The 70,125-nt window shown below is 37.6% G+C and overlaps 7 protein-coding genes and 1 pseudogene across 9 annotated transcripts; 2 read left to right on the forward strand and 6 right to left on the reverse strand.

Moving 5' to 3' along the window:
• Positions 1–307: 307 nt before the first annotated feature.
• On the reverse strand, positions 308–6,091 carry LOC131785870 (ras-related C3 botulinum toxin substrate 1). The gene is made up of 6 exons (XM_059102827.2): positions 5,869–6,091; positions 5,467–5,538; positions 5,210–5,280; positions 3,511–3,557; positions 3,149–3,211; positions 308–2,159 (listed from the first exon to the last, which is right to left on the reverse strand). Exons 1-6 carry the CDS (start codon positions 5,901–5,903, stop codon positions 1,866–1,868), a joined length of 582 nt encoding a protein of 193 aa, XP_058958810.1. The 5' UTR covers positions 5,904–6,091; the 3' UTR covers positions 308–1,865.
• Positions 6,092–7,036: 945 nt separating this feature from the next.
• LOC131785832 (DNA ligase 1) lies at positions 7,037–21,278 on the forward strand. Of its 3 annotated transcripts, XR_010718516.1 has the most exons (29): positions 7,037–7,138; positions 7,270–7,332; positions 7,775–8,103; positions 8,267–8,340; positions 8,480–8,981; positions 9,564–9,657; positions 10,047–10,154; positions 10,787–10,843; positions 11,003–11,099; positions 11,668–11,743; positions 11,873–11,937; positions 12,339–12,440; positions 12,643–12,719; positions 13,187–13,278; positions 13,395–13,494; positions 13,941–14,026; positions 14,264–14,379; positions 14,636–14,731; positions 15,207–15,317; positions 15,631–15,702; positions 16,340–16,408; positions 16,501–16,576; positions 16,759–16,841; positions 17,264–17,416; positions 17,591–17,725; positions 18,214–18,276; positions 18,877–18,969; positions 19,261–19,835; positions 20,312–21,278. XR_010718516.1 is itself a non-coding variant. In XM_066171029.1 (28 exons), exons 1-28 carry the CDS (start codon positions 7,119–7,121, stop codon positions 19,345–19,347), a joined length of 3,096 nt encoding a protein of 1,031 aa, XP_066027126.1. In that variant the 5' UTR covers positions 7,037–7,118; the 3' UTR covers positions 19,348–20,146. The 3 variants fall into 3 exon arrangements, 2 of the variants coding, with proteins under 2 accessions (XP_066027126.1, XP_058958767.2); XM_066171029.1 differs by lacking the exon at positions 20,312–21,278 and having other exon boundaries at positions 19,261–20,146; XM_059102784.2 differs by lacking the exon at positions 20,312–21,278 and having other exon boundaries at positions 8,279–8,340; positions 19,261–20,145.
• On the reverse strand, positions 20,197–26,389 carry LOC136282934 (ALK tyrosine kinase receptor-like). The gene is made up of 5 exons (XM_066171030.1): positions 26,331–26,389; positions 22,483–22,888; positions 22,210–22,359; positions 21,274–21,801; positions 20,197–20,530 (listed from the first exon to the last, which is right to left on the reverse strand). Exons 2-5 carry the CDS (start codon positions 22,814–22,816, stop codon positions 20,226–20,228), a joined length of 1,317 nt encoding a protein of 438 aa, XP_066027127.1. The 5' UTR covers positions 22,817–22,888; positions 26,331–26,389; the 3' UTR covers positions 20,197–20,225.
• Positions 26,390–27,546: 1,157 nt separating this feature from the next.
• Positions 27,547–31,479, reverse strand: LOC131785833 (PE-PGRS family protein PE_PGRS3-like). Its single transcript, XM_066170756.1, has 6 exons — positions 31,260–31,479; positions 30,987–31,136; positions 30,795–30,911; positions 30,051–30,578; positions 29,483–29,533; positions 27,547–27,803 (listed from the first exon to the last, which is right to left on the reverse strand). Exons 1-6 carry the CDS (start codon positions 31,477–31,479, stop codon positions 27,547–27,549), a joined length of 1,323 nt encoding a protein of 440 aa, XP_066026853.1.
• Positions 31,480–37,651: 6,172 nt separating this feature from the next.
• Positions 37,652–41,736, reverse strand: LOC131785824 (uncharacterized PE-PGRS family protein PE_PGRS46). Its single transcript, XM_059102772.2, has 7 exons — positions 41,668–41,736; positions 40,074–40,489; positions 39,809–39,958; positions 39,616–39,732; positions 39,413–39,538; positions 38,711–39,232; positions 37,652–38,191 (listed from the first exon to the last, which is right to left on the reverse strand). Exons 2-7 carry the CDS (start codon positions 40,405–40,407, stop codon positions 37,893–37,895), a joined length of 1,548 nt encoding a protein of 515 aa, XP_058958755.2. The 5' UTR covers positions 40,408–40,489; positions 41,668–41,736; the 3' UTR covers positions 37,652–37,892.
• A 2,238-nt stretch (positions 41,737–43,974) lies between these two features.
• Positions 43,975–45,045, forward strand: LOC131785856 (zinc finger MYM-type protein 2-like). Its single transcript, XM_059102817.2, has one exon. It carries the CDS (start codon positions 43,975–43,977, stop codon positions 45,043–45,045), a length of 1,071 nt encoding a protein of 356 aa, XP_058958800.2.
• Positions 45,046–46,562: 1,517 nt separating this feature from the next.
• LOC131785823 (loricrin-like) lies at positions 46,563–51,449 on the reverse strand (annotated as a pseudogene).
• Positions 51,450–65,261: 13,812 nt separating this feature from the next.
• On the reverse strand, positions 65,262–68,114 carry LOC131785825 (ALK tyrosine kinase receptor-like). Its single transcript, XM_066170986.1, has 4 exons — positions 67,926–68,114; positions 67,315–67,464; positions 66,156–66,674; positions 65,262–65,711 (listed from the first exon to the last, which is right to left on the reverse strand). The coding sequence occupies exons 1-4, from the start codon at positions 68,104–68,106 to the stop codon at positions 65,392–65,394; spliced, it is 1,170 nt and encodes a 389-aa protein (XP_066027083.1). The 5' UTR covers positions 68,107–68,114; the 3' UTR covers positions 65,262–65,391.
• Positions 68,115–70,125: the final 2,011 nt, after the last annotated feature.

Below are 70,125 nucleotides of genomic sequence, written 5' to 3' on the forward strand. Positions count from 1 at the left end.
TGAAGCACTGAAGATGTCAGTTTAGAATAAAAGCCCCCTCACCACTAACTTCCTCTCTGAAAATAAATACCGAACAGGGTCTCATTTTTTTTCTTTAACCAGAGTAATTGTACTTTCAGTTGGGTCCTTTTCTACAGCAAAACATAACCATTTGAGCCTGCCAGCATAAGTAGAATGGCAACAAGGAAAGAGTTAAAAACCCCAGCCCAAGGTAATTGTATGCCTCAAGCTTGTGTGTGGAGAGTTGAGGCCCTATAACCTGGAAACTTGTACATACACCTTCCAGATTTCATCTAAACAAGAGACATTATTTCTTGATCTTTTATTACATAATTAAGGCCAAAATCTTGAATGCAAGGTAGAAATATAACACGAATTTCACAAGATGTTACTGCCTAAACAATGAGCTAGATGTACATAAAAAATTATAAGGTTGCAGAGAAGATTATCCACACTTCTAAACTTAATACATCAAGACATCCTACTTCAAAATAGACCAACTCCTCAAATGACCATTCCAAAAAGCAGTTCTTGTCTTAATGCCATTTGAAGGCATATCTTATTTACAAACTAGCAAAATGGAAATTCGGATTTAGCTTGTTATGATCCCTGAAAATGAATCAAAGTCCGTACATGGTCTTTATTCAATCCGATATATATGTAGGATGGGTAACAAGTGTCTAAAGCGACAGTTTTACGCAAATGAACAACACCCAAGCTATCCAGCTGGCAACCTAAATCAACTAAAGCAATAACAAAACAATCAAAATATACTGACTCTGGAGTGATACACCCAAGCACGACTGTAGTACTTTCAAAATCATAATTTGAAAGATTAAATTTGTTTCATTTTTTTCACAGTTTACTCACAAAACCCAATGCAAAAATCATCATTAGAGGAGATGTAAAAGACTAAACTAACAAGGAGCTGTGCTTTTAAGTAATGACAGCTTTCCATTTAACAATGGCATGAATTGGGTTTGTAAACAAGTTAGAGCAAGCGCTGCTTGCCAGTGTGTATGGGATCCAGCCTCATTCTCTTGCTCTCCATGCACAAAGTAAACTGAATGATCACCCACCTTCCCATCGACACTACGAAAAGCACTTCAATAAATCCTCATTAGACAAAATAAATTATCAAACAAGAACCCTGTCAACTAATAACTACAAAACACAAGCCCTAGCCTACACAGCTGGCAGACTTAAGATAACAATCAGTCTGAAGAAACTCGCATGTAAATCTCATATATTCTCCTAAAGAAAAATCATGTAAAAGCAGTGCCAGCCATACAGTCATGTGTGCTATTTTCTAGTGATAAAAGAAAAATTCCAAATGAAGGGACAAAAAGGTTGGTGCAGGAGGAACATAAAACTTGAAAAACAACAGAGAATAACAGCTGTATTATCACTGAACATACATCTGAGCACTCATTCTAACACTACATGTGGAAAACAAAATGAACAGAATTATCTTCAAACCGTAAAAATATTTGAAAGTTGATTGTTACATTCACATCACAAATTCACTATGTAGAGCAATTAGAAAATTATGTTTCTGCTTTCTTGAGCCTTGCCCAAGAATGCTATCACTTCCATGAAGACCTATCAAAAGCTACATATATCTAGGTACCCTTCGAAAAACTAAAAGAAATAAACTTCATGTACCCAGTTGACACTGCCACTCAGTGAACATCAAAAAACATGATAGCAACTTGTTTTCTCATTTCAATATAAACTAATAGGAAAAGATTAATAATTCCTTTTTCAGGACAAATTACTTGAAATGTGTAGCAACAGACCAAACCAAGGAAATATCCACACATAACATGTTGTCTGGTTGTTTTTCCAAAGCTACGGTCTTTAATTTATAGCAGTAGACATCCACCTTTCTTCTTTGTTTTCTTAATTGTTGGGCACAGGACTGCCCTGATTGCCTCGTCAAAAACTGTTTTCAGTCCTTTCTGTGTAAGAGCTGAGCATTCGAGGTATTTTTGTGCACTAATTTCTTTTGTCATTTTTAAGCCATCGGTATACAATACAGGTAACAGCTTCTTCTCTTTCAGTTTCTCGAGTGTTTCCTTGTCATCCCGTAAGTCAAGCTTTGTACCAACTAAGATGATTGGGGTGTTGGGACAATGGTGGCTTACCTCTGGATACCACTGGAATGATAAACAATCAAATTAAGGTAATATACTATGGCTAATACAATTAATTAACTAAAACAGTTATCATTGCAAATCTGCAAATCAAAAGTTACATCATCCTTAGTATTAGTCAATCAACCTTGTCTGTCATTGTCACTAACAACAGTTCTTATCTACACAACCCTTGTACATGAAGTTAATTATACTACATAATCACATATCCAATCTGTAATAACAACTTTGTGATGTTGTACATTCTTTAAAGGAAAATTTCTTATCATATCACATACCCTGGGTTATAAATTGTAATTCATAACCTCTTGAGGGAAAACTATGATCTGTAGAAGTCAGTTATCACAGTACTGTAAAAAGTAGTTTAAGAAGTGAAAAAACAATAAGACTGTCAAAAGACAGTATGCAGATTGTTGATGAATTTAAAAATACCTGGTGACTGGGTAATTTGGAATTATCAACTGAGTTAATAACACAAATTGGCCACCATAAAGAGTTTCAAAGCTGACAATTTGAGCATTAGCCCTTTAACAGAGCAAATGACAAAAGATTAATGCTTGAAATATCATTTTTGAAACTCTTCATGATGGCCAATTTACATTATCAACTCAGCTGATAATACTAAATTACCCTGTTATACTTCCCCACCAACACAGCAACCCCCTTTATACCTTGTGACAGTTTGTGAGTGATTAACAACAATCAATTACTGATATCGATAATTGATACAAACAAACAATGATTGCCTGATTAGCTTGACTAAATATCAAATTTCATCAATAAGATATTCTATGAACTAAATAAGGCTGGGCACACCAAGTTATGTTACATACTCCAACGAAAGAGATGAAAATAAATAAAGTAAACAAGGGACAAAAACTCAACATGCACACTGAAGATGGATGATAAAAATGACAAAATGGCCAAGGAAAGCTGATGAAGAAACATACTTGAATTGAATATTGTATCAGGAATTTAGAATCCAAACTTACCTTTGCTCGAACATTTTCAAAGGAAGCTGGACTTATTAATGAGAAGCATATTAGAAAGACATCCTGCAACAGAAGAAAATTCAGTACTTTAATAATTTAACAATCATTTACACCCTTACCACAGCATAATTGTCTATTTCATGGGGTTATTTCCATAGGCTCCTTCAATTTGAAGCTAACATTGGCCCAAAAAATATCTTGTATATTAATACAATGATTCTTCCCACAAACAAAGAGAAGAAAATCCAACTTTATATGGAAAGGTCATATAAAATCTTGTTGTTGTACTTTGGGTGAAAGCCAGGGTACATTACTGATTTACCATTCTAAAATAATATAAGACAAAGAAAACTAATACTCACAGTTTGTGGATAAGAGAGAGGTCTAAGGCGATCATAGTCCTCTTGTCCTGTAAGACACAAAATGTGCAAATATGTATGACTGAAATTTCAGGAAAAATCACAACCAACTAAAACTTACCCCCAGAATACCGAGAGATTGGCTGTGATGGAGAGATATAAATACTGACTTGTAAGAACATACTGTTACTTGCTTCATACGAAAGAAACTAGAATAATCACTGGCAGATAAAACCAACTAGGCCATAAAGAATTAGCCACTATGCTATGAGATATATTCCTGATTCCCGGATGAAGATGAGAATCAGAAAAAGTGTGGAAGATCGCTGGACTAGATATGGTTGACACAATCACAAAATTTATTTCTTAAGGTGAATATTTCTTTCTTTTCAATATTTCCCTTTTAGTTTACAGTATTAGTTTACAAATCCATAACAAAGGGTGAGAAAGTGGGGAAGTTGTAGATTTCAAAAGTTTCCATATTCTATTTCCTCCGGAAAGTACTGGAGAGAGATGTAGAGGAAAGATATAAACATGGAAATATGCCATTAAATTGTCCCAAATTACAAGTGAATCAGCCTGTCATAATGTTCACCCTTCAAGCTAAGAGCAAAACCATAAAAACTAACAGGAACCTCCTTCGGCAGCAATGCCCCACTTGCTCTGTTGACAAATGCAATTAACTTCACAATGATCAACCATTCCATTGAACTGATTTTTTTTTAATTTCTTCAGCTGCACCCATTCAATATGTTACAGCAAAACATATTGTTTCAGAAAAAATCTTACAATATAAGAAATTGAAAGTAATGGATCATTATTATCCATGAGAATGACAAATATCTGCTTATTATTAAGATGTTTACTCTTCCTCAGTGAGAAAATGAAAGAGAAAAACAGGAAAAAATAACAACTTGTGTCTTCTCTACAACAAATATTACCAAGTTTGCTTCCTAAGCAAATAAATGACATCAGAGGGAGGAATTTGTTCTCTACAGGAAACAGGAAAATGTAATGTCTAGATGTACATTTTGGGATGCAGTTAGCATGGTTTAATCTTTGATTTCAGCAAAGAAGCTCTTTAAACAATTATGTATATTCATCATACTTAAATAAGGGAGTAAATTTTCCCCCAACTCTGTTGTTAAGAGGATTGTTGTCAAAATCATGAAAAAATCAGTTTCATCACAGCCTGTTATTTGACTTTCAAGCCTGAATAAAATGCAATGCCATTCGATGTAGCAAAGGAAATAAAACAATTTTGTACTCTTCATAGCGATAATAACCGTTTTAAGTAAACTTTGATTATCTTATTTTTATTTCTGATTTAATTGAATGTTTATACATTTTGTTAGTTGACCAAAGTGAACCATATTTTTTGATACTTTCATCGTAATAGACTATGCAACTTTTAACTATAAATACGATCGAGTCTCGGACTATCACTATAGTAATCTAAATAAAAAATAAGCCAACATTATTGATTGCCATTCCAGGTTGATGATTTGTCTCGCGAATAAATGAAGAAATGATACCCTGAAAACCTTCGTGGTAAACGTGCATCTGAATTTCCATTAATAACCATTTATGATAAGTTTGTTAAATAATGTCACCTTGATGTATCTGTTTGATAGCATATTAGAGATCTTGTGTTCTTTTGCTTTAAAAAACGAACCACAGATCAAATGAAGACTGAACTTACCAGCAGTATCCCATAAACCAAGATTTATAGGCTTGCCATCAACCATAACATTTGCAGAATAGTTATCAAATCTAAAGAAACGGACAGAAATTCATATTAGCCTGACTTTAACTGTTGTTTTTTTTTTACCATAGGAATTATCGATTCTATCGCTCAGTACAAAACAACAGCAGTAAGAGATTCAACGGTTGAAATAAAATCGGCAGCGAACAAAGTCGCTGTGAGAACACTAGATGAGAAAGAAATATAGTACTTACACCGTAGGAATATACTCCCCCGGAAAAGCGTTTGTGGTATAGCTGATCAACAAACATGTTTTACCCACGGCACTAAAAGAAAACAAGAAAACAGTTAGAAACTTACCTCACACTTTAGATTGAATTTTTTAAAAAGAATCCATCGCGAGGATTTAAAGTAAGCGAAGACAAGTTCTCAGAACGCTGGAACTAAAAGAACGCTGATCATCTTCACACGCCGGTAGCGTGAAAATTACGATGGCATTGAACACCGAAATAATACGATTAGGGGCGTACAAACGGTAAAAGTGAACAGCTAAACGTATATTATGTTTTTAAAACAACTGAACGAGTGAAGAATGTTCAGCGAAAAGGAATTCGCGATTTATATATCTTTAAGGTCATATCAACAGGATTGCATACCCATCTCCAACAACCACACATTTGATTGCTTGCATCGTGGCTTCGAGCTCCTCTCAAGTTTAAAGCAAACCCTTCAAAATCGAGCTGGGAGTCTTCACTGAAGTCAATTTACGATGTTCTATGGTAAATCTCTCTGACAAAACCCAATCTTATACGAGAATCAAACGGAAGTTCCAAAGCGATCGAAGGAGTCCGCCTTATAAGAGCTGAGAACCTAGCCTCGCCACACCCTCTAAATATATACGACCCCCAGCGAAGTGGCCAAAAATAGCCTATTTAACGGGGGTATGCTGGGTCCCGTTTCTCCCGCGATTGCTGAGACGAATTTAGAATCCGTCAGCAAATAAAAGCTGGCTTGACCGTTCGATGGTGAGCTTCTTCTGTGAAAAACTTGCCAGTTCGTTGTGTTAGAAAGCAACAGTGATCACTGAATCTCGAGATTACTTTTCGCGAAACATGATATCCCAAATTGAATAAGTTAATAGCAAATACCGGCTATCAGGAGGGGTCATGGAAAACTCCCGAAAAGGGAACCTTTGATCGGTTTGAGGAAATAATCCTTCTGCTACAGTTTTCATAGTAAGCTTCTCGTTTCCACCAGCAGATACACCGTACGAATTGTTCAAACGCTTCAGAAAAGACTGAAAAAACTTTACTTTGTATTCGTAAGAAAACCAAAGAATTTATTTAACAGAATCTTTATCCTCTGACTATGACTTATTTAGTCTTAACTTTGCCAGTGAAAATCTGAAGTCAGAAAATCATCCTTAGATCGAATTTTTTTATTTCTAGATTACTAACGAATTAAACATCAAAGAAAAGTTGGCCTTTTATCAAGATCACTCAACTGAACAACTTCAGGGTTTTGCAGATTTCTTATTTTTGAGGAGGTGGATAAACGGTATTAATTTGTATCGTATTTTAAATAATAATTGAATGGCGCTGAGTATTATTTGAAATTTTAATAAATAAAGAAATATCCATTCTTTATTTAACCGATGCATCTAAATTAAAGTTATTGATAATTTCTGACAGTCAAATACCGTAAAGGTGAATATTTAGGCTAATTTAGAGTAATTTCCGCTTAAAGTAACCCTCCCCTCCCCCCTGACCTCTATGCAACACCAAACATCGTACCCAGGGCTCCTCTTATTTTTACAAGAAGTGGCGGGAACTCTATGTTGGTGAACATGTTACCTGAATTTGTGTTGTAAAATAATAGTCTGTACTACGATCACTGAACCACAGGAATGACTCAAAGAGGAATAACGTGAGTTTATACTCCTTGATTCGTAGGAGCGTGGTTTGAGTAAAGATCAATGAAATTGTAAATGTTATTGTGGCGATCGTCTACCTTGAACCAATTAGACGCTTACAAAATTATTGTCTCTCCGCCTCCAGTGCATTTTTCTCTCCGTGTGCGAAACCAAAGGTTAAAGATAGGAGCGAAGAAGGAGTAGCCAGGTATGCTTGATGTATTGAAATGTTTAAGATCTATGTCGTTAACGTTGTCGTTTATTCTTCAAGACTTCATTGGAACGATGTATGTCAACATGGCATAAGGTAATGATTGGGGTTAGACTAAGCAGAGGTTAATACCACGAGCTAGATTAGTGGGGGCGCTTAGAGGACTGCCGCCAGCATCCCTTCTTCCTGATTGAGCTGAGTTTACTTTTGTAGTCTATCATCTTTCATAATGAGATTCATATGTTTTTGGTATGGAGTGGAGCCATGCACCAATAAAACTTTTCCATAGACCCTCCTTTATTTTGCAATTCTCTGTATGATCACATTTTATGCATTGTAGCTTGCATGAGTGCACATCACTAAGAGTATTTATATATTTATTACAGATATGATTGGGTTTTATTGTAACAATGCAGTTAACCTGTTACCTAATTTTCAGTAATGATGACATTGAAGTAAAAGAGGAGAGGACTCCACTGAAGTTCAAACCTCAAACTACAGCTTTAGATTCACCTCCAGTCAAAAAGACTTGCAAACAAAAATCACGCCGCATACTTGATGATGCTAGCGACGAAGAAAACAATAAAGAAGACTTTTCACCAGCCAAGCACAGTGAACATGTTGATATCCTGAAACAAAACACTGTATTGCAAGAAGATAATACTAAAACAGAGCATTGTGAAGTTGGTGACAATAAGGAAGAAAGCAAATTCATAGAAGTGATGTCTCCACAAAATGAGAGGATGCGTATCCCTAAACGAAAGACAGGTTTGCAAATGACAGTTTAATACTTATTTTGATACTGTCCTGAATTCCCCTGGTATGTTTTTACAAGTCACCAAAAACAAGAGTTAGCTGCCTGCAGCACCTGGGTTTATAAGAAGTACATCTTTGATAATTGTTACATGTATATAACACTAACATTATTCAGGTCTTTTCTCAGCACCAAGAAAACCTGCCAAAAGGAAGGTCTCAAGTGAGGAAGAATCTTCTGGGGAAAATCAGGTACAATGAACTGTATGCATAAGCTGATTTTCTTAAATTTTTTTGTAAAGCATCATAAAACATGAGCAAGATTTCCTGCAGTTCCTTCTAAAATGGAAAAGAACAAATTATTGCGTTCTAACAACTTTATTCTTTTTAGGCCAAAGTGGTGAAACGAGCAAAGTCAGAACAGGACTCTCAGGAAAATCAAAGAGAAAATCTTGACAAGGCAGGCAATCCTACATCAAATGAAATGAAAATGGAAAAAGCAGAGGGAGGATTCAACTCTAGAGTCAAGGAAGCAACTATTGTTAAGTGTGAGAAAGATCAAACAGCAAGGGGATCGGAATCTAAGGGCAGAATGAAAGAAAAAGAAAATGAAAGTGGCGAAGAATTAACTGAGATGAAAGAAGATACTGAAGAAGGCAAAAAAAAGAAAAAAACAAAACCAAAAAAAAATTTAAAGAGTGATGGAGCAAAAGGTGATATGAGGCTGATAGGCTCAAAACATGCTGAAACAAAAGAACAGATTAAGTCTAGTAAGGAAAATGGAGAGGGAGATTCTGAGACAGTGATAAAGAAAGATAAAGAAGAAGAAATATCCAGCAGTCAAGACTCCAGGGGTGAAAGAAAAGTTAAAGGAGCATTCATTGACTTCTTCTGTAAGTACACTGAATGTTCATGTGTCAGTATATGTAGGTTTTTCTTTTCAAGTAGTAGCCTAGACATAAAGCATGCAAGCTACAAACAATACAGTGAAGACTGTTAAGACAAGGATCGAAACTAAGATCTTTGATTTACTGTTTCTCTGCTGTAAGTCTGACAGGTTTGGAAAACCATCCCCAATCACACAGAAGAGGTACATAAGGCTGTTACTCCTCAAGAGAAAAACATGTTGTTTCAAACTTGTTGGGTAGTCACTAGCAGCTGTTAACATCTATTTGAAAAAAAAAAAACATGGAGATTTTCAGAGAAGGATCATTAGTAAGGTAAAAAGGGTTCATTAATACACATTGGCAGGCCTTGTGGAAGGGTATGGCCTACTTAAATGACCAAGCATATCATGTCTGGTGACACAGAAATTTAATAAAGAAAAGTACTTTTTGGGAAATAATATGATCTTTAGGTTAGGGGTCCTTGTCAATACCTGATACAAGACACTTAACTTCACACATGATGATGTCTCTCTCCACCTTTGATTTTAAGCTCACTGGATTACTAAATTTCTGATTTTTCTCTTAAAGCTCCTAAACGGTCCAAAAAGGAAAAAAGTAACAATGAAAAACTTCCAGAGAAGAGTAAAAGTGACAGAGACAATCCACCAACAAAGAAAACAAGGTGAGAAAGAGTGAAGGACAAACCCTTTAATGCCCAGAAGTTATTGACTAGTGATGTCTCCTTGTAATATCCATACATAACTCAGCAAACAGGTATTGAGAATACTCAAACTTATCAGGCAGACATTTTTTTCTTGATCTAACACTGCATTCTTGTTACTAATTTTCAAGGAAATGTGTAGCAGCCAGAGGGGAGACTTCAGAACAATCAGATCTTGAGGGTTACAGGGTTACATGAAAGTTTAGGTGAAGATGCCGAGACATATCTAATCCCTTCCCTAATTTCCCTATACTCATAGGCAATGTGAGGGGTTGGTTTTTAGACTTAGAGAACATTTATATCTGGTCAAAATAATGTTGTCTTTAACTAAAGTACCCCACATTTTACAGCTCTTCAAATAAAACTGGGCTCAGTGAACCTGTGAAGGCCACAGAATATTCTCCAGAGAAAAGTGACTATCACCCCATTAAAAATGCTTGTTGGAAACATGGAGAAAGGTAAGTAATTGTCTATAATTTTAGTTTCCATCATAAGCAGAGGTTATTATAATAACCATAAATGGAATTATAATTATTGTTGGTATAAAGGTAGAAGCATCAACAAAGTGCAATTTTGTACTCTTAATTCAGGGCTTGACAACACACCCCATTTCATCATCTGTAACAATTAGATTCCCATGCTTCATGAGTAGTGTTTCTTACCTTACTCTCCTAACAATTGAGCAGAGCCCTACACAATCCCAATCATTTCAGTCCAGTCCTAAAGGGCAGGTATCTTTTTTTCTATAATTTATATGCAGTCTCTACAAATTTTAACTTGAGCAATGTGCCATATGTGCTGTTATTAAACTGAATCTTAAAAAGCTCCCTTCATTCATCCATGTATCCTTCTAACAATTATTTATAGATTTGTTCACCCAAAATTTTTTCAGTCACCTTTAGTTAATAAGCTTTTTTTCCCCCAAATTTTTCCTATAACATCTTTAGATTATTGTTATTAGCAATGTTTACACATGAAGCATGAGTGTCAGAAAATAAATACCTCATGTAGTCCAGCCACTCTGTAAATTATTAAATGTACATTTGTATTATCAGTGCCCATTTATAACTGTCTAACTCATCTCTTTTAGAGTACCTTACTTGGCTGTAGCCAGATCATTTCAGGCCATAGAAGACACTTCAGCAAGGTAAGTACAGAGTGACTTTTTTTTACCTTTGTGTAGATGTACACATAGATGAAAGAAGACTGTAACTAAGAATGAACCCTTGGTAGCTTTAATTATTTGTTATCATCACAGTAATAAATTTATTTCAATTTTTTTTAAACTTATTTTATGTCAAAACAGGTTGAAAATCACCTCCATCCTCAGCAATTTCTTCCGTTCAGTGATTGTTCTTTCTCCTGATGATTTGCTTCCATGTGTTTATCTCTGTCTTAATAAGGTAGAAGATATGGATAATTCTTCATCAAATGTTATGTGAATTGACATTTTATAAGAAGTAAACAACTGTAAGTTAAGTACATAATTATCACTACACTCCATAGGCAAGGCTGTTGAAACTGAGTGTACATTATACTGCTAGATTTCACATCAAATTCTGACGGCTAAAATTAAAAGAAATGTCTGGTAGACAGTGCAGAAAAATGATTATTTGAAGGAGTGAAGGGATGAAAAGTTACAGGTGTGGAGAAGTTCTATAATTAACAGAGGTGTCTTCAATGGTGAGCCCTTTACACCCTAATATCAATATACAGATTCTTCTAAGTGTTCCCTTTACATTCTCTCTGCTATTGATAAGACAAATGTTTTTAAATAATCCAGTGCTTCTTGAGTTTTCAATGATTTCCTTAGTTTATTTTCATTGCCTAATGTGTGATTCAGGTGTGATATTGTAAGAAGAAATAAGATGTGAGTCACTGTTAGGAATTAAAGAGTTATGCACCAACTGTACGTGTCTGAACAATTATGTTTGAATTGTTCCTTGATCACTTTTTGTCCATAATTCATAGCTGGCTCCAGCATATGAAGGAATTGAACTTGGAATTGGAGAGAACATTCTGATGAAAGCAGTTGCAGAGTCAACAGGTGCACCGAGAGTTTTATGATCTATTTGATGTGACAGAAAAAGTTAGCAAACTTTGCAATCAGACAGTTTACTTTTTTCTCTCAGGTTTTATGATATTTCAATTTATATGGTATAATTTCTTATCTTAGGACGAAGCCTTCAACAGATAAAGTGTGATGTTGGGGAAAAGGGAGATTTGGGAATAGTAGCTGAGGTATTTTTTCAGCTAATTCTAATTTTAATCTGAACATTGAGTAAATTTGAAACTTATTATTTTCTAATTTTTTTTGCTTATACGGTGTAGAAGTAGGTCATAGCTTACTTTACAACACTAGCAAGATAGCCATATTTGCATCTAAAAAGTTATATACAATAGTCAAGCAAAATCTTAAGAGAGACTTGGGATGACTACTAGTTAAGTCTTATTACCTGATTACTGTTGGCCAGTACAGACTGATACTGGACTATTGCCATTATTTAATACATTTATGTTAACTGTTGTACCAACAAAAACTTGATCATATATATAGGGCACAAAACTTACAAACCCTCAGCAAAACTTTAAGCAGAGTTTTCAATCTGCTAGATGAATGGTGTTTTTATTTTACCTGTCAGAGTTGCCGAAGCACACAGCGCACCATGTTTGCCCCACCCAAACTAACTGCTACAAGTGTCTTTACCAAACTGAAAGAAATTGCAATGATGACTGGACACAGTGTGAGTATAAACCCACCCAGCACATAGTAAACAGATAGTTTGGCTTTTCTGGGTGTTGCAAATTCTTTTTACCTGATATTTGCACTTCAAGGGTAGAAGTCATTATTGACAGAGACTCATGGCCAACTTGTTTAGAATTGTGAAAATTTAAGTTCTCTGGGTACAGTGATGTTAAATAATCTTTGTCAAAATTTTGTTACAGTCCATGACAAGAAAGTCAGAGAAAATCAAAGGCATGTTTGTAGCTTGTCGTGATGCAGAAGCAAGATATTTGATTAGGTAAGCTGTTACGGTAAAATTTAGTTGTTAAAACCATTATTGGAACTCTTCTTTCATTATTGACTTATAATAAAGAGGTAATTTTTCCGGGCAATATTAAAACATTATCTTGCAGAAAAGTGATGAGAAGATATCAGAAGTATCATGTGGGGGATGCAGTTTGATTTAACACCAAATTCTTTTTCATTTAAGCTCTGAAAGAGCCTAAATGAAAGATGTTTGGTTATTAGATGTGTGGGAGATAGACGGGAGAATTGATTCTGATATCTTTAGAGTGAAAGGATTAATTTCAGTGAAAGGATGTGAAATGGGGGCTTTGAGTGGGTAGAATTGAGACTATTTGGTTTTAGATGATAAAATTTTTCCTTTTTAATGAAGTTGCTAGTTTGGTAACTGTAGGATTGACTTTTATTGCAGTAAGCTTGAATGTGTCATGCAGCAAACTTGACAATATTTCTTGTGTTCAGATCTTTAGGAGGCAAGTTAAGAATTGGTCTTGCAGAACAATCAGTGTTAACAGCCCTTGGACATGCTGTCTTTCTCACCCCTCCTAATAAAGGTACAATATTATTACATCTATATAACATTCTGTATGAAATGAGTAGCAAAACTAATTGAATCACAAACCTTCTGTGAAAATGATTTCTTAATTTGTTCCTTTTCTTCTTTTTTCAGAGTTCCCTCCTCCCATTCTTGACAATGCTAAGAATTTTTCTGGTGATGCATTGAAAAAGAAACAAGATGAGGCTGCTTTAATTGTCAAGACCTGTTACTGGTAAGAAATACGATTCTCACCTGTCAGCCCTTGAGAAACCTTTTGGTTCTCAAAGTTATTCATACAATTGCTTTGTCAAGATTTTGATTTTCTTGCCATTAGGGGTGGAAAGAAAATTGAACAACTAAATTTGTAGCAAAAGCTGTGAGGAGTTTGGCAACCTGTGTTTGGCAGTCACAAAGCAAGCTGTAGCATTTTTAATACTCAGTGTTTTTGGTCTTAATTTAAAATATGATAAACATTTGAACAAATGTTGTGTCATATTGCAGAAAAGAAATTTCTCTTTTTTCCTTGTGACTGAAATTTGTATTTCAGGCTAACATTTTAATATTTTAGGTCCCTGACAATTTTTGAGTTAGGGCTAAGTCCATACCAAATGCCTTAATGATGCAATCAAACCAAATTTCTCTCTTCACATGTTTGATTATTTGGTTTTTTTTTGGTAGTGAAATGCCCAGTTATGACAAGCTGATTCCATCTCTTTTGGAACATGGCCTAGAAACACTGCCTGAACACTGTCATCTAACACCAGGTAAATATACATGTATTGATCAATATGAAGTGGCTGTTCTTCCCTGTCAGGCCAGTTGCATGTAAGAGATTCTCTGTCCTTGACAATACAACTAGAAATAGATTATATCTTCTTGGGAATAGTAGGTTTTTAGCATTGTTTTAGTGGTTAAACCCCTACATGTACGTGTGAGTGTTGCATAGCCATTATTTAGGGGCAAGTACTGTTTGGAAATGTACAGCTTGGATTTCTACTCAGGTATTCCACTGAAGCCAATGCTGGCTCATCCTTCCAAAGGAGTGGAAGAAGTATTCAAAAGGTTTGAGGATGCAGCCTTCACATGTGAATATAAGTATGATGGAGAGCGAGCCCAGGTTAGGAATTATTCGTAATATTTATTGTTGTTGTGTGTACTGTGTCACCATTGTTAAGGTCTGAAGATGCTGTAGTCTTCCTATCGACTCACTGGCACTCATAAATTGTCTAGGGTAACTTGTTGGATGATAAAACAGCTGCCTCACAAGGGCTCATACAGTGAGGAAAATCCATCTTTTCCCATTCACCCTGACTGCCTGCTGTTACTTAAGAATGTTTAGAGTTATAGAATGATTTCTTTTTCTTTGTTTCTAGATCCATGTACTAGAAAGTGGAGAAATTCACATTTACAGCCGAAATCAGGAGAACAACACATCCAAGTATCCTGACATTATTGAAAGAATGCCAAAAGTTAGTAGTTCTTATCCTTTAGGTACATTCAGTTGGGCAGAATCTCATCCAGATTCAGCATGTTTACTTTTGGTTCACTCGGGTAGCCTTTTTAGCAAGGTCATATACACTTTCCAACTTTTTAGTTATGTTTTTAGGACAGAAAATCTTTAAGTTTACAGTTTGTTCAACCATTTGGAACACTCTTACAACCCAACCCAGACTCACTAGTAGTGCCCACTTAGTATACTTCATAACAGACACAACAGTTGAATTTATCACAATTGACTACTATTAGTCATATGTAGTATTTTTAACTATTCATTTATTTTTCCTCTAGCTTGATGGTAAGCTATGCCAAGTTATTATTTTCATATAAATGTGTACAGCTCTTAGTCATAAAAAAGTAACATCTCATCTTCCCCAAACTTGAGCAAACTCACATGGTCAGCTATACCATACTGTTCAATGTAAAGTGCTTTCCTTTTCTTCATAGGTTTTAGGTGATGAGGTTAAGTCCTGCATAATTGATGCTGAAGCTGTGGCGTGGGATAGGGAAAAGAAACAGATTCTTCCTTTTCAGATTCTTAGTACACGTAAAAGAAAGGTGATTTATAGATTGATCTTGCAGTAAACATACCATAGTCAGCCCTTGCAGGATGAGAGAAAGAGTATATGCCAACCAAAAATAAAAGGGCATTTCATAACTTTTCAAGTTTAATCCTGTAGTTCACTTGGTCTTCCTGTAATTTCACCATTGTCAACTTCATATGTTATACATTTTACTTTATGTGGTAACAAAACTAGCATCATTCTTCTGCTTTAACCAGTAAACTAAAGTTTCATGATGCAAATAAAGATAAGTTTCAGTTTTTTTATTCCCTTCACTTGGTTGACTTAGTTCAGTTTGTATTCCCAAGGATGCTGATGCCTCTGAAATAAAAGTTCAAGTTTGTGTCTATGCATTTGATTTGCTGTACCTGAATGGAAAGGTATGTCTTTGACAATGTATTAGTATATTTTTCATTTGGGAGACCAAAAAGTTAATAGCCATTTTATTTATTTTCCGGTGGATGAATGTTAGTTAATATGATTTCACTTTTTATAAATTTCAAGAATTAAATTTGTTCTCTCTCAAAATTGAGAGAGGAGGAATAGGGATGTAAAAGTGTATTGCAGAAATTTGAAGGATGTAAGTTAAAGAGTAAATGGGAGCTTCTCTCCCCACCAAATATGGCTTCCTGTATTAGAAAGGACAAGCCAAGAGCTTCTCTTGCTGACATGTGACTAACCATTTAACTCCCAGAAGTGATTAACATAAAACTTCTCCCTACAATATCCATACATTCTTCAGCAAACAGGTAATGAGAATATTCAAACTTATCAAGTAGAAGCTGCTATCTAGCACCAAGTTCTCATAACTAATTCACTAGGAAATGTGTAGCAGCTAGAGGGGAGAATTAACAATCAGATCATGGGAGTTAAAGGGCTAACAGTATTGGTTGGAAAGAGCACTGCTCCCAAAATCATTCCTATCTTTACTTACTATCCACCACCATCCCTCTTCCAACACCTCTAAGTCCACTTTTGAATATATTTGAAATTATTGTAACCTTTGGTCTATTTCAGTCATACATCAAGGAAACATTTCGAACTCGACGAGAAGCTTTACGATCATCACTCACAGAAGTTGAAGGGGTAGGGAAAATTTTTTATATGCATGGTTGTTTCAATTTCAAGTAAAAACATTGCAAAAACAATTATTGCATTTTTTTTTTTTACTATTCCAGGAGTTCATGTTTGCTCAGAGTTCTGATTCAGTAAACACAGATGATATTGCAGAATTCTTGGATGAGTCAATCAAAGGTAATTAATAGTTGATGATTCTGTTAAATACAATTTTCAGGTTTTCTCTTTAATTTTCAGACATCTAGGATCGTACCTTTTAGAGGTGTAAAGCTCACTCTCTCTCTTTAGTTGTCTATTCTTCCCAAAAATGTGTGAATACCCTTGTGAATTGATTTTGCCTCTGTTTTACAATTTTTCAGGTAATTGTGAGGGTCTGATGGTTAAAACCCTTGACATGGATGCCACATATGAAATTGCAAAACGCTCACATAATTGGTTGAAGGTAAGTCTTACTTTTTTACAAATTCTGAAAAGAATACTAAGAAACAGATTGTTATAGATTTTCAGTGCTGTAGGTGTTTCATTTTAATCCACTGCTGATTTATTTACATTGTAGTGATGATTAATCCCTGTGAAGATAAACTGTTTCTCTTTCATTTCAGTAATCACTATTGTAGTTTTGGTTTTACTACATTGCTATGATTCCTACAACCTTGTTTTGTTGCTATGAAATTTGTTTTACTGTATAATTTCAATATTTATTTTAAAAAAAACATGTCACTGTCTATGTAACAGGAATAAACCATGTTATTTTAGCTGCTTATTTCAATTATACTCTGTTGTAATTAAAGCAAAACCATTGTTATAAAGAGAAAATTAGTTCATTGTAATTTTTGTAAATCAGTTCATCCCCTCAACTTTCAGTTGAAGAAAGACTACCTAACTGGTGTGGGAGATACTTTAGATGTAGTTGTCATTGGAGGTTATCTGGGTAAAGGCAAAAGAACTGGCTCATATGGTGGATACCTGCTGGCCTGCTATGATCCTGAGAATGAAGAATTCCAAACCATCTGTAAAGTAAGAAAAAAAACTTACAGAATATTTCAAATTATGTCATTGTCACAGAATAGAGTTCTTCCCAGGTCTACTCATACCCAATCTATGAAATTATTTAATCAACAATCTCTCTGTTCAAACAAAGTTGCTCTAATGTCACCAGGGTCATTTTATTTTCAATATATTTCTTCTCAGATTGGAACAGGTTTTACAGATGAGTTACTTGACAAACATTACCAGTTTTTTAAGGATCAAGTGATTCCACATCCAAAGGCCTATTATCGCTATGATGATAATCTGGCTCCCGATCATTGGTTTGACCCAGTTCAGGTGACAAATCTATTTTTCTAGACAGGAATTTTGAGCATGAGATTTGTTCTTGTTTGTGACTTTACAGATGTAGTTACATTCTGGCGGGTACTGATGGGTACTGATTTATTTCAAACAGTACCTTGTGTTTAGATCAGGGTGGAGGGGGAAAGTAGGATACCCCCCTGACCTCAACCCTAACCTGTTCCCCTCAGGTAAGTAGCCCATGTGAATACTGACCCTTTCTATCAAACATCAACAACTTGCTATGATTGCAAGTCGTTGCTACTAAAAGAGAAAAAAGAAATTACTTTGATGTTGCTAGAGGCTTGATTATCCAAAGTTTAAAAATACCTCAATTGTTCTTGATTTTGAAACCGGCTTTGTTTACCCTTAACATGCAATACAACATACATATACATGTAATGCTTAAAGTGTATCCTTTGCTAAGGTTACTGGGTGCAGTTTTATTTGAGTGTAACGTGAGTTTGCTTTTTTTTGTGGTGTAGGTTTGGGAAATCAGAGCAGCAGATCTTTCAGTTTCTCCTGTTCATAAAGCAGCTCTGGGCCTGGTAAGTACTACGTTTGTAAAATGCTCCCTATGATAATTATTTCATGAAGCTTTTAGTTAGTCCAATACTCTACGAGGTTTATAACACTAAATGCTCCACTAGCCCCCCCACCCTCCCTCCTCATTCCACCCGAGGTCTACCAGTTAAGAGGGTGGCAAAAAATATCAGTCACTGCTCTTTTTTCCTGGTACAGAATGTATTCTTTTGGTTGAAAAACAATGACATTAAGCACTATTTAAAATGGAAAGCAGGATATTTTTAGTATTTTGAAGCATTAGACGTAGCAGTTACCGGAGAGGGGGTGCGGTTACGCCAATAAGTCTGGAGCGCCACGTAATATCCATGGTAGAATCCCTTTAATGACGGGCGAAGATCTTTGTTTGTTTCTCAGAGATGCAATTTTGGATTTGGAAACTCCTGATTAAAAACTTGTCGGTTCAATTGAAAACGTAAAACCCCGATTAAGGAACAGGAACGTATTAGTGCCGCTTTAGGTAAACCACTGAGGGGATTTCTTTCCAGGTCTAAGAGCCAGAGTAGGATTCAATTACGTCTGCGTTTCAACTTACTGAAGAGTTCTTCCTCGTCGTTGTTTATTAGGTGGATCCTGTCAAGGGAATATCACTGCGGTTTCCTCGCTTTTTAAGAATCCGAGATGATAAGAAACCTGAACAAGCCACGGACAGTTCACAGGTTAGGAAAAATTTTATATTTAAGGAACGATGTTTACCATTTGGCACGAGAGTTGGTGAAACAAAAATATGCCCTCTGGCGAGGTTATAAACAACACTCAGCCAGTTTAGGGTTTCCGGTCCGAGGCTCTGCAAACTTACCTTCAGCGAGCTTTTTAGTTCCCTGAACCAGTTTCTGAGTTCATATTTTGCCGGTGTCGTGCATGATTCTAAGTTCTATTTCGAACTCGTCCCTTATCTCAGAAAATTGTTTCGGAGTGCCTTTTGAAAATTTAGTTTCCCTTAAATCTAGGTTGCGGAAATGTACAGAAGCCAAGAAACTGTAAAGAATAACGCAAATCCTCCACCAACCATAGACGCCTCCGATGACTTCTATTGATGCAAGAAATAATTCCTTTCCGTATCCTGTGAAAAAGGAGGAATTGGCGTCTCTTGAAAGCCTAGAAAAGTGATTTACTTGCACTCGCCAAAAGCATTGCATCTTCAGTTCACAGTAAGCGTTTATTTGGACGCAGTGATAATAGGACGAGTTGAATTTTCAATGAAGATGTGTTACCAGCTGCTACTCTGACCTTTTACGCCCTTTGTCTCAAGAGAGTGGTCAGATTTTAATTTCCTCTAACATTTATAAGACACTGTGTAGCATTCAGGTAATGAGAATTAAGCCAAATCAAGCTGCTGCGCGCGGAGGGACTAAGCAGAGCATATCTATGTAAACATGATAACCGTGCACGGTGGTCGGAAGATGGTAGAGCCGAACCGTCTCTCGTTTACTCGGTTTAAATGAACCCCCACAACCTGAAGAAAGTTCGGATAAAATGATGGGAAGTAAAAAAGGACCAACTTGAGCTCTGGGACCTGCCTATCGTAAGTAAACGTAGTACAAAAACTCACTTCCGTGTTAATGCAGTCCACATCTATATTTGACAATCCACTCGAATACAAATACAACTAGATAAAATAACTTAGAGTTATCTTAGGGGAGCATTCCCAAGTGTACACTGCCCTAGAGAAACTGAAATTTCGTGAAAGTTTCATGAAGCTGCACTTTCCGATGGATAATTTTAGTAATTTCTGTGAATCTGTAAGTAAATCAAATCGTACACTATTTCGTCTGAGAATCCCTTGTGTATACTAATATCACGATATGACAGAAGCCGTAATTTGTCTTATTTTTTTTCATTATATTAAGAATTATGATATTGTGTGAAATTCCACAATAATACTTTGTGTAAAAGTTGTTGCCATGTGCATTGATCACTCGATAAAGGTGATAGTCGCTTTACCATTTCCAGCCGTATTATAACAACATTCATTTTCCTGATTTGTCCCACTGTTAAAAGATCCTCCTCCTCCACCACAAGAGGGATCTTCATCAACACCTCCAGCTCCCCCGGAGTAACCTCCACCGCCGCCAGCTCCCCCAGAGTAAGCTGGATGTCCGCCGCCACCTCCGAACCCACCGTTATACGTTCCACCCTTTCCACCATTGAGAAATCCTTTGCCACCTTTACCTCCTCCTCCCCCATTACCATAAAAGCCGCCGCCGCCGCCGCCGCCACCTAAAACGATAAGAGAAATTTCCAGTGAATCTCTTTAATGGTACCTGAACTCATCTATATAAATGGCGGGAGAATACCTTTTTTGTTTTATTTACAACTGAGTTCTATGTTTTTCTATGCTTTGCCTTAGAGGACTTGAAAAGCAAGTTACGAAAATCGAATCCCTGTTAAAAAAAAGGTCCGTATGATTCCTGCAATGTTTTTGCTATGTCACTCAATCAACATTCTTGATAACTGTGCAAATGTCCTCCTTGTTTACTTTTATGACCTAATGTGTTTTCGTAAACTTGGTGGCTTTAAAATAATGTAATATGGGCGCAAGAGCGATGAGATTTAAGTGAACGAGCTTCATCCAAGTGAACTAAGATTTACACCATGTAAATCTAAAACTATCCTTTTTAATTCTCGCACTTTCATGCTTTACCTCTTTTCTTGTTGTCACTATTTATCATAATTGGCATTGTTCTACTTACTATAGAATTCAACTTCCAACGCTTTGTACAATAATTAACTGAAGGTGACAGAAATTTCTGCCGAAACGTGTTTTACAGATTCAAAAGTTTGTCGCTCTCTTTAAACTAAGATTTTGCAAAGTTTTCGACTTATTGGCACGTATGCTTCCGATGAATGAGCCCCAATGAGTGCCATAAATATAGGTTTTTATAACTCAAATGTGGGTTTTTGTAACTCATCTCACAGTACCCCTAGTTTGAAGATGATTGGGTAAATCTCATTTTACTAACCTGGCCTGTTACCAGCGCTACCTCCTCCGTTTCCGCTAGTTCCTCCTGACCCCAATGACGAGGAGTACCCAGTATTCCCTGTGGTGCTTAGGGATGCATCACACCCTGAATGTCGCTCTGACATGTTTTTAATTCCCCCACCACCTCCAGCTATGATTAAAGGCGTATTGGTTCCTCTCACCACAAATGTACCTCCCCCGCCTCCTGTAGTTGTTTTGGAGTAAGGCCCTCTCTTTCCTTTATGACCAACAAGTATACGAATGATCTCATCTTTGGTCAAATTAAAGTTTCCGGTCAACTTGGCTCCTCTTCCTCCGTTCTGGACGACACTGTTCTTACCGTACCACCCTGCACCTCCTATTGCTTCTATTCTGTATTCTCCAGTGTATGGCACAGTCCACAATTGAATACCGCTGGACACAGTAACTTGTCCGTCATGATCTTGCCCTGTATAGTGACTACCAATTGAGCTTGGACCACCAGCTGCAGTCGAACCAAGGTTTGTGAAGACAGCTTTAAACTCTGGCTCTAGGTGGATAGACAAAAAATGAGAGACGTGTTACTTTTGTAGGCCATGTAGCAGCCTAACTGATAACAAACATACCTTTGGTGCACTCCGAAATTCATGGGAATGTGTGGTAATCTTTTCGCGCCTTGCTTGATAAAATAGTGGAAAAAGTTGTCACTCAATCAGTTAAACTCGGTTTTTATGATTGGAAGCAAAGAATTGAGCGTTGAATTAACCTTGCTCACAGAAGTTTCCAGTCCACCCAGATAAGTTACAGGCACACGTGTAGTTCACGTAATGGTTTATGCACCTGGCATTGTTTTGGCACCGGTGTTGAATGCAGTAATCTGCGACTGGATGGGAAAAATTTCTAAATGAAACTTACTCACACATTATGAAAGTCATCATGAAATATTTGTCTTCCTAACCTTCTGTTTTCATGTCACAGTGGGCTAGAATAGAGTTCCCAGACCTGGTGGAATCCAACCAATATGTACCGCTGACCGCTTTTCCTCCCTCACTCGCCTTAATCTCTCGGCACGAATAGGCAGGTAGCTCAGGAATAGAGCCGAGAGGGACTGGAATTGTAGAAAGTACGAAAATGAGAAACAACGATGAGTTCCACTTTAGAATCCTTGAACGAGGTACTTATTTGAACTTTGAACAAAAAATCAATTATTTCTGATGTAAAGTTCTGTTACCTCGTTTTGAGTTTCTCGCCATGTAGTATCTGTCTTTATGTTTGACAAAGTCCTCAGGTCTGGCCTCTTTGGTCCGGTTGTTTAACTCGCACTTTGAATTAAGTATATCGATGTTATAGCTTTGACATCTGAAATCAGTGTAACAAGCTTCCCTGCATTCCAGCGCGACGGTGCCGGCTTGGCTCTCAATCTTCATATAGGTGTGGCCCCTGAGCATCTTTTGAAAAATGGAGTAAATGCCGGCTCCACACTGGTGGCTGGTAATGCCGTGGAAGATTTGAGTCATGAAAAGCACGGAAAAGAGTGAAGGCTTTCCACTAACCATTCGTAACATTTTTCTATTCTAGCATCTACAAACACAAGCACCACATTCCCTCTGACAGATGCTGAAGATCTGGGGTGGACTCTAATAAAAGTTTAAGAAAGGAGGAGACAATTACAAAAAAACTCTGAATATACGTAAGAGAGAAATTGGAATGAAAAAGCTTCATGCGTCACTAGAAACCCATCAGCTCTTCAAGCATCGACCTGACGAGCTTTCGTTTTTGGATTTTTGGCAGAACAAATTCCTGAAGCTTGAAATTGCTCACAGTTTTCCTCGAGCTTCGGAAAACTGATCGCATCTCGGAACAGATCAGGTAATATCTGCGCAAAACTATCCGTGCATATGTTTGGACCCAAGGGACAGATGGATGCAATTGTTAATATACACCTGTTTGGTCTTACCTGTGTAATAGAAAAGTTTTAGATTTTGTTGACGTCAAGTAAAATCAGAGCACTTGTCCCCGCATGTAAACATTGTTTGGCGATCTAACTATGAATTGTAATTTAAAAACTGCCAAAATCTTTGTCAGCAACTTGGTGTCTTGAAACGTCATAACATGGTCAACCATGGACGATTAAAAAAATTGTCAATAGATAACTTTTGCTGTTTAGCTAAAATTTGTGAGGTAAAGTTATAACTTCAATTTAAGAAAACGAAAAAGGCAAATTTTAATGCACAGTATGTAAATGTTTACAAATACGTGATTGACATCAGCATTTGTTTTTTTTAATTGACACCTTCATGTCCTTGCGGTCTCTTGAGGCGTAAATAACAACATCAAACTAAAATTGAATTATTAATTTGAAAAGATGGAAATTTAATGCGTAAGCTCCTGCACGCAATTTCTCACCGTATATCTGTGTAAAAGATGTTCGTTGTCGAACAATTGTATGTTAGCGCTGAATAATATGTTAAACGCTCACTGTGACCCAGCTATCAGATACTTTTTGTAGTGCCCCCTCAAGTCACGCGAGGAATAACATGAAAAGTAAACGAAGTCAGTCGTTCCTCCGTATCACGAATGTCCTATACCCCATTCACACCAAAGCTTAAACATGTTTTAAAGTTGTTTTGCTAAACACAGTTCAATGTTTTTTTCGTAGAAACTACTGAACATAATATTTTTTACTTAAAATGTAGCACATTGGAAATGCAAGTCAACAAGCACTTGAATCTTATGGAATATTAAGCTTTTCGGTTCTCTGTTATAATTTTCATTCAGTAACAACCAGTTTAGAAGGAGAGAAGACCGGAATTTAGTTTTCTAAAGTTAAAAATACGGGATGAAGAATACTTTTAAAGAAAAAATATTGCCTTCTCTGGGAGCAATATGACGAGCGCGTTAGAGGCTTTTTCAATTAGTTACTGTCAAAGACATTCCTTATGTGTCAAGCTGAAATAGTATGTGACCTTATCTTCCTGCTTATATTTATCAAAGCTCATAGGGTAATTAACGACTAAGCCTACCATTGACTGCGCAGCCATTCTAACTCCCGTTTCATCATAAGACCTAATCTGAAGGCGAGTTTCAATTTTTGCTCTCAAAGTCAATCGTTTAATAATTTAAAGGTTCTCAAGACGCCCTCTTAAGTGCAGCAGATTAAAATTAATGAGCACAAAACCCCTCTAATTCCTCATCCCTTTATACGAATTTCAGATGACTGCACGAAACATCTAAAGGTAAAAATCCGATTCACAACCTTGGTATGAATTAGTTTATAGAAGTGAGTGAAGAAAAGTATGCAATTTGTCAAATTCCTTATCACCGGTAACTCCGCCAGGTGATCAGGATCATAGTTTACAAAATATTTACTGTGACATTTTGTAATGTCTTTAAGAAACAAGCATTGACTGAAAAAGAATCCTGTACTGCTGATAAAGTAAAGAACAATTTTTAAAGCGAAGTAGATGCGAAAAGTCGCACTGGGACATGCCAGTCAAACAGATTCGGTTAATCCATAACCAAGCGTGTACTAACTAAATCGAGACTGGGCTTCATTTTCCAGACTATTCATTTTCAGGGAAATAAATTATTTGAAATGTGTACGATCAAGAATCCCAATTTGTTTTCTTAGGATTGTGCTGTTTTGCGGTTACTCCTAAACATACTACAATCTATCGGTAGAATTTTTTCACTTTCAGAATATACAGATGGACTCTCCTGGTTAGAGCCTTGTCTTATGTTTTTGTATTGAATAATTCCTAACAGCTGCATCTTCATCATTTCAAATCTACCCCAATCTCTTTCTAAAATAGTTCTCCAAAATTGCATGAGGCAGTAAATATTATTATATCCAGAGATATTACCGCGGAATTTGAAAATTCAGTCATTGAAATTTATAAGAGGTCTCAATGGGGTGATGGCTTTTACAGCTAACGGTTAATATTTTGCCACTTTAAAGATTTTTTTTATTCTATTGTTGTCGCCTTAATTCTTTTTACGGTTAACTTTTTTTTTGGACTATCGGTTAAAATTTGTCAATTTTTTTGACTAAGTTTTTTGGCCGTTTTACGGCAATCTGTTAACTCCATTGAGATCCTCTTAAAACTTTGCTTCTCTAGTTCTAAAATGTGCTTCAAACACAAAGAAGCAAATTGCATGGGATCAAAGCACAGTATTTACATATCATATTTGTGTAAAATCAATAGATGCTAACCTGGGACACGTTCAGGTAACTGCTGGAAATTTTGGTGCATCAAGGAGTGTGGGCCCAATTTGAGATCTAATCCGTTTTCAAGTCAAGTTACTGAACTAATGACATCAAAGTTTCTTCTCGTTCTTATCCTCATTCTCTGTAACTTGGCCGTAATCAATTTAGCTTACTTAAATTCTGACTTAGGCTTCTTGACGTATTCCGATTAGTCGAACTTCTGCATCGAAAGAGCGGGAGATGGCGATTTCAAGTGTAATCGAACAAATCAACTCCTCTTGGCGTGACATATCATGATCTGTTGTGTTGTGCAACCAGAAGAAAAAAAATTTCTTTTTATAGGTTTCATTTGCTCTGAAAATATCACCGATGACGGCCAAAACAATCACCACTGAGGAGAACAGTAGCAAATGAACCAAAAAAAAAGCAGTCACTGAAAAGTGAATTTAAAAACTCGACGAAGCAAAAAGAGAGCGATATCTTTTGCTCGCGGAGAATTAACACGTTTAAAGTTTTTACTGGCGAGAGAACATAATGGGGAAAAAAAATTTTAAAAAAATAAAGAATCTTATTAAACTATTTTCTCGGCTCCTTTGTAACTATTTTGAGACCTTTGAGATCCACATTCATCATTTTTGTAGGACAGCATACTGTATGCTTGTTTCTGACCGATCAAAAATTTCATATCATAATCGGAACACAATTTTTTTGAGACAAAAATAAAGCGTTTTCTTCGTAACTGATACTCCGCCACTAGAGTTTCTCAGCAAGAGACACTGTTCTTTAGCATTTAAGCCCTCATGAGGGCTTCTACATGACTGAAATGCTACATATTTTCATGATGCAAACACCGAGAAACTTTGGCTGCTTACCCTTGGTTGGTTTTAAACGGATTACTCCTGTCAAAGAAAAAATACTTCAAAATTTTAACACCTCATCTTGCTTTGTCTGGGATGGTTAACTGCATACTGACAGGAAATGGGACAAAAGATTCTTGGCCGTGTCCCACCGTGAATTTTACAATCGTTATTCTTTTTTTAGAGATATTTGCAAAAAACAACCATTTTGGACTTAATTGCTATGCACAGAAACGAAACCCTGACAGCCTGAAATAAATTAATAAATATGTCAACAGGATACCCAATATTAATCAGCTTCGTGTTCGAAAGTCTCGACTTTCCCAACTTTTGTCCCCGTTTACAGATTTTCATGAACATTTAATTATTTTTTTTCAAATATTTCACGTGAAAACGCTCTTTCTAATGTTCTTCTTTGAAAATTTACGCGGGAAATTGGCACGCGGGCTGGCCAAAATTGAACCCTTTGCGAATGCGTGGTTTGACGATTGACAACAGACAATGCATACTGTGCAGGTGGCTGGTAGCGAGGCCAATAAAAGCTTTACCCGTGAAACAGGACAGAGCCAATGAGTTTGAGAGAAAGTGAAACAGGATAGGATCTAATGGACGGAGAAACCAGCAAAGAAAACAGTTGTCGTGATATTGTAGATTCTCGTATTTCCGATAAAATATACTACCTCGCTCTTTCCCAAAGAAACCTTGCTTTTAAGTTGTGAAATGTTATAACTCAAGTCTAATGAAAAACAAACAGCTATAATTTGACAGCTAGGAACCAATTTATTGGTTTTTAACCAAACTGTAGTTTGAAACTATCAATTATCGACTGATAAGGAGAAAAAAGTAATGGCTTGTTTCTGTAATTTCTAGAAACAATTAATTCAAAACAATTCGTAATTAACATTGTTTGTGTCTACTAACCTTCACAGTTGAAGACAGAACACTTGCGCTCTATAAATACTTAAACACAACGTCTGTAATGTTCCGAAAAGAGCCGGAAAAGGAACAAAATTTTTAGGTTTTGCGGAAGATAAATTCCCTAAGGTCAAAATGTATCCACGAAAAAACCTATTTCAGCAAATACTGTTTGTTAATTCAAACTCTGAACTCGAAAGCAAAAATTCGAAAGGTTAGCGTACACCTTCAAACTCTTAATAAAAATTTTTTTCAAATTTGAGGATTGAGAAAAGAATATCTGCTTCACTTTGAGGATTGTGTCGCCATGTCCATTTCACTGAAGAAATGTGATAATCACTTTATCACGTTCATCGCAGTTATAACAACATTCGTTTAGTTGATTTGTCCAAATGTTAAAAGATTCTCCCCCTCCCCCACAGAAAAAAGCTTTATTCCCACCTCCATTTCCCCCGGAGTAACCAGCACCGCCACCAGCTCCGTTATCGCCTCCACGAAAACCACCGCCACCTCCGAATCCACCCAGATACGCTCCACCCTCTCCTCCCTGAAGATATCCTTTACCTCCTTCTCCTTGTACTCCACCACTAACAGTCTTTCCATAACAGATGAGTTCTTCTTCGTCGTTGTTTATGAGGTGTATCCTGTCAAGGGAATATCACTGCGGTTTCCTCGTTTTTTTAGAATCCGAGATGATAAGAAACCTGAACAAGCCACGGACAGAGTTCACAGGTTAAAAACAATTTTATTTTTAAGGAACAAAATGTTTACCATTTGGTACGATTGTGGGTGAAACAAAAATATGCCCTCTGGCGAGGTTATAAACAATACTGAGCCAGTTTAGGGTTTCTGGTGCGAAGCTCTACAAACTTACCTTCAATGAGCCTTTTAGTTCTCTGAACCAGTTTCTGAGTTCATATTTTGCAGGTGTCGTGTATGATTGTTAGTTCCGTTGCTTCGAAATCGTCCCAAATCACAGAAAATTGTTTCGGAGTGCCTTTTGAAATTTTAGTTTCCCTTAAATCTAGGTTGCGGAAATGTACAGAAGTCAAGAAATTGTAAAGAATAACGCAAATCATCCACCAACTACAAACGCCTCCGATGACTTCTATTGATGCAAGAAATAATTCCTTTCCGTATCCTGTGGAAAAAGAGGAATTAACGTCTCTTGAAAGCCTAGTAAAGTGATTTACTTGCACTTGCCAAAAGCATAGCATCTTCGGTTCACAGTAAGCGCTTATTTGAACGCAGTGATAATAGGACGAGTTGAATTTTCAATCAAGATGTGTTACCAGCTGCTGCTCTGACTTTTTACGCCCTTTATCTCACGAAAGTGGTCAGATTTTAATTTCCTCTAACATTTATAAGACACTGTGTAGCATATAGGTAATGAGGATAATGCCTGATCAAGCTGCTGCGCGCGGAGGGACTAAGCGGAGCACCTTACCTAGGTAAAGATGATAACCATGCACGGTGGTCGGAAGGTGGTAGAGCCGAACCGTCTCCCGTTTACTCGGTTTAAATGAACCCCACAACCTGAAGGAAGTTCGGATAAAATGATGGGAAATAAAAATAGACCAACTTGAGCTCTGGGGCCTGCCTATCGTAATTAAACGTAGAACACCTAGCAACTGGGTATTACGAAATCTCACTTCCGTGTTAATGCAGTCCACATCTATATTTGACAATCCACTCGAATACAAATACAACGAGATAAATTAACTTAGAGTTATCTTAGGGGAGCATTCCCAAGTGTACACTGCCATAGAGAAACTGAAATTTAGTGAAAGTTTCATGAAGCTGCACTTTCCGATGGATATTTTTAATGCTTTCTGTGAATGTGCAAGTAAATCGAATGGTGCACTATTTCTTCTGAGAATCCCTTATGTATACTTATATCACGATATGAAAGAAGCCGTAATTTGTCTTATATTTTTTCAATACATTAAGAATTATGAAATTGTGTGAAATTCCACAATAATGTTTTGCTGCCATGTGCATTGTTCACTCGATAAAGGTGATAGTCACTTTACCATTTCCAGCCGTATTATAACAACATTCATTTTCCTGATTTGTTCCACTGTTAAAAGATCCTCCTCCACCACCACAAGAGGGATCTTCATTAACACATCCAGCTCCCCCAGAGTAACCTCCACCGCCGCCAGCTCCCCCAGAGTAAGCTGGATTTCCGCCGCCACCTCCGAACCCACCGTTATACGTTCCACCCTTTCCACCATTGAGAAATCCTTTGCCACCTTTACCTCCTCCTCCCCCATTACCATAAAAGCCGCCGCCGCCGCCACCTAAAACGATAAAAGAAATTTCCAGTGAATCTCTTTAATGGTACCTGAGCGCATCTATATAAATGGCGGGAGAATACCTTTTTTGTTTTATTTACAACTTAGTTCTATGTTTTTCTATGCTTTGCCTTAGAGGACTTGAAAAGCAAGTTACGAAAATGGAATCCCTGTTCAAAATAAGTCCGTGTTATTCCTGCAATGCTTTTGCTGCATCACCCAAATTCGTAATTAATCAACATTCTTGATAACTGTGCAAATGTCCATCTTGTTTACGTGTATGACCTAGAGTGCATTCGTAAACTTAGTGGCTTTAAAATAATGTAATATGGGCGCAAGAGCGATGAGAATTTAAGAGAACGAGCTACATTCAAGTGAACTAAGATTTTGCAAAGTGTTCGACTTATTGGCGTCTATGCTTCCAATGAATAAGCCCCAATGATTGCCATAAATATGGGTTTTTGTAACTCATCTCACAGTACCCCTAGTTTGAAGATGATTGGGAAAATCTCATCTTACTAACCTGGCCTATTACCAGCGCTACCTCCTCCATTTCCGCTAGTTCCTCCTGACCCCAATGACGAGGAGTACCCAGTATTCCCTGTGGTGCTTAGGGATGCATCACATCCTGAATGTTGTTCTGACATGTTTTTAATCCCCCCTCCACCTCCAGCTATGATTAAAGGCGTATTGCTTCCTCTCACCACAAATGTACCTCCCCCGCCTCCTGTAGTTGTTTTGGAGTTAGGCCCTCTTTTTCCTTTATGTCCAACAAGTATACGGATGATCTCATCTTTGGTCAAAATAAAGTTTCCGGTCAACTTGGCTCCTCTTCCTCCGTTCTGGATGACACTGCTCTTACCGTACCAACCTGCACCTCCTATTGCTTCTATTTTATATTCTCCAGTGTATGGCACCGTCCAAAATTGAATACCGCTGGACACGGTAACTTGTCCGTCATGATCTTGCCCGGTATAGTGACTGCCAATTGAGCTTGGACCACCAGCTGCAGTCGAACCAAGGTTTGTAAAGACAGCTTTAAACTCTGGCTCTGGGTGGATAGACAAAAAATAAGAGACGTGCTATTGTTGTAGGCCATGTAGCAGCCTAACTGACAACAAACGTACCTTTGGCGCACTCCGAAATTCATGGAAATGTGTGGTAGTCTTTTCGCGCCTTGCTTGATAAAATAGTGGAAAGAGTTGTCATTCAATCAGTTAAACTTGGTTTTTATTATTGAAAGCAAAGAATTGAGCGTTGAATTTACCTTGCTCACAGAAGTTTCCAGTCCACCCAGATAAGTTACAGGCACACGTGTAGTTCACGTAATGGTTTATGCACCTGGCATTGTTTTGGCACTGGTGTTGAATGCAGTAATCTGCGACTGTATGGGAAAAATCTCTAAATGAAACTTACTCACACATTATGAAAGTCATCATGAAATATTTGTCTTCCTAACCTTCTGTTTTCATGTCACAGTGGGCTAGAATAGAGTTCCCAGACCTGGTGGAATCCAACCAGTATGTACCGCTTACCGCTTGTCCTCCTTCACTCGCCTTAATCTCTCGGCACGAATAGGAAGGCAGCTCAGGAATAGAGCCGAGAGGGACTGGAATTGAGGAAAGTGCGAAAATGAGAAACAACGATGAGTACCACTTTAGAATCCTTGAACGAGGTACTTATTTGAACGTTGAACAAAAAATCAATTATTTCTGGTGTAAAGTTCTGTTACCTCGTTTTGAGTTTCTCGCCATGTAGTATCTGTCTTTGTCTTTGACAAAGTCCTCAGGTCTGGCCTCTTTGGTCCGGTTGTTTAACTCGCACTTTGAATTAAGTATATCGATGTTATAGCTTTGACATCTGAAATCAGTGTGACAAGCTTCCCTGCATTCCAGCGCGACGGTGCCGGCTTGGCTCTCAATCGTCAAATAGGTGTGGCCTCTGAGCATCATTTGAAAAATGGAGTAAATGCCTGCTCCACACTGGTGGCTGGTAATGCTCTGGAACATTTGAGTCATGAAAAGCACGGAAAAGAGTGAAGGCTTTCCACTAACCATTCGTAACATTTTGCTATTCTGGCATCTACAAACACAAGCACCACATTCCCTCTGACAGATGCTGAAGATCTGGGGTGGACTCTAATAAAAGTTTAAGAAAGGAGGAGACAATTACAAAAAGACCCTTAATATACGTAAGAGAGAAATTAGAATGAAAAAACTTCATGCGTCACTAGAAACCTATCAACTCTTCAAGCATCGACCTTACGAGTTTTCCTATTTGGATTTTTGGCAGAACAAATTCCTGCAGTTTGAAATTGCTCACAGATTTCCTCGAGCTTCGGAAAACTGATCACATCTTGGAACAGATCTAGGTGTAGTAATTGTCCCTGTATGTATACATTGTTTAGCGATCAACAATGAACTGCAATTTAAAAACTGCGAAAATCTTTGTAAACAACTTGATTTCTTGAGACGTCATAACATAGCCAACCATGGACGATTCACAAAAAATTTGTCAATAGATAACTTCTGCTGTTTCGCTAAAATTTGTAAGGTAAAGTTAAAATTGTAATTTAAGAACACTAAAAAGGCAAATTTTAAAGCACAGTATGTATATGTTTGCAAGTACGTGATTGACATCAGCATTTGTTTTTTTGAATTGACCCCTTCATTTCCATGTAGTCTCTTGATGTGTAAATAATAACATCAAACTAAAACTGAATTAATCATTTGTGGAAAAGATGGAAATTTAATGCGTAAGCTCCTGCACGCAATTTCTTAGCGTATATCTTTGTAAAAGACGTTCTTTGTCGAACAATTGAATGTTATTAGAGATAAGACACTTTTACTGGCTCTAAATAATATGTTAAACGCTCACTGTGACCCAGCTATCAGATACTTTTTGTAGTGCCCTCTAACATGAAAATTAAACGAAGTCAGTCGTTCCACCGTATCACGAATGCCTTATACCCCATTCACACCAAAGCTTACACATGTTTTAAAGTTATTTTGCTAAACACAGTTTAATTTTTTTTTCATAGAAACTACTGAAGCTAATATTTCTTAATTAAAATGTAGCACATTGGAAACGGAAGTTAGCAAGCACTTGAATCTTATGGAATATTAAGTTTTTCAGTTCTCTGTTATGATTTTCATTCAGTAACAACCAGTATGGTTAAACATGTTTTGCTGGTGTGAATAAGGTATTAGCTCTAACAAAGAAGGACTGAAGCCTGAAAATTTAGTTTTTTAAATTTAAAAATACGGGATGAAGAATACTTTTAAAGAAAAAAATATTGCCTTCTCTGGGAGCAATATGACGAGCGCGTTAGAGGCTTTTTCAATTAGTTACCGTCAAAGAAATTACTTATATGTCAAGCTAAAATGGTATATGACCTTATCTTCCTGCTTATATTTATCAAAGCTCACAAGATAATTAACAACTAAACCTACCATGGACTTCGTAGCCGTTCTAACTGTCGTTTCATTGTAGGACCTAATCTTAAGGCGAGTTTCATTTTGCTCTCAAAGTCAACCGTTTAATAATTTAAAGGTTCTCAAGACGCCCTCTTAAGTGCTGCATATTAAAATTAATGAGCACAAAACCCCTCAAATTTTTCATCCCTTTTTACGATTTTGAGATGACTGCACGAAATATCGAAAGGTAAAAATTCGATACACAACCTTGGTATCAGTTGGTTTATAGAAGAGAGTGAAGAAAAGTATGCAATTTGTCAAATTCCTTATCACCGATAACCCCGCCAGCCGATCAGGATCCTAATTTACAAATTGTATATTGTGACATTTTGTAAAGCAAGCATTGACTAAAAGAGAATCCTGTACTGTTGATAAAGTAAAGAACAATTTCTAAAACAAAGTAGGTGCAAAAAGTCGCGCCGGGATATGCAAGTCAAAGAGACTCGGTTAATCCATAAACAAGCTTGTACTAACTAAATATAGGGTGGGCTTCATTTTCCAAACTATTCATTTTCAGGGAAATAAATTATTTAAAATGTGTATGATCAAGAATCCCACTCCTAAACATATTACAATCTATCGGTAGAATTTTTTCACCTTTAGGATGTACAGATGGACTCTCCTGATTAGAACCTTGTCTTATGTGTTTTGTATTGTATATCTTAACAGAACTATGTCCCAATTTAGCCCGAGGCTGCATCTTCATCATTTCAAATCATGCATGAGGCAGTACATATCATTATATCCAGAAATATTACCGCGGAATCTGTAAATTCAGTTATTGAAATTTATAAAAGGTCTCAATGGGGTGATGGCTTTTACAGCTAACGGTTAATATTTTGCCATTTTACAGATTTTACGGCTAACTTCAACATCATTCTATTGTTGTCGCCATAATTCTTTTTACGGTGAACTTTTTTTTTCGACTATCGGCTAAAATTTATCAATTTTTTGCCTGAGTTTTTTGGCCGTTTTACGGCAATCGGATAACCCATTGAGATCCTCTTAAAAACTTTGCATCTCTAGTTCTAAAATGTGTTTCACACACAAAGAAGTAAATTACATGAGATCGAAGCACAGTATTTACATATCATATTTGTGTAAAATCAATAGATGCTAACCTGGAACACATTCAGGTAACTGCTGAAAATTTTGGTGCATCAAGGAGTGTGGGCCCAATTTGAGATCTGACCCGTTATCAAGTCAAGTTACTGAACTAATGACATGAAGGTTTCTTCTCGTTCTTATCCTCATTCTCTGTACCTTGGTCGTAATCAATTTAGTCTACTCAAATTCTTACTTTGGCCTCTTAACGTATTCCGATTAGTCGAACTTCTGCATCGAAAGAGCGGAAGATGGCGATTTCAAGTCTAATCGAACAAATTACCTCCTCTTGGCGTGACATATCATGACCTATCTGTTATGTTGTGCAACCAGAAGAAAAAAACTTTCCTTTCATAGGTTTCATTTGCTCTGAAAATATCACCGATAACGGCCAAAACAATCATCACTGAGGAGAAGAGTAGCAGATGAACCGAAAAAAAAGCGGTCATTGAAAAGTGAATTTAAAAACTCGACGAAACAAAAAGAGAGCGATATCCTTTTCTCGCGAAGAACTAACATCGTTTAAAGTTATTACTAGCAGATGGCACATAATGGGTAAGAAAGAATAAAAAAAAGAATCGTATTAAACTATTTTCTCGGCTCCTTTGTAACTATTTTGAGACTTTTTAGATCCACATACATCATTTTTGTAGAACACCGTACGCTTGTTTCTGACAGACCGAAAATTTCATCTCATAGTCGGAACACAATTTTTTTCTAGACAAAAATAAAGCGTATTTTTCGTAATTGATGCTCAGCTGCCAGAGTTTCTTAGCAAGAGACACCGTCACTTTAGCAATTAAGCTCTCATGAGGGCTTCTACATGACTGAAATGCTATATCTTGTCATGATGAAAACACATAGAAACTTTGGCTGCTTACCCTTAGATGGTTTTAAAGGGATTACTCCTGTAAAGAAAAAATACTTCAAAATTTTAACACTATTTTTGTTTTGTTTTGGATGGTAAAGTGCATACTGACAAGAAATGGGACAAAAGATTCTTGGCGGTGTCCAACCGAGAATTTTACAATCGTTATTCTTTTTAGAGATATTTGCACTAAAACAAACATTTTGGACTTGATTGCTATTATTATTATTGCGAAAATACAAAACATAAGCAATACACTGACGTAATATTCTCTGACCGACAGCCTGAAATAGATTAATAAATATATCAACAGGATACCCAAAATTAATCAGCTTCGTGTTCGAAAGTCTCGACTTACCCAACTTTGGTCCCCGTTTACAGATTTCCATGAACATTTAATTTTTTTCAAATATTTCACGTGAAAACGCTCTTTCTAATGTTCTCCTTTGGAAATTTACACGGGAAATTGACACGCGGGCTGGCCAAAATTAACCCTTTGCGAATGCGTGGTTTGACGATTGACAACAGACAATGCATACTGTGCAGGTGGCTGGTAACGAGGCCCATAAAAAGCTTTACCAGTAAAACAGGACAGATGAGTTTGAGAGAGAGTAAAAAAGGATAGGATCTAATGGACGGAGAAACCAGCAAAGAAAACAGTTGTCGTGATATTGTGATATTCTCGTATTTGCGATTAAATATACTACCTCGCTCTTTCCCAAAGAAACCTTGCTTTTAAGTTGTGAAATGTTATAACTCAAGTCTAGTAAAAAACAAACAGCTTTAATTTAACAGCTTGGAACCAATTTATTGATTTTTAACCAAACTGTAGTTTGAAACTATGAATTATCGTCTGATAAGGAGGAAAAACTAATAGCTTGTTTCTGTAATTCCTAGAAACAATTAACTCGTAACAATTCGTAATTAGCATTGTTTATGTCTACTGACCTTCACAGTTGAAGACAGAACACTTGCGCTCTATAAATACTCAAGCACAACGTCCGAAATGCTCCGAAAAGAGCCGGAAAATGAACAAAATTTTTAGGTTTTGCAGAAAATAAATTCCCTAAGATCAAAGTGTATCCACGAAAAAACCTATTCCAGCAAATACTGATTGTTAATTCAAACTATGAACTCGAAAGCAAACCACTTTAAATCTAAAGCTTAGCGTACATCTTCAAACTCGATAAAAAATCAGAAGATTTTTCAAATTTGGGGTTTGAGAAAAGAATATTCGCTTCACTTTGAGGATTGTGTCGCCATGTCCATTTCACTGAAGAAATGTGATGATCACTTTATCATGTTCATCGCAATTAGAACAGCATTTGTTTAGTTGATTTGTCCCAAATGTCAAAAGACCCTCCCCCTCCCCCACAGGGAAAAGCTTTATTCCCACCTCCATTTCCTCCAGAGTAACCACCACCGCCCCAGCTCCGTTATCGCCTCGACGAAAACCAACGCCACCTCCGAATCCACCCAAATACTCTCCACCCTCTCCTCCCTGAAATTATCCTTATCTCCTCCTCCTTGTCCTCCACCACTAACAGTCTTTCCATAACAGATGAGTTCTTCCTCGTCGTTGTTTATTAGGTGTATCCTGTCAAGGGAATATCACTGCGGTTTCCTCGCTTTTTGAGAATCCGAGATAATAAGAAACCTGAACAAGCCACGGACAGAGTTCATAGGTTAAAAACAATTTTTTTAAGGAGCGATGTTTACCATTTGGCACGAGAGTGGGTGAAACATAAATATACCCTCCGGCGAAGTTATAAACAATTCTGAGCCAGTTTAGGGTTTTCGGTGCGAAGCTCTACAAACTTACCTTCAATGAGCCTTTTAGTTCTTTGAATCAGTTTCTGAGTTCATATTTTGCAGGTTTCGTGTATGATTGTAAGTTCCGTTACTCGTCCCTAATCACAGAAAGTTGTTTCGGAATGCCTTTTGTTTCCCTTAAATCTAGGTTACGGAAATGTACAGAAGTCAAGAAATTGTAAAGAATAACGCAAATCCTCCACCAACTACGGACGCCTCCGATAACTTCTATTGATGCAAGAAATAATTCCTTTCCGTATCCTGTGGAAAAAGAGGAGTTGGCGTCTCTTGAATGCCCAGGAAAGTGATTTACTTGCAATCGCCAAAGGCATCGCATCTTAAGTTCAAAGTAAGCGTTTATTTGGACGCAATGGTAATAGGACGAGTTGAATTTTCAATCAAGATGTGTTATCAGCTACTGCTCTGACCTTTCACACCCTTTATCTCACGAGAGTGGTCAGATTTTAATTTCCTCTAACATTTATAAGACACTGTGTAGCATATAGGTAATGAAAATTAAGCCAAATCAAGCTGCTGCGCGCGGAGGGACTAAGCGGAACACCATACCTAGGTAAATATGATAACCATGCACGGTGGTCGGAAGGTGATAAAGCCGAACCGTCTCTCGTTTACTAGGTTTAAATGAACGCCACAACCTGAAGGAAGTTCGGATAAAATGATGGGAAGTAAAAATGGACCAACTTGAGATCTGGGGCCTGCCTATCGTAATTAAATGTAGAACGCCTAACAACTGGGTATTACAAAATCTCACTTCCGTGTTAATGCAGTCCACATCTATATTTGACAATCCACTCGAATACAAATACAACTAGATGTAATAAGTGAGAGTTATATTAGGGGAACAATCCCAAGAATACACTGCCATAGAGAAGCTGAAATTTTGTGAAAGTTTCATTAAGCTGCACTTAGCAATGGATAATTTTAGTGCTTTCTGCCGATCTGCAAGTAAATAGATTTCGTCTGAGAATTCCTCGTCTATACTAATATCACGATATAACAGAAGCCGTAATTTGTCATGATATTGAGAATTATAAGATTGTGTGAAATACCACAATTATGTTTTGTTTAAAAATTGTTGCATTGATCACTCGATCAAGGTGATAGTCACTCTACCATTTCCAGCCGTATTATGACAACATTCATTTTCCTGATTTGTTCCACTGTTAAAAGATCCTCCTCCTCCACCACAAGAGGGATCTTCATTAGTACCTCCAGCTCCCCCAGAGTAACCTCCACCGCCGCCAGCTCCCCCAGAGTAAGCTGGATTACTGCCGCCACCTCCGAACCCACCGTTATACGTTCCACCCTTTCCACCGTTCAGAAATCCCTTGCCACCTTTACCTCCTCCTCCCCCATTACCGTAAAAGCCGCCGCCGCCGCCACCTAAAGCGAAAAAGAAAATGTCCAGAGATCTCTTTAATTGTACCGGAGTGCATCTATATAAAGGTCGGGAGAATACCTATTTTCTTCTATTAATAACTTAGTACTATGTTTTTCTATGCTCTGCCTTAAGGAATACGAAAGTCGAATCCTTGCTTAAAAAAAAAAAAGGTCTGTATGATTCCCGGAATGCTTTTGCTGTGTCACCCAATTAATCAACAACCTTGATAACTGTACAAATGTCTACCTTGTTAACGCTTATGACCTAATGTGTATTCGTAGACTTGGTGGCTTGAAAGTAATGTAACACGGGCGCAAGTGAAGTTAGAATTTAAGTGAACGAGCTACATTCAAGTGAACTAAGATTCTGCAAAGTTTTCGACTTTTTGAAGTGTGTGCTTCTGATGAATGAGCCCCAATGATTGCCATAAATATGGGTTTTTTAACTCGTGTGAAATTTTTTCCTATCATCTCACAGTACCCCTGGTTTGAAAATGATTGGGTAAATTTCATTTTACTAACCTGGCCTATTACCGGCGCTACCTCCTCCATTTCCGCCAGTTCCTCCTGAACCCAATGGCGAGGAGTACCCTGCATTCCCTGTGGTGCTTAGGGATGCATCACATCCTGAATGTTGTTCTGACATGTTTTTAATTCCCCCACCACCTCCAGCTATGATTAAAGGCGTATTGGTTCCTCTCACCACAAATGTACCTCCCCCGCCTCCTGTAGTTGTTTTGGAGTTAGGCCCTCTTTTTCCTTTATGTCCAACAAGTATACGGATGATCTCATCTTTGGTCAAAATAAAGTTTCCGGTCAACTTGGCTCCTCTTCCTCCGTTCTGGACGACACTGTTCTTACCGTACCAACCTGCACCTCCTATTGCTTCTATTCTATATTCTCCAGTGTATGGCACAGTCCACAATTGAATACCGCTGGCCACGGTAGTTTGTCCGTCATGATCTTGCCCTGCATAGTGACTGCCAATTGAGCTTGGACCACCAGCTGCAGTCGAACCAAGGTTTGTAAAGACAGCTTTAAACTCTGGTTCAGGGTGGATAGACAAAACATGAGTGAAGTGTTATTGTTGTAGGCCATGTAGCTGCCTAACTGATAGCAAACATACCTTTGGCGCACTCCGAAATTCATGGAAGTGTGTGGTAATCTTTTCGCGCCTTGTTTGAAAAAATAGTGGAAAGAGTTGTCACACAACTGCACCCTTACCTATGCAGCTGTTTCTTCCGTCCCCGGCAAATCCTACTTTGCAGAAGCAATTGTAGGAACCCTCAGTGTTGTTACACGTGGCGTCAGCATGGCATCCATGTAGACCTTTCTTGCATTCGTTGACATCTACGATAAGCATGATGATACTATCAGTTAGCCTCCGTTTTCATGATTGATAGCAAAAAATTGAGCCTTGAATTTACCTTGCTCACAGAAGTTTCCAGTCCACCCGGATGAGTTACAGGCACACGTGTAGTTCACGTGATGGTTTATGCACCTGGCATTGTTTTGGCACTGGTGTTGAATGCAGTAATCTGCGACTGGATGGGAAAAAATCTCTAAATGACACTTCCTCACGCATAATCAAAGTCATCATGAAATATTTGTCTTCCTAACCTTCTGTTTTCATGTCACAGTGAGCTAGAATAGAGTTCCCGGACCTGGTGGAATCCAACCAGTATGTACCGCCGACTGATTGTCCTCCTTCACTCGCCTTAATCTCTCGGCACGAATAGGCAGGCAGCTCAGGAATAGAGCCGAGAGGGACTGGAATTGAAGAAAGTATGAGAAACAATGATGAGTACCACTTTAGATCCTTGAACGAGGTACTAATTTGAACTTTGAATAAAAATAAATTATTTCTAGTGTAAAGTTCTATTACTTCGTTTTGAGTTTCTCGACATGTAGTATCTGTCTTTGTCTTTGACAAAGTCCTCAGGTCTGGCCTCTTTGGTCCGGTTGTTTAACTCGCACTTTGAATTCAGTATAACGATGTTATAGCTTTGACATCTGAAATCAGCGTGACAAGCTTCCCTGCATTCCAGCGCGACGGTGCCGGCTCGGCTCTCAATCGTCATATAGGTGTGGCCCCTGAGCATCTTTTGAAAAATGGAGTGAATGCCTGCTCCACACTGGTGGCTGGTAATGCTCTGGAACATTTGAGTCATGAAAAGCACGGTAAAGAGTGAAGGCTTTCCAGCGGCCTTTCGTAACATTTTGTTATTCTGTCATCTACAAACACAAGCATCACATTCTCACTGACAGATGCTGAAGATATGGAGTGGACTCTGATAAAAGCTTAAGAAGGAGGAGACAATTAAAAAAAACTGAATATAAGTAAGAGAGAAATTATAATGAAAAATGTCATGCTTCTCTAGAAACCCATCAACTCTTCGAGCATCGACCTTACGAGCCTTTCTTTTTGGATTTTTGGCAGAACAAATTTTTGAAACTTGAAATTGCTCACAGCTTTCTTCAAGCTTCGGAAAACTGATCGCATCTAAGTAATGTCTTCTCACAACTATCCTTGCATATTTTTGCCCCAAATGGACAGATGGAGGCTATTGTCGATTTACACCTGTTTGGTCTTGCCTGTGTGATGGTAAATGTTTTAGATTTTGTTGACGTTAAGTTTAAATATAGTAGTTGTCCCTGCATATAAACATTGTTTGGCGATCTAACTATGAATTTTAATTTAAAAACTGCTAAAATCTCTCTAAACAACTTGATTTCTTGAAACTTCATGACACGCTAAACCACGATTGACGAAACATTTGTCAATAGATAACTTCTGCTGTTTAGCTAAAATTTGTGTGGTAGTTACAATTCCAATTTTAGAACATGAAAAAGGCAAATTTTAAAGCACATTATGTAAATGTTTACAAATACGTGATTGATATTAGCATTTGAATTTTGAATTGACTCCTTCGTGTCCGTGTGGTCTCTTGAGGTGTGAATAACATCAAAGTAAAACTGAATTAATAATTTATATAGATGGAAATTTAATGCACATAAGCTCCTGAACGCAATTTCTCACCGTATATCTATGTAAAAGACGTTCTTTGTCGAAAAACTGGATGCTATTGGAGATAAGACACTTTTCCTGGCTCTAAATAATATGTTAAACGCTCACTGTGATCCAGCTATCAGATACTTTTTGTATTGCCCCCTCAAGTCGCGCGGGGAATAACATGAAAATTAAACAAAGTCAGTCGTTCCACCGTTTCCTCTAACAAAGGAGGACAGAAGTCTGAAAATTTAGCTTTTCAAAATTAAAAACACGGAATGAAGAATACTTCTATGATAAAAAATATTTCCTTCTCTGGGAGCAATATGAAGAGCGCGTCAGAAGCTTCTTCAATTAGTTACCGTTAAATAAATCTCCTATAACTATGCGTTAAGCTAAAACGGAATATGACCTTATCTTCCTACTTAGGTTTATCAAAGCTCACATGGTTATTAACAACTAATCCTACCGTCGACTGCGCAGTCATTCTGATTCTCGTTTCGTCATAAGACCTAATCTGAAGGCGTTTCATTTTTTTTTCTCTTAGTCATTCAATGGATCGGTTAGGTTTGCAAACTAATCGTTTAATAATTTAAAGATTTTCAAGACGACATCTTAAGTGCTGCAGATTAAAATTAATGAGCACAAAACCCTCAAATTTCTCATCTCTTTATACGAATTTCAGATGACTGCACGAAATATCTAAAAGTAAAAATCCGATGCACAACCGTGGTAGCAATTGGTTTGTAGAAGAGAGTGGAGAAAAGTACGCAATTTGTCAAATTCCTCATCACCGGTACCCCGCTAACTGATCAGAATCATAGTTTACAAAATGCCTATTGCGAGATTTCGTAATGTCTTTAGGAAACAAGCAAATCGATTTAAAGAGAATTCTGTTCAGCTGGTAAAGTAAAGAGAAATTTTCAAAACAAAGTAGATGCGAAAAGTCGCGCCGGGACATGAGAGTCAAACAGATTCGGTTATTCCGCAACCAGGCGTGTACTAGCTAAATCGATGGTGGCTTCATTTTCCACACTATTCATTTTCAGGGAAATAAATTATTAATAATGTGTATCATCGAGAATCCCAGTCTGTTTGCTTAAGATTGTGCTGTTTTGGAGCGGCTCTTAAACATACTACAATCTATCGGTAGCCTAGCACACGTTCAAGTAAGAGCCGGAAATTCTGGCGCATCAAGAAGTTTGGGCCCAATTTGAGATCTAACTCGTTTTCAAATCAAGTTACTGAACTAATGACATCAAAGTTTCGTCTCGTTCTCATCCTTATTCTCTGTACCTTGGCCGTAATCAATTTAGTCTACTCAAATTCTGACTTTGGCTTCTTGACGTATTCCGATTAGTCGAACTTCTCCATCCAAAGAGCGGGAGATGGCGATTTCAAGTCTAAACGAACAGATTAATTCCTCTTGGCGTGACATATCATGATCTGTTATGTTGTGCAACCGGTAGAAAAAAATTTGTTTTCTTAAAGTTTCATTTGCTTTGAAAATATTACCAATGAAGGCCAAAACAATCGCCACCGAGGAGAACAGTAGCAGATGGACCGAAAAAAAAAGCAGTCATTGAAAAATTAAATTAAAAACTTGAAAAAAACAACAAGAGAGCGATATCTTTTTCTCGCGGAAAACCAGCATCGTATAAAGTAATTACTGGCAGATAGCAAATAATGGGGAAAAAAGAATAAAAAAAAACAGAATCGTATTAAACTATTTTCTCGGCTCCTTTGTAACTATTTTGAGACTTTTGAGATCCACACACATTATTTATGTAGGTCATCATATGCTTGTTTCTGACAGACCGAAAATTTCATCTCATAGTCGGAACACAATTTTTTGAGACAAAAGTAATAAACGTATTTTTCGTAATTGATGTTCAGCTGTTAGAGCTTCTTAGCAAAAGACACCGTTTTTTAACATTTAGTCGTCATGAGGGCTTCTACATTACTGAAATGCTACGTAATTGCATGATACAAACACAGAAAAACTTTGGCTGCTAACCCTTAGTTGGTTTTAAACGGATTACTCCTTTCGAAGAAGATATTTCAAAATTTTAACCTCATTTTTCTTTGTCTTGGATGGTAAACTGCATACTGAGAATAAATGGGACAAAAGATTCTTGGCCGTGTCCCACCGAGAATTTCACAATCGTTTTTCTTTTTCTTAGAGATATTTGCACTAAAACAACCATTTTGGACTTAGTTGCTATGCACAGCAATGATAATAGCGGAGCTCGCAGAGCGTAGCCCCATAATTATACAAAATAGTAGTAACCCATCGGGCTGAAAAAATTTGGTTGTACGACCGTACGACCGTACAAGATGCTACTTTTAACATGCGTGGTCAACTGTACCGCGGGCACACCAACGCTTCGGCTTTGTTCAGTAGTCCAGTGGTCAGTGCACTGGGCTCTGAGTTGGACGACCCGGGTTCCAGTCCTGGCCGGGGCAAGGAGTTGTGCCCTTGAGACGAGTGGGCGGGAAAAAAAAATGCGAGCTCCGCTTTTAGGCTTGGCTAAATCTACATATTACGAAACATAAGCAATACTAGACATAATACTCTCTGACCGACAGCCTGAAATTAATAAATAAATAACATAGAGGGCAAAATTACCGAATGCTGATTGGTCAATAAAGAGGGTATTTTGTTCTTAGTTTTGCTTGTGAAGAGGGCAAAATTACTCGCTCACGATCGGTCCTCAGGTTGCCTGGCAACAGCTTATGCTATCGAGTAGTTGTTGCCAAAAAATTCTTTGTAACAATGGCGTCACGTTTCGAGGTAGTTGACGAAGAATATATCGAAGAATTAAATGAAAACACGAAGAAAAGCACGGAGTACTGGAAGAACGTTTTCAAAATGTGGGCGAATGAAAGAAACTTCCAAGCAAATTTAGAAGAGTACGAGAGCGATGTCCTCGACCAAACACTGTCGCAGTTATATGCCGAGTCACAAAAAGGAAACGGTGATAACTACGAGCCCGTCTGCCTGAAAGTAATGCAGACATTACTGGAGAGATATCTAAAATCAAAATCCCATCCAAAGTCCATCATCCGAGATAGGAAGTTTCTTAACTCCAGAAAAGTCCTGGGAGGGAAGTCCAGGAAACTGCGAGAGCAAGGCAAAAGAAAGCGACCAAACCGATCCAGAAGTTTGACAAAAGAAGAGGAAGAAGTCCTCTGGCAGAACGGCCAGCTTAGAGGAGGCACTCAACGAGCTCTACTGAACACCATGTGGTGGCTGCTCACTCAGCACTTTGGCTTACAAGAGCGACAAGAACACCACCAAATGAAAGTTGACGGTTTCACTTTACAACGCGACGACGACGGAAACGAATTTCTAACATTTGCCGAAGGTCCAACTAAGACGAGACAGGGAGGACTTAGCGTGAAAACCAGACTAGTCACCCCCAAAATGTTTGCCACAGGGAATGAGGAAAGGTGCCCAGTCATGTTGTTTAAACGATATCTGGAGAAGCGACAAAGCGAAATGAAGGAAAGCGGCCCGTTTTACCTCACTGTCATCGACAAGCCAGTTTCAAGCGTTTGGTACAAGAAATCCCCAATGGGAAAGAACACCATAAACACAATCATGAAAAACATGAAAGAGAATTTACCGCTGAAGGATCTGTGTTCCGAGAAGAATTTGACCAGCAATAGGGCACGAAAAACCGTGGTCAAGAAGCTGAAAAGTTCTGGTATCCCGAGGTGTGAAATAAAGAATATCACAGGCCACGCACCTGCCCAAGGGCTTGACGATTGCGACTCAGGAGACGAACGAGAGCAGCAGATCATTACACGAGCCATTGACAACACTAGCGCTGGCGCTAAATAATACGTTAAACGCTCATTGTGACCCAGCTATCGGATACTTGCCCCCTCAAGTCACGCGAGGAACAACAGAAAAATTAAAAGAAGTCAGTCGTCCCACCGTATCACGAATGCCGTATACTCCATTCACACCAAAGCTTAAACATGTCTTAAAGTTGTTTTGCTAAACACAGTTTATTTTTTTTTCGTAGAAACTACATAATCAAATATTTTTTACTTAAAATGTAGGACATTGGAAATGCAAGTAAGCAAGGACTTGAAAAAGGAAAATTAAGTTTTTCAGTCCTCTGTTTTTGATTTTCATTCAGTAAAAAACCACTTTAACCGAACATATTTTGCTGGTGTGAATAAGGCATTAGCTCTAACAGTGGAGGTTAGAAGCCTGAAACTTAAGCTTTTCAAAATTAAAAACACAGGATGAAGAATACTTCTACAGAATAAAATATTGCCTTCTCTGGGAGCAATATGACGAGCCTGTTAGAAGCTTTTTTAGTTACTGTTAGAGAAATTCCTCACGTGTTAAGCTAAAATGGTATATGCATGAATTTATCTTCCTGCTTATATTTATTAAAGCTCACAAGACAATTAACAACTAAACCTACCATCGACTGCGCATCCATTCTGACTCGTTTCATCATGACCTAACAGTGAAGGCGAGTTTCATTTTTGCTCTCATAGTCATTTAATGGATCGGTTAAGTTTCCAAACAAATCGTTTAATAATTTAAAGGTTTTCAAGACTTCCTCTTAAGTTGCAGATTAAAATTAATGAGCACAAAACCCCTTAAATTTCTCATCCCTTTTTAAAAATTTCAGATGACTGCACAAAACATCTAAAGGTAAAAATCCGATGCACAACCCTGGTAGCAACTGATTAGTAAAGCTGGATCTAACGGACGGAGAAATCAGCAAAGAAAACAGTTGTCGTGATATTGTTGATTCCCATATTTCCAATGAAATATACTACCTCATTCTTTCCCAAAGAAACCTTGCTTTCAAGTTGTGAAATTTTATAAATGAAGTCTAGAAAACAAACAGCAATAATACGACATCTAGGAATCAATTTATTGAATTTTCACCAATCTGTAGTCTGAAATTATTGAATTATTGACTGATAAGGAGAAAAAAGTAATAGCTTGTTTCTGTTATTCCTACAAACAATTAATTCGTAACAATTCGTAATTAGCATTGTTTGTGTCTACTGACATTCAGAGTTGAAGACAAAACACCTGTGCTGCAGAAATATTCAAACACAACGTCTTGCTCTGAAGAGAGCCGGAAAAGGAACAAAATTTATAGGTTTTGCCGAAGATAAATTCCCTAAGGTCAAAATGTATCCACAAAAAACCTATTCCAGGAAATAGTGTTTGTTAATTCAAACTATGAACCCGAAAGCAAATCAATTTAAATCTAAAGGTTAGCGTGCACCTTCAAACTCTTTATAAAAACAGATTTTGTTCAAATTTGGGGCTTGAGAAAAAAATATCCGCTTCACTTTGAGGAATGTATCGTCATGTCCATTTCACTGAAGAAATGTGATGATCACTCTACCATGTTCATCGCTATTAAAACAACATTCGTTTAGCTGATTTGCCCCAATGTTAAAAGATCCCCCCCCTCCCCCGCAGGAAAAAGCTTTATTCCCACCTCCATTTCCCCCAGAGTAACCACCGCCACCACCAGCTCCGTTGTCGGCTCCACGAAAACCACCGCCACCTCCGAATCCACCCCAATACGCTCCACCCTCTCCTCCCTGAATATATCCTTTACCTCCTTTTCCTCCTTTTCCCCCACCACTAACAGTCTTTCCATTACTGAAGAAGCCGCCACCTCCACCACCTAAAATAATGAAAAACTAATTAGTGATCTCTTATAAAAAGCACCTATCTAATTTATTCACTCTAAGCGATGTGCAAAATTGTTTTTGGGGACAAGTCAGCTCCACAATTTTTCGTTAAACTGTCTTTTTATTGCACCTTTTTAATTCAAATCTGCAATTAGCCAATAGAACCCCTTGTCAACTGTGTATAGATGTGAAGGATATCTAAAAAGTGGACGAGTGAAACTCAGTTGAGTGTCAGATGTTGTAGGAGGCGTCTTCATAAGTTTTATTGAGGAGAAAAGAAAAACTGTAAAATTAAGATTGATAATTTTAATAATTGAGATCCTTCTGTAATCTTATTGTCCTAATGAATTGAACATACTGATAGATTTTTCTCCTTTCTTCGCTTACCTGGAGATTGACCACTTGTTTTTCCTCCATTTCCGTTGCTTCCTCCGGACCCTAAAGGCGAGTTGTTCCCTGCATTCCCTGTTGCGCTTATGGACGCATCACATCCTGGATTTTGTCCTGACATTTTTTTAACTCCCCCTCCACCTCCAGCTATAATCAAAGGCGTATTGCTTCCTCTTACTACAAATGTACCTCCACCACCTCCGGCATTTGAGTTGCTGGACGACTTCGCTTGACTCCCCTTTTGACCAACAAGTATACGAATGTTCTCTTTTTGGTCAAATTAAAGTTTCCAATCATTCTCGCTCCTCTTCCTCCATTTTTAATAACGCTGTTTTTACCGTACCCCCCTGGGGCTCCTATTGCTTCTATTCTGTATTCACCAGTGTGTGGCACAGTCCACTGCTGAATACCACTAAATAGTGTAACTTGTCCGTCATGATCCTGACCTGTGTAGTGGCTCCCAATTGAGACTGGACCCTTACCACCTTCACTCGCATTGAGGGTTGTAAAAACAGCTGTAAATCCTGTATTAAACACGGAATAATATGTAAGAAGTTTTCAAATTTTTTTTAGTATTGACCTTACTGTCAACTTCAATGCTTGAAAATGATATCCCTGCAAATTAAGCGAAATTGGAAAAAGGCGAAAAAGCTCCCGAAGAGTCTACCAACAGAGTCAAAACGCGTTCAAAAGACTTCGTGGACTTCTAGTGACCTGCGAGAAAAAGACAGTTTTCCACACTGTGTTTGCTCCCTTGTATGGCTGAAAGCCATTTTTTATACTGATATTTATCTAACAAATTGATTCGATTATGCCCTGCGTCTGTACAATAGAAAGATCGCCGGTATCTAGAATAAGAAAAGAAATATTTGAGATAAGAAAGATGAGAGACGGAGTATGAATATGTTAAATCTAGTCACCTCTGCAGTTGGTTCCATTTCCATGAAATCCATCTTTACACGCGCACTTGTAAGATCCCAGGGTATTGTTGCACTCGGCATTCACATCACAATCGTGTATTCCATCGAAACACTCATCTGTGTCTAGAGTAAGAAAAAGAAGACCATCTGAATAAGTCCTATTATTTCTGCTTTTGATAAAAGGCACCTCAGAAAATGTGAAAACAAGTTACCCGAGCAGTTAGTTCCATTTCCATGATATCCATCTTTACACGAGCACTCGTAAGATCCCAGGGTATTGTTGCAATCGGCATTCATATCACAGTCGTGTGTTTTATCAGCACATTCATCCATATCTAGAACTCGAAAAGGATTATCATGTAAATAAGACTTTTTTTAAGCCCCCTTACACAATGATGATGAAAGACGGTGTTTGAAATGTTTCAGCAAGTTACCTGTGCAGTTAGTTCCATTTCCATGAAATCCATCTTTACACGAGCATTTGTAAGATCCCAGGGTATTGTTACACTCAGCGTTCACATCACAGTTGTGTATTCCGTCAATACATTCGTCGATATCTAAATCAACAAAGAATATTTTATTATTTTATTGTAACTAAGCTTTTTGTTATATGACAGAGTATTATCATCAAAAGAGACAACATGATGTACTATAACAAGTCACCTGTGCAGTTCGTTTCATTTCTATGAAATCCGTCTTCACACGTGCACTTATAAGATCCCAGGATATTGTTACACTCAGCATTCATATCACAGTCGTGTATTCTGTCAGCACATTCATCTATATCTAAAACACGAAAAGTGTTATCATGTAAATGAGACTTTTTTTGAAGCCCCCTTATACAATGACGGTGTTTGAAATGTTTTAACTAGTTACCCGTGCAGTTAGTTCCATTTCCATGAAATCCGTCTTTACACGAGCACTTGTAAGATCCCAGGGTATTGTTGCAATCGGCATTCACATTACAGTTGTGTATTCTGTCAGCACATTCATCTACATCTAGAACACGAAAAGGATTATCATGTAAATGAGACTTTTTTTTAAAAGCCCCCTTATACAATGCCGGTGAAAGACGGTGTTTGAAATGTTTCAGCAAGTTACCTGTGCAGTTGGTTCCATTTCTATGAAATCCATCTTTACACGAGCATTTGTAAGATCCCAGGGTATTGTTACACTCAGCGTTCACATCACAGTTGTGTATTCCGTCAGTACATTCGTCAATATCTAAATCAACAAAAAATATTTTATTATTGTATAGTAACTAACCTTTTTGTTTTATGACAGGGTATTATTATCTAAAGAGGCAACTTGATATGTTATAACAAGTTACCGGTGCAGTTAGTTCCATTTCCATGAAATCCGTCTTCACACATGCACTTATAAGATCCCAAGATATTGTTACACACAGCGTTCACATCACAATCGGGTGTGCTGTCAGCGCATTCGTTTATATCTATAACACAGAGAAGAACATCATATAGATGAAATCCTTTTTTAAAGCCCTCTCGGACAATAAAGGTGGAATACAGAGTCTGACTATGTTGGACACTGTGACCCACCCCCTCCCCAGTGAGAAAATTAATATTAGTTTGATTGGTCGTTTGACTATTCTATCGATAGACCAAAAGTGTAAGTGATTAGGATATTCATCTAAACTAATCGCGATGTACTTGAACACGAGCGTCCATTGCCAGTGTATCCCCCCTTGCAGGTACAGTAATAGGAACCCGCAGTGTTGGTGCAGTATGCATTGACGTCACAGGCATTTTTTCCACTAAGGCATTCATCATGATCTAGTTGGGGAATGGAGAAGGAAGAGAGTCAAAATTTCGCCAACATTTATTTTACCAGAGAGATAGTCTTACCCTGTGCTAAATTGACACTTACAGCCACATAACACAACAAGAATTGTGTTCCAACGAGTTAGACCATGGTTAATGGCAACTTTGAGGCAAGAATGTTGTTCAAAGTTTTATTAAATTGCAATTAAATGTAAAATGTCCATTTGGAATATTTTTTTCCATTTTTGGATTTTTTATACAAATATGTAGACAAAAGTAGAAACTGCGCAGCACATTGTTTCAGGACTAGAGCGATTTCCAAATCGACAATTTGAACAAAAAATTAAACCAACATTGCCTTCAACATTGATTTACCTTCTAAATACATATCACAGTAAACCAAAACTGCCTTCCCAGTGCCAGATGGATCCAGCCAGTATTTGTTGCTTACAGTGTCTTTCCCTTCGCTTGCTTTTATCTCGTGGCATGAACGTGCTGGTAACTCCGGAATCGAACCCAAGGGAGCTGGTATGAGTAAAAATGTTGAAACTTAACACTCAACACAACTCCTCTTTTCGCCAAAAAATGATAATTGACATTGATAATTGTAGATCTTGTCGTTCGTTCGATTAAAAGGTTACAGTCACTTTGATTAACTTTTCTTTTATTGGTGGCGAGTCTTCCTGGTGGCGAGGTGACTTTAAACCGGCCAAGCATTTAGAGGCGCACAGATCGAAAAGGGAGAATAAAAGGCGCTTGAGAATATCAACGGGATCTGAATTCCATTTACTTAGGTTCCCTTTTGACTTGTGAATATTTAAGGAGGATTTTATTCTGAGGAGACAAGACCCTTCTCTCGTAAGCCCTCCATTTAGAGCTTTCATTTTTTTTACAGTCATCCCTGACCGTAAGCTTGTTGCAGCACTTTAAAAAGTAAATAAATCAATAACTTCTTGTAAACATTTTACACATGCATCAAAGTTATTTTTTGCATGTTAACTATAGGTTAAACTTCAAAGAAAGTAGGTGGAAATGATATATTTCATTTTTACGGTCAGGAGGTAATAGAAAAATCAATTCCGGGAAATCGGAAAAGGCAGGCTGTGAACAGACTGTAAGACAGAAATATTTAGAATTATTATAAATTGCTTGGTCGAGTATTTACCTCTTCCGTTCAAACGGCGAATATAAAACCACGCTGGGTCTGAGCGAAAATTCTCGGGTCTCGCGTCCTTTGTGCGATGGTTTAATTCACAGATCTGTTCTTTTCTGTTGAAATTATAGCTCTGACAGATAGTTTCCCTTTCACATAAGATATCACAGATATGAGGAGCTGCTACTGTCATCCTCTTTAGAACGAAACCTTTGAGAGCCATGCCACGAATATCAACTTCTGACCTGCATTGATCCTCAGCAGTTTCAAGGTTGGTGAACGAAACACAGACAAGGAAATAACAAAATATCCACAGCATTTTTCCTGAAAAACGATATTCATAGAGAGATCCTCGCACTATGAACAAACTTTTTTTATCAAGGCTGAGGAGCTTAAGAACAGAGGACTGAACCCCGCTTCTGAAGTTAACCCGGATGTCAACGCCTAGGAAGTGCATCAAGTTCTTCCAAAGCCTTCTTTTAAAAACGGCAAAAGGTAGAATTTCCATGCAGGTTACAACCTACTTACCAAAAGGGCAATCTATTTGCCTCATTTTTGAGAGCCACTTTGCTTGCCTTACATAACGGATAGTGACAGGAGCATGATGGCCTTTTCGATCAGGATGACAGCGGAAACAAAACAGTTTTTATTTAAAACCGTTTCCGTTTCAATTAACAACCCTCGTTATTTCATTTTGAATGTTCAATTCTGTAAAATTAACTTTGCCTTCTGGTTGCTCCAACAAACTATTTTCCCTACGATTTTATTACAATCTTCGTATTTCCAAAAATTTTTTTTGCCATATGACTTCGAAAGTGCACTAACTTCTTGAAAATTGAGTAGTTTGTCTTATGCTATTCCAGGGAGAAAACATATTTAGATGAAATAATTCATCATATTTAATACTAAAAGAAGATTGTTCAGATATTTTTGTCAAGGCTTATTTATGTCAATAAAAATAGTAAAAAATATATTGTAAAACGTTTTAGTAAACATCGAAATATTACTCAGGCACGAGGAAGGACATGACTGTGGGAAAATCTTAATGTCCTTCTAATATTAGGGAAGCCAAAACGTTGAGAATGAAGCAGTAGAGAGCAAATACCAGAAAACGCACGCTATAATTCGAATAACCACAATAAAGGTTTTCAATTTTGGGGGGAGCAGCAGACAAAATGAAACAGCTGAAGTTTAATATGCGTTCAAATACGCCGCTCTCTTTGTTTAATCATGAAGCTTTCAGTGGTTTTAACAAATGAATAGGATCCTCTGGGATGTAGCTAGTTGGTGAAACTCGATTATGCACAATGTGTATTAACGTCCTTCAATTTCAATTGAGGAAGATGTTCTTTCCTTCGTGTTTTTCTTTAGTTTGGCTAAATGAATTATGTCAGCATGAGTGCATCGTTGAGCCCAACTACTTGAAGACCGTTTCGCAACTATTTTTACACTCTCCTTGTCCGCCCAAAGTTGGAAAAAAATAATGACAACCGTTTTTAACAGAATGCGTTAATATCCCGAAGCGACGTTTTCAAAACGAAACTCCATAAAGAGAATGTTGATTTTAACGATTTATTTATTGAAGATTGCTGTAAGTTACTTCGTGGCTCTAGTTCGTCACATGCAAAGGTGATCATATCTGCAAGGACGATTGTAGATATGCCCAATACCATGCAGTGAATATCGAAGTATGCTTTGTCCTCCGCTTAAGTTAAGACCTAGAAAGGAGACACTTATAATGGGTGATGAATTCCCTTTGACAAATGTTGGTGAATTATCTTAATAAAGATACAACTGATATAAGGCAATTTGTAAGTCTGCAAGCGATACTTCAAGGAATAATTGAACCAACGCATTACATTTTTCCTCTTTTAAGTTGAGCGTTTCATGCTAAGGATGAAAAAAATTCCCACATAGAAAAATAATGCTTTATGGACGGAGAAAAATAAATCAACAAGTGTAATAAGAAACTTTAAAGACGAAACTGCAAAGAAGCGCTGTTTTTCTTGTGTTAAGGCATCATGGTTGATTGAATTGAAACAGAAGATAATCCTTTGTCGCACAGCCAGGTGGTTTTACTGTCAGCCAATAAAAACCCAGAATCGAAGAGAAATATCTCTCTAAACTCCTTGGTTGCAATTTAGAGGCACGACGCCATGTACTCGTTTTCAAATCTTTTTAAGCCACCTGAGGCCCTTTTTGAAAGACCTAAAGTTTTATTTATTAAATTCGGGACAGAGCTCTTTAGGAATAACGTGATTCAAAAAATACGATACATTAACGCAGCAAACATTGATTGCTTGAATGGCCATTCTGTGAAATTTTACACACAAAATTATGTATGTAAAACATAACTGAAGAATTTCGCAGAACGCATTGGCTGTTAGGATAAAATAAAAAAAAAATCATAGACCTTAAATTCTTTGAAATCCCTTTTGTATTATTTTTATTCTTCTATATGTAACAATTAAGACACTGAGGAATATGAAGAACTGACCTCAAAGCAGTACTTTTATCAAATAGTCCCTCTTCCTTTTTAGTTGTTCGATGACCAACTACAGTTAATGAAAGTTTCCTGCCCATGACACTAAAGTCGGATGTCACTAAAGCAGGTACTTGACATGACACCGAGGGGATGTTAGTCCACCCATATTTTTTTTAATGTTTTTTTGGAACATTGGCCTGACTGGGGTTCTGCTGTTTACAAAATATTTCGGCCCCCTTTTTCTCAATTCTTCGGTTCCTCTCTCCAAAGATATTATAAAAAGCTATAAAACTTTGAATCAGTAGTATATTTACCCAGAACTGAATATTAAGGAGCGTTAAACCATCTACATCAGTATATATCCAGAGTAGTGTCGCTCCTTGTCATCTTATCGTTGAAAATGGAAAAGCCGTTATGTATTCAAATGCAAAAGATTCTTGAGTCTATATTTAACTTTTAAATAAGATAGGCAAGTTTGTTTGTTACTACCAAAAAAAATTTTAAAATACACATCTCACTCTTAACTTTGCGTAAAAGATGGAAGTATAAAAAATGTTTTCAATAGACACTTGTTTGTGTCCACTGACCTTAAGAGATGAACACGAAACACCTGCACTGTTTGAAAAGTCAAACATAACGTCTGATGAATTGCTCCGAACATGAAAGGAGACGGAAAATAATAAAAGTTACAGTTTTCGTTAGAGAAGAATTCATTACGTTGGAGAACATTTACAAACAACTCTATTCCAGCAAATGACTTTAGATGCACAAGTTGCACTGGTTTAAAATAAACCTAAAAACCACTCCTAAAAACCTTTAATGACTGAATCTAAAAAAGAAACAAAAGTTTGCTTACTCTTGAGTTTAAAAACAATCAACCTTCAAAACAGAATTGCCACAACACGATGAGAAAGGGGCTGCTACGTGCATCTTAACGAAGAAATGCGATGATCACTTTACCATGTTCATCGCTATTACAGCAATATTCATTTTCCTGATTTGTTCCATTGTTAAAAAATCTACCCCCTCCCCCACAGGAATTATCTTTATTGGCACTCCCACTCCCCCCAGAGTAACCTCCACCGCCCCCAGGTCCCTTAACGCCCCACGAAAACCACCTCCACCTCCAAACCCACCTCCATACCCCCACCCACTCCTCCCTCAACATATCCTCTACTTCCTTCCCCCCCTCCCTGATCAGAGGACGTTTTTCCATTACTGAAGAGGCCGCCGCCACCACCACCTACATAAATAAAGAAAAAAGTTAAAAGTGATCTCTCACAAATAGCACCTATTTGATTATTTACTGTTAGGTGATCAAACAAACTTTAAGATTCGCATTTTTGGGCATATAAGTTTATTTCGTAAGTTTTGGATGTTTATCTGAACAAATTGTTGGATACCGATAGTAAAGATTAAAGATTAAAATGAATTAATCCTAATTAGGGTTTTGGCTAATCCTGCAATATCTAACTTTCAGCGCCATACTGTCCTACTGGGTTGAAGATATTAATGAACGGCTGAAAAATGAAATAGAAAATCATAGCATTTATAAAAAGGAAATTATTCGCTAACCTGAATATTGACCATAGACATTTCCTCCATGTCCGTTTTCTCCTCCCAATGGCGAGTTTTTTCCTTCATTTCCTGTTGTGTTTATGTTTATGTTTTTGTTCTGACATTTTTTTAACTCCCCCTCCACCTCCAGCTATGATCAAAGGCTTGTTGTTTTCCCTCACTACAAATGTACCTCCTCCACCTCCGGCTGTTTTTGGTTTGGTTGCCCCTTTTTGACCAACAAGTATACAAATTATCTCATTTTTGGTCAGAGTTAAGTTTCCAATCATCCATGCCCCGCTTCCTCCTTTTTTGGTGACACTGTCCTCACTGCACCTCTGGGGCTCCTATTGCCTCTATTCTATATTCACTGGTGTGTGGCACAGTCCACAGCTGAATACCGCTGGATAATGTAACTTGTCCGTCATGATCCTGACCTTTGTAGTGACTGCCAATTGATTCTGGACCCTCCCTTCCAGTCTTGTCAAGATTTGCGGACACAGCTGTAAATCCTGTGTAATAAATACGCAATACGCCAGATAAGTATCCTGTGTCTTTGCTGTCATTTTTACGGTTAGCAGGATAACGAGTGTAATTGAAAAAAGGTTCATTTTATATCGCTCTGTTTTAACACTGGGTTGTTGGTTGGGCCTCTCCTTACTGCCGTTGTTGTTGCCGTTGTGAACAAGAGGCCTTCATAAAGAGGATGTATTTACCTGTGCAGTGTGTTCCATTTCCATAAAAGCCCGCGCTCGTACACGTGCACTTGTACGATCCCAAGGTATTGTTACACTCAGCATGAACATCACAGCTGTGTGTTTCGTTAGTATATTCATCTATGTCTAGAATAAGAAAAAGAAGACCATTTAAGTCAGTGCTGTTATTCTTTACTGCACCTCCGTGAATGAAGATTAGACAGTTGCAGCATGTCTCATAAGAATCTCTGCAGCATCTCTCATAAGTAACGCCTTGAAGGTAAAGAACGGAGAATGAATATGTCAGAACTAGTTACCTATGCATGTATTTAACAGGTTAGAGAGGCTGAGGTATCCCCTGGTCCGGTATCAAAGCTTTCTCGGACAAGGAATATTACTTTTAGCCCATAGAATTCAGCCTCACCTCCGCTCCGCGGTAAATACAACTTTTGTATTCCACCAGGCCTTCATCGTGTTCAATAGTCGCGTTAATTCACATTACACTTATGTTTTCCAGACGACTGTTTTATCTCAAAGAAGTTATAACTGACGCAGTTAGGTTCCAAGTAGCAATGAAACATGCAGAGATCCTCGTTGACAGCGTCAATAGTTCGAACCGTGTGATTCTCCAACCGGAAGCCAAGTTTAGGAAAACTGGTAAACTTTAAATTGCGGCAATTACCTGGGGAAAAAATCTATTAAGTTAGAAAGTTGCTTTGTGGTACTAGGAACTTTTACTTAAACAGGAACTTTTACTTAAACTGGAACTTTAGAGCAGTGTTACTCCTGAATCCTTGCTTTAATTTGGATTTTGGTTTTTTTCCTTGCCTAGAACACCAGTCGAGTGATTTTAAATATTATTCCGAATGATCACGGCAATTTTTAACTTCTTGGTGCGATCTATTATGATCAATCGATCAATCGACGCCGAAGTCTACAATCAAGTCTACAATATATAGTGTAATTCGTGTTTATCACGTAATAATGGCAATCTCGTCTGAAGATGTTTAGCTCGTTACTATCAGAACGTTTTCGGGGAGCTTTTGTTTGCTCTCGGCTAAAAACTCAATTCATGAAAAGTGTAAGTGTGTTGTTGTGTAGCGTGACTTCAGATTTCGACCATACTGAGTGTTATCAGCAAGAGATAATTAAACTCGCTGACGGTGATAAATGGAACGTCTTCTAGATGGACCGACGTAGGGTCAGGTGTCCCACAAGGGTCCCAATTGGGACCGATACTGTTCTTACTATTTGTTAATGACATGCCTAATGTTGTTACCAATGCAACACTGGCTTTGTTTGCAGATGACTCTAAATGTTACAAGGTTACTAACCACCATTCTGATTACTTGCATCTGCAGCAGGATTCAGACGCGCTTTCAAATTGGTCTTTGCGAAATGAGTTGTTTTTTCAGCCTACTAAGTGCAGCAATTTAAGGATTTCTAGGAAGCGCCTTAGTCCTCCTCGCAGCTATGTTTTAAATGGTATTAATGTGGAGGTTGTCACAGCCGAAAAAGATCTAGGTATTATGATTGCAATGACACCTCTTGGAAAGCTCACTTAGTCATGATTGTAGCTAAAGCTAATAGGATGTTTGGTTTTCTCAAAAGGAACTGCACTGGTACTGTTGGCAGTACGGTGCTTTTGCGTCTTTACTGCTCTTTAGTGCGCTCTCATTTTTGTTTTTGCTCTCAGTTACAGGCCCCTCAGTCAAGTACCAGCAATTTAATCCTTGTTAAAAACATGCAAAGGAGAGCTACTCGTTTTATCTTAAAGAATAGTAACCTATGTTATAAGGCTCATTTAATCAAGCTTAAGTTACTACCACTAAATTACTGGTTAGAATATCTTGACTTGGTTTTCTTTTTTAAGTGCCTTCATGGGCTTATAGATTTCACTCATGAATTTAGTTATTATTTTTCTTTTCTAAAGGGCAACACGCGCCGTGCTTCACCAGGGCTGCATTTAAAGTTAAATGCCTGTCGTACGTCTTCCTTTCGAGACTTTTACTTCAACTGAATAACTTTGATGTGGAACAGTTTACCTAAAAATATCAAGGATTCAGACACTATAAGCTCTTTTAGAAGTAAACTCGAGTCGTTTTATTTTACTAGACTTTTGAATGCTTTTGATGGTGACAATTTTCGTTCTTTTAAATTAATTTTTCCTAATTGTCGCCGTGTAAATATTTCTTCTGTCTGTACTTGTTAAGTTAAGTTAAGTTAAGTTGTTAATTTGTATACTTTCGAATGTTCTGTGTGATTTAGATTATCTGATTTGTAGTTTAGTCGGATCAGGGAACGGATCTTTTTTCGGGATATTTCTTTCCGGGATATTTTTTACAGGGCTGGGTGTGGGTGTATTAACCAAGTAGGGGACTTATGTCCTATTGTTATGCACCTGTACTTGTACTTGTACTTGTACGAATCCATTAAATAAATAAATAGACGTATAAGTCAAGGAGTTAAAAACACCTCTGTATGTGAAAAACTTTTTTACCAACTCTTTTGTTACTATTTAGGTCCTGGCTTTTATCTCTAAAAATGTAACAAATGTATTACATCCGTAGTGAGCATTAACAATGGCTAAAGGAGGCGAACTGACTAAAATTTCCCCTCGAGCATGCACATTTTAAGGGCGCAATTAAATGTAACAGGAACAATAAACCTTAAATTGTTACATTTTGGTCGAGTGAAGTAGAAAAACGATGAAAGGAATCATGCGACTGCTTTTAAGAATCTGATGTCCAAGAAGTAATTGACAACAAAACTTGAAAAGCGATAGAAAATAGGACGCCGCATGCTGAAATAACGTTTTTTTGTCAAATTCGTTTTTCTGGAATTTTTCTTTCAAGCCATAGGGTTAAGTCTGCATTTTAACATCATCTTCTTTAAGAGCGTGTTTCCGAAAATTTCCGTTTTCGACGGACAACTTTATTATTCAGATTGGTGTTGATGGTACGATAAACTGAAAGAATAAATCAGTTTGCTTTTTAAATTTACTGTGAAAGTGAGGACTCAAAGTTAGGTGTTGATTATCGAGCCTGGGGAAAAATTTTCATGTCAGTCAAAACAGGATGTCTGCATCAATTTATGATGAATTCCTTTTCAAAAATACATCCTCTGTAGGGAACACGTCCGTGTTTTTCCATTAGACGGAATCTACACTTAGCTACTTACTTTCCTGTATTCGAAAAATACAATCAAACACATTTATTTCCATCAACGCAAAAAAAAAAAACAAGGTGGTGTTTGCCACCATTGTTCTCACACTTTTAGAAACTGAAAAACCTGACGGCGTTAATTTTTGAAAATTAAATACGCTGAGAAACTCCTCAAATGGACGGTCAACAATCTAAACTTTGATCAAACAGGACTGCGTAAAATTTTCCGTGAGAACCACCTGTTTAGGTTGAAGGCCCTCTTTAGGAAGTACACTGAGTGTATGTGTGTATTTATATATATATGCATGTAGAGCTTCCTTTCTGCAGAGGCTCCCCGCAATCCATAAAGTCATCGATTTATATGACTGTAATATTTGAATCAACTTAAGGATTAACTTTAGAGCCAGATTTTACCCAAAAGGCCAAGTTTTTATGCAACATGTTACAGCCCAAAGTAAAACTTGAAGCTCTGTTGCTTTTTCCTCTCTTTTGAATTCTTTTCCACGAAACACTATTCTAGTTTATAATAAAGTTCGGATATAACGCGCGCTGTCATTGGTTGAAAGAGCGTGCTCTATGAGAGTATAGAGCATAAAACTGAGCTAAAGCTGTCACGCCATCTGCCAAATTGTACCATGTTCGACCTTTTCCGGGACTTCTTTTTAGCTTTTTTCCGATAATTGAAAGTGAAATTTCGAAACAAGCGAGCCGGCAAGTAGTAACAGAAGAACCAAAGAAAGGTTTGTAAACATACCAGGCGCCGTTATTTACGTTATTAAAACGTGGGCAGATACGAAAATCCTTAAAGGAAAAACAAAATAGACATTCCGAGTTTTAGAGATTTTCACGCTCAGTTAGATTGCAAGCTTACGTACGGTAATGAAAATCAAACACAGCCAACACTCGTATAGTACATAAAGTTCAGAGTTCAAAAACAAAACAGAACAAAACAGAAATGATGAAAAATATAACCAAACTGACATAATTGTTAAAATTCATACTAATCATGACGGTGTCTGAGCAAATATGATCATGCTGAAGTCCATCGCGGTTCACTTATCATGCCGCCCTTCGAGTGAAAAAATAAGAGCTCGCTCTGATATCCTTTCCAATGTGTTGAGTGGAAAGTCACTTCAGTCACTGCAGCCGAGTTTTGCGGCGCTGTCATCCGGAGCGATCTTCATGTTCCGGTGAATTCGGCTGTCGTTCATTTAAAAAACACTCGCCTTGAACTGTTTGTTTTCTACCTTGTCATGTGAAAAAACCCGCGTGTTTTTATGAGCCATAATTCGGCTGAAGTTCACTGAACATTTCACTTCAAGATTCTGAATTAAAAACTTCAGGCAAAAGCGCTAAATTCGACCTGCCGAATTATTTTAGTTTGTAAACTATCGCAGAGTGTGAACTTTGATGGTTTTTGAACTTTGATGGTTTGACACTTTTGACAGCTTTTGTCTTGTACAGCCAATCAGATTATTTGAACCATTCTAACAGGGATTCTGATTGGCTTATTGTAGCGTGCTCTATGAGAGTATAGAGCATGCTGACGACACTGTTCTTCGCTTTGGAAATAAAGTTTGTTTTGAAAATTGAAAGTAATACATGGGGAATTTAACGGATTCTTTATTATAAAACAAATAGAGAAGCCTCGACTGTGCTCTGTTCTGTTGTAAAGCACTTAGGAAGCGGCTAGAGCACTCAAGAAGTGGGAAGAAACACTCGACTACGTCTCGTGTTTCTCCCTACACTTCTTTCGTGCTCTAGCCGCTTCCTGCGTGCTTTATAACAGAACAGAGCACAGTCAAGGCTTCTCTATTTGTTAACTAAGAGACTATAGTTATTAAATAACTTGAAAAGCTGCACGTCAAGCTTTCCTTTGATCCGGCCGAGCCATTTCAGTTGAGTTCAACAAGTCTTTCCACTTGTTTTAAAATTCGTAGATCTGCTTGTGGTCAACTTATCCATTACGCCGTGTCAAAAAGTCGAGAACGTTTATCGAAAACATTGCAGAGACCTGATTGATTACTTTGAAGTAAACTTTCCCAAAACCCATGTTCCCTAGAATTTTATTCTGAACTTCTTATGAAATACGATCGTTGTCTTATACCTGTCTAGTGCGAAACTTGGTGAAAATTAGTTTATTATCTTAAATATTTCGGGAAGAAGTTTGTGTGGATATCTCAAGGCTCAGTTATATTGATAAGGATAATAAAAATGTGACAGAACGATTCGGTAAACATTTAAATAGTACTCAAACATGAGCTAGGACATAACCGTAGGAAAATCTCACCTTGTCCTTCTGGTATTAGAGAAGCCAAAACGGTGAGAACATAGCAGTAGAAAACAAACAGCATGTTCCCACAAAACGCCCCCTATAATTCCAACGAACAGCTTAATTGAGTTTTTCAACTTTATGCCGGGAAACGTCAGACAGCTGTAGTTAAATATGCGTTCAAATACTCTACACTCATTACTTTCGGCGGGAGATTGTCACCATAGCAACCGACTCGTCTCTGTGCAAGCGAATAATTAACCATATCTATAAAGATGAGTTTTTACACAACCACACACAACCATCCAAGCGGATATTACAGTGTGTTTTGACTTCAGGTTATAATTACTCAGGCCCCAAATATTCAGCTTTTTCAAGGGACCTACAGGACGCCTTGTTACAATTTTACAGAAACAGTTTGAAAATTATGTTCCATTATTTAACTATGTATTTACTTCAATAATAATTACTGGACTATAACCAGTAGTAGGAAGCTCAACACTATGATTTTACGACTTGAGACGGTTTTAAGTTCTGGAAAGCAGGAACTCTTAATTTTTAAAAGTCTTTAATAAAAGTCTTTCCACGAATGTTCGATCAGAAACAGCAAAATTACCATAAGACAATTCCCAGGTCTCTTTGCGATACCTCTACAGGAGTACCTGGGCTTACCTTCCTTTCTTTCCTTAAATTACTTTGAACGTTTTCTAAATTCACCAATGATGACCAAATAATCTCCACAAAGAAAAATGAATAGCCTTCTTTATGTACAAAAGTATATATCGAAAGTGAATGGAAAAAAGTCAAATTCTAAGCTCCTTGAAACTTTTGAAGCACGACGACATGTCACGGTGTATGCAAATCAAACACAGAGACAAGATAAACTGGGTACTGGAAAAAACCCAAACGGAAAGATTTAACAAAGACCCTTAAGTCACATAACAAAACGTTTGGTTAAATGTGATAAAAGGTGTCAGCTTCTCTCAAAACAAGTTAACAGGAAAGTATTTACAGTACTGTAGATTGTTTCTAGCTATGATTAAAAAATAATGCCCGAGTTCAAACTTCTTCGACTATGTGTGTGAGAGAGCCAGCAGTTTATTTTTTTAGAGAAATCATGCTATCTTAAGCTATGCCTTACTAGACGAATCTTTACGAAAAAAATATAATCGCTACGAGTTTTTCAAGATATACTTCTATACATCTTATCGATTTTCAGCGCGCGTAGGAAGCATCAGGGTGTAAAAAGCTTTTAACATTCATGCCTTTTTAGGGTGCATCAATTTGAAAGCATATTGACTATTGTGAATACTTTTTAGAGATTAAAATCGGAAGTGCACCAATTTTCTGATTTAGATCTTATGAAATTTGAACAACCATTATTAAGATCTACTTTAGAGCCAAATTGTGACAAAGAATCAGGCTTTATTACCCATAACATGTTTCAGCGAAAGGTTTAAAGAGCTGCGCGTGCTTTTTTCTCTAAATCTTTATTTGGCTCATGATAATTAATTTTCATTACGAAACTGTAGAAAAGCGGTGTCAATTTTATGTCGATCCAGAGAAGCTATTTCAGTCAAGTTAAAATAAGCTTCTCAACTTCTTTTTAAAATACAAAGGTCTGCCACTGGTCATCATATCCATCTTGTGGGATCGAAAAGTCAAAAACGTTCATGAAAAGCATTGCAGTGATGTGAGTAATTACTCTGAGGTAAACTTTGGCTTTAGGCTTCTCCAAAAGCTATTTCCCTAAAATTTTATCCGTTTGTATTCATCTTACTTCAAAAAATTGAGTAGTAAAATGACAAAATACTCACGAGCCTCTTGTGAAATGTATTTGTTATCCCATACTATTGCAAGAAGAGTAAGTATTTAGGCGAAATAACTCATTATACCGATACGAGAAGAAGAGTCTTGTGCCAATTCCCCCTCCTTCCCCGCCGCCTTTGATTCAGACGCTATGAGATTGTTGTACAGGGAAGGTTGACGGGGGGTGCGGGTTTCTCGAGCAAGGGCCAAGGAGATGAAAAGCCCCGTCTGCGCTTCACTTCACGTCTTTTCAAAGAACTTTCGAGCAAAGTTGGATTTTTTATTGCGAAACAATTATCTCTTCCTCTCTGCAGGAGATTGTCATAATAGGAACCGACTCGTTTCCGTTGTGTTCAAACTGTACAAGCGAATAATTAGCCCCATCAACATGACAAGTTTTTATATAACTGCACCCGACAAAATCTACGAATATTACAGTGTATTTTGACTTCGGCTTGAAAGTGCTAAAGTCCCAAATTACCCTTTTTTTTCGGGATCTGAAAGGGCTTTGGTACAATTTTATGGAAAAAGGGTCAAGATTTTATTCTTACACTTATCCAAATCTCCTCTTCAATAATAATCACTGAACTATAAACATATATAGTCAAAGGTGGCAAGAAGCTAAACTCTACAGTTTTACGACTTGAGAGATGATGCATCAACCCTGGGCCATTCTTTTCAGTCACTTTACAGGATTCCGCTAGAGGTGTAGCTGAACCCTCTTCAATTGACTGGGAATAAGGCTCACATCTCGAAAAAGACGAAAGATTAATTCTCGGACACATATGTATTTATTCATGAAAGCGTCACGCGTTGTGTTACGCGGTGTTTGCTTTCGCGAGGAACCGTTGACAACACGTTATACGGAATAGTTTAGGAAACCAAATATAGTTGATTTACATCGCTAAATATTCCGAAATGTGAACATTTTACATTCCTTGTGTTTCCGTTGCGGTTTCTGGTGATTTCTGCCATGAGACGGCTAGGAAATGTACAAAGTTTTAAAACATACATGTTTCGCTTTTGAGCTTTTTGCCATAACCGCGCCCCTGGCTAGACGGGTTACCCCATGCACCTTGACATGTTTACATGGCAAATTGTCTCCCCGGCTAACAGGGTTACCCTAGGTGCATCACCCCACCTATCATGTAAACGTGATCAAATAAAATAAGAAGTTATATGGACAGGCGGGTTACCCCATCTAGGCGGGTTACCTCACCTACCTAGGGTCCCCCGACTCCATGTAAACAGGCCCAAGAATGACACAATATTTTATTCACATCCTTACTTTTACTTTCGCGTACTTCATGAAACGAGACCCAATCATTGATGAGATTTATCAGTAAAACCACAAAGCTTTTAAATTTCCATGACACCAAAGCAGGTACTTAGAGAAAAACTGAGGGTGACTGTGCTTTTACTGTTTTTCATAATAGTTTTGTTTTTTGTTTTCGGCTTGGCCTTTTATATGCAGTTGGGGTTGTGCCCTCCCCACCTTATTTCGGCCTTCTCTTTCTCTACTGTCTGGATCTTTCCAACCTAAGGCGTTATTGAAAGCTTTGAAACATTGAATCAAGAGTATCATTGTCAAACTAAAACAAAGCCAAAATATTTATAAATAGGGGATTCTGTTGATAATCGACAAAGGAGGCCATACAATCTCAATTTAAATACAAGTTTTTTGGATAATTTGTAACCAGCGCCAATGGCAGTAAAACTGCAATCTGTGTCATGCGAAAAAATGCAATCAGTCGGCCCAAAGAGCGGCCGGAAAAACAAAGATACTGGGTCTAACTGATCGTATTAAAATTGACTTGATCAAGAAAAACGAATTGATAAACCCTCGTAGTCAGTGGAAAATCATATTTAAATAGACGTGGTAATTGAAGTACAGAAAAATGTGAAGGACTGTCTTCTCAACATTTTCTCTACGAAACATTTAATAGTCCTAATACCCTACATGTTGTGTATTAACTAGTTATCAAGTGATGCACATGTCCATCCGATAAATTGCTTAGAAAAGAGCCGGAAAAAGAACAAAAATAGCAGTTTTTGTAGGTCACGTATTCCTTACGTCAGGAGATGTTCATACATAAAATATTTACTCTGAGAAAATTGTGTTTGTTTATTTAAAATCTGAACTAAAAAACAAATGACTAATTCCTCAGATTGCACCGTTGGGCCAACACCACCATTATTCAACTCCGGAATTTAAAGACCAACAACAATCAGCCTTCAAAACAAGTCTACATGTGAGAGAAAGTACTAGCAAGGGCATGTCACTGAAGAAACGTGATGATCACTCCACCATGTTCATCGCTATTGAAACAACATTCATTCTGCTGATTTGTCCCATTGTTAAAAGATCCTCCCCCTCCCCCACAGGAAAACTGTTCATAAGCTCCACCATTTCCTCCAGAGTAACCTCCACCTCCTCCAGCTCCACCGTTGCCTGTACGTAACCCACCGCCACCTCCGAACCCACCCCTACCATATCCACCATTTCCTCCTTGAAGATATCCTTGACCTCCATTTTTACGGGACTGTGTATCTTGCCCATTACTGTAGAAGCCGCCGCCGCCGCCGCCACCGCCACCATCTACAATAAACGAAAAGTGAGAAGCAGTTATCTCATAAACGGCTCCTAATTGACTACTTGTTTAAGAGCGTTTAAACGACGATTCGTAATATTATCAATTAAGTGCACTTCTCAATTTTTGGAAGTTTATTTAAGAGTATTATTAGGTAGTCAATTGCTAGAAATTGAAAAGCTTATTTGGACGAGAGAAATGTAAATGAAGTGATGCCTATGTATATTGACGGATCGATGGTGAGCAGTAAATAAATGTGTACGATTTCTAAAAACTGAACTGGAAACCCAGTTGAACTTTAGATATTCTAAGAGGTGCCTCCGAGAAAAGAAAACCTTCAAAGCTAGAATTAATAATTTTTATAATTCAGTTCCGATAAATCTTATTGTCGTCTTCCTATCCTGGTTAACTGAAAAAACTGATTGGTTTTTTTTTCTTCCTTCTCCGCTTACCTGCAAATTGACCACTCGTTTTTCCTCCGTGTCCGTTGCTTCCTCCTGACCCCAAAGGCGAATTGTTCCCTGCATTTCCTGTTGTGTTTATGGACGCATCACATCCTGGATGTTGTTCTGACATATTTTTAATCCCCCCTCCACCTCCAGCTACGATCAAAGACTTGTTTTCTCTCACCACGAATGTACCTCCACCACCTCCGGCATTTTTTGGGTTTGAATTCCCTTTTCCCCCTTTTTGACCAACGAGTACATGAATGATCTCATCTTTGGTCAAAATAAAGTTTCCAATCATCCTTGCCCCTCTTCCTCCGGTTTTGATGGTACTGTCCTCACCGTAGCCCCCTGGGGCTCCTATTGCTTCTATTCTGTATTCACCAGTGCGTGGCACAGTCCACAGTTGAATGCCGCTGGATAATGTTACTTGTCCGTCATGATCTTGATCTTTGTAATGACTACCAATCGAGTTTGGTCCCTTCCTTCCAATCATACCAAGATTTGTAAAAACAGCAGTAAATCCTGCGTAAAAACATACAATAAAAGTGAAAGTTATGATACTAATAAGAAATTTGTCCACATTTTCTTGCCAGTATTACCAACTACCGCTTGAAAAATATTCCTGCAGGTTGAGCAGAATAAGATAAAGGAGAAAAAGCTCCTAAAATCCCTTTAGCAAAATCAAAGCAGGTTCATAGAAGGTTTCCATTCTCTTCCCGCTCTGTTAATGATTACGTCACGTACGAAACAATCCTCTACCCATCTGTAGATACGGAAACTGTGACCCCTCAGCCCTGAATCAAACATTAAGGTCACAAGAATAAAGGAAATGATCACCAACTAAAGAAACTCTTGATTGTCAAACAAATTCTCCAGAGAACAGTATGGAGAACATGAATACTGATGTTAGGGTGTAAAGGGTTAAAGCAAGAATGTTTTTGAAAACTTTATAAAAGTGTAGTATGGTTAAACCCTGTCTATTTGCTTGTATTTTTTCCCTCTTGGGTATTTTTTTTTCTTTTTAATATACAGCTGAAACTGCGCAATGCATTGTTTTCAGGACTGGTGTGATTTTTTTACATCTTAAAGCAACCAAGGTTGCTACAAAAAAACGACAACTCAAACGCAAAATGAAAGCTACAATGGGTTAAATGTAATTTACCTTCCAAATTCATATCACAGTAAACCAACACTGCCTTCCCAGTGCCAGATGGATCCAGCCAGTATTTGTTGCTTGCGGTGTCTTTCCCTTCGCTTGCTGTTATTTCACGGCATGAACGTGCTGGTAACTCCCGTATCGAACCCAAGGGAGCTGGTACGGGTAAAAATGTTGAAAATAAAGTATTCGTAAGCACAGATGGAAAGGAAAAAGTGAAAAGCACGAGAGAATAAAAATGAGACTCGAATTCCATTCACTTGAATGTCCTTCTTTGGTTGTGAAATATTTCAACGTTCTGTCAAGCACAACCCTCTAGGAAGACAGGACCCCCTCTCGCATAAACCCTTCGTTTGAGCTTCCAATTCTTCAAAATTCTTTACTGACCTTAAGCTTCTTGTAGAAATGACGCAATCATTTTTTGTCAATGTTTATACATGTATCACAGCTGCTTTTTTTTTAAACGGAAGTTAACAAATATTTAAACTTGAAAGAAAAAAGAAAAGGATGAAATTTTCTATTTTGATAGAGAAATTGATACCAAAGGGCACAGGAGATTGGAAAACACGGACTGTATGCAGCATGGTTTTTATTCAAAGCGCTTGTTAAGTTCTTACCTCTTCCGTTTAAACGGCGAATATAAAAGCACGCTGGGTCTGAGCGGAAATTCTCGGGTCTTGCATCCTTTGTGCGGTTGTTTAATTCACAGATCTGTTCTTTTCTGTTGAAATTATAGCTCTGGCAGATAATTTCCCTTTCACATAAGATATTACAAATGTGAGGAGCCGCCACCGCCATTCTCTTAAAAGCGAAACCTTTGAGAGCCATGCCACGAATGTTAATTTCTACCCTGCATTGATCCTCAGCGATTACAGGGTTGGTGACCGAAACACAGACAAGAAAATAACGAAATATCCACAGCATTTTTCCTGAAAAACGAAATTCAGTGAGAGGTACGGGCCGGGTATTACAACATCAGTGAATAAAATTGTTTCCTGAGGCTGACTGAGAACAGTGGACAATTAGAATAAAAACCCCCTTTCTGTCATAAACTTATAAAAGAGGAACATGATTCGCTGTAGAATAATCTAAAAATTAGAGAGTTTTCGAAACAAAAGTTAAACTCTGTAAAAGGCATTCGTTTAGGGCTTGATGTTTCTTTTGTATGAACTCAAATATTCGTAAACTGGTCAAGGATTCAAATCACATTAATTTTCCATCAGTTGAGTTTGATTCTCTTCGAATTCGTGGTATTCTTTCAGCGAAAGAAGAGTTAGATTACAGTGCTACTCTATTGGCCTCTGTGTGATGAATTTGAGAGACGATCTATTTAGTTTTGAATATCCTCTCGGCTCACTTTTTTTGAGACATGTCGAAAACGCTTTTGGTTTGAATTAACACAAACAAAAAACTTGTAGACAGCTGCATACTGGATAACGGGTCTGTTTTCAGGTTTAGCGTTGTCCATTAAAGCCCTCAGTTTTAAGAACATTTCTTCAAGAGAATTAAGTATTGAGTTGGATCTCTTGGTATTAAATTGATTTCTTCTCGCAGATGATTTTATTTAAAGGTGGTATCTTTGGTAGGGATGTCAGCCTGAATTACAAAATGGGAGAACCATCTGTTAAGGCACAATACATTTGGTGTTCTCCCTCAAAAAGAGACGTTTTTGCGTGGTGAGAGCATGAAACTGTGCCAACCTACCCGGCAAAAATATGTCGCATGTAGCAGCTTATACGTCGCTCAAATATATCACCGTCTCTGATTTCCTTCAGTTCCTTGTTAAACTTTGGTTTACAAGGAAGATTATCTGTTGGAGTGAAGCTAAGATATTACGTACGCTCTTGTTAATAGAAAGGTACGCTAAGATGATAGGAAGTGGCTTTTTATGTTCACTCATATTTTTGAGACATATCTTTCAAGTATTTTCCTAGCCTCATCTTTGAAAGTTAAACAACCCTGAGACACATCGGAAGGTTTGCATAACCGGCTCCACGAATACTTCCAACTTCCTTCATGAGTAGATGAAGTCGTGCAAACGAAAAAAGCCCTCTATTACTTAATTCCAATCTGTTTACAGGTCGAAGAATTAAAACTACTTTCTTCATATTCTTTTCCCTTTTAAACCTCAAATGAAACTTAACGTTCTTATTTATTGTGCACTCAACATTTTCTTGATTCTTTTTGAGGACAAATGTTAATAACACGGATGGATAGTTTCCGGTCCTTGGCGTCTACGATCAAATTTCATTTCCTATTCTCGGAAAAATTGATCGCGCTTCCCTTAGATTTGAAATTTGTCTCATTGATAACCCCAAGTGTTAATCATAATCAGGAATTTTTCATAACAATAACTGACCACAGGACCGCCCATAAGTTATGACAACTTTATTGTGGAGCGGACAGAGCTCCCTGCGACTCAAAGTCTATATTCAAAAACTAATCTACCCAATTCAAAAACACTTCAGAACCAAATAGCGTGGAAGATAATTACCCTTACCAGGTGCTTTTAAAGTGATTTCAGTCCTACTGTCATGGCTCAGTTGTAGATCACGTTGGTAACGAACCTTTACCTAGTAGCCGAGAAACAAACCACCTAAGTGGCAAATTGTTCATAACACTTTTCCAATAATTCGCACTTGACAAAGGACCAAATTCCACGTTTCCGCATTTCTTAAATGTGACAGAAACATAGAGCTTCATGTTTCCGCTACATTTACGTTCTGCAGAAACGTGTGATACCAAGTCTAGGCGATTCTATCAAGTTTTCGTCATGTTTCCGGAATAGAAATGTCAAGTCATGTTTCCGTCATATTT

This window comes from Pocillopora verrucosa, chromosome 8 (assembly GCF_036669915.1).
Source record: "Pocillopora verrucosa isolate sample1 chromosome 8, ASM3666991v2, whole genome shotgun sequence".
NCBI classification, from domain to species: Eukaryota; Metazoa; Cnidaria; class Anthozoa; order Scleractinia; family Pocilloporidae; genus Pocillopora; species Pocillopora verrucosa.

Coding starts and splice junctions, on each gene's coding strand:
- LOC131785870 (XM_059102827.2), bottom strand. CDS start 5,903: ATGCAAGCAATCAAATGTGTGGTTGTTGGAGATGG. Junction 5,539..5,868: donor TGTGTGGTTGTTGGAGATGG/GTATGCAATCCT, acceptor GTTTTCTTTTAG/TGCCGTGGGTAAAACATGTT. Junction 5,281..5,466: donor GGGGAGTATATTCCTACGGT/GTAAGTACTATA, acceptor CCGTTTCTTTAG/ATTTGATAACTATTCTGCAA.
- LOC131785832 (XM_066171029.1), top strand. CDS start 7,119: ATGACTCAAAGAGGAATAAC. Junction 12,441..12,642: donor CAATGATGACTGGACACAGT/GTGAGTATAAAC, acceptor ATTTTGTTACAG/TCCATGACAAGAAAGTCAGA. Junction 14,732..15,206: donor TTATTGAAAGAATGCCAAAA/GTTAGTAGTTCT, acceptor TTTTCTTCATAG/GTTTTAGGTGATGAGGTTAA.
- LOC136282934 (XM_066171030.1), bottom strand. CDS start 22,816: ATGTTACGAATGGTTAGTGGAAAGCCTTCACTCTTTTCCGTGCTTTTC. Junction 21,802..22,209: donor CTGTGACATGAAAACAGAAG/GTTAGGAAGACA, acceptor CTATCCACCTAG/AGCCAGAGTTTAAAGCTGTC. Junction 20,531..21,273: donor TAGCGCTGGTAACAGGCCAG/GTTAGTAAAATG, acceptor TTATCGTTTTAG/GTGGCGGCGGCGGCGGCGGC.
- LOC131785833 (XM_066170756.1), bottom strand. CDS start 31,479: ATGATGCTCAGAGGCCACACCTATTTGACGATTGAGAGCCAAGCCGGC. Junction 31,137..31,259: donor GGCGAGAAACTCAAAACGAG/GTAACAGAACTT, acceptor CCTCAATTCCAG/TCCCTCTCGGCTCTATTCCT. Junction 27,804..29,482: donor GGGAGGAGGAGGTAAAGGTG/GCAAAGGATTTC, acceptor GTGGAGTACAAG/GAGAAGGAGGTAAAGGATAT.
- LOC131785824 (XM_059102772.2), bottom strand. CDS start 40,407: ATGTTACGAAAGGCCGCTGGAAAGCCTTCACTCTTTACCGTGCTTTTC. Junction 39,959..40,073: donor GTCGAGAAACTCAAAACGAA/GTAATAGAACTT, acceptor CTTCAATTCCAG/TCCCTCTCGGCTCTATTCCT. Junction 39,539..39,615: donor TGGAAACTTCTGTGAGCAAG/GTAAATTCAAGG, acceptor TGCTTATCGTAG/ATGTCAACGAATGCAAGAAA.
- LOC131785856 (XM_059102817.2), top strand. CDS start 43,975: ATGGCGTCACGTTTCGAGGTAGTTGACGAAGAATATATCGAAGAATTA.
- LOC131785825 (XM_066170986.1), bottom strand. CDS start 68,106: ATGGCGGTGGCGGCTCCTCACATTTGTAATATCTTATGTGAAAGGGAA. Junction 66,675..67,314: donor CTGTGATATGAATTTGGAAG/GTAAATTACATT, acceptor GTTTTTACGCAG/GATTTACTGCTGTTTTTACA. Junction 65,712..66,155: donor AACGAGTGGTCAATTTGCAG/GTAAGCGGAGAA, acceptor CGTTTATTGTAG/ATGGTGGCGGTGGCGGCGGC.